Source organism: Hyperolius riggenbachi, chromosome 2 (assembly GCF_040937935.1).
Source record: "Hyperolius riggenbachi isolate aHypRig1 chromosome 2, aHypRig1.pri, whole genome shotgun sequence".
Classification (NCBI taxonomy): domain Eukaryota; kingdom Metazoa; phylum Chordata; class Amphibia; order Anura; family Hyperoliidae; genus Hyperolius; species Hyperolius riggenbachi.
The window spans coordinates 236,849,538-236,921,626 of NC_090647.1; positions in this window are offsets into that span (position 1 = coordinate 236,849,538).

Genomic DNA, 72,089 nt, shown 5'->3' on the forward strand with positions numbered 1-72,089 from the left:
CACAATACAATACCTACCATAGTCATATGTCTATATCGTGTAGTGTATGTATCGTAGGGCCAATTGAGGGGGAAGCAAATTAACTTACCTGCAAATTACTTACCTGAGAATAAACAGTAGTGCCAGAGGAAGGGGAGAACATACAAACTTTGTGCAAATAGTGCCCTGCCTGAGATTAGAACTGGGGACCCAGTGCTGCAAGGCAGGAGTGCCAACCACTATGCCACCATGCTGCCTGGTGGCATAGTGGTTAGCACCATACTTTACTTGCTTCACACTTTGAATATGATCTTTACTGTTTGCTGATGTAAAGGTTCAAAGAAACTTTATAAGAACACTTGGTATGTGTTTATAAATAAGAGTTGGGACATTGGTTTCATTAAATCTTTTCTGTATATTCCTGGTGTTGGCAGCATTTTAAGTTAAGTCTAAAGATCATCTTCATAGCAAACCTAAAACAGGAGATCTCACACCTAAACTTAAAGTGGATCCGAGATTAACTTTTATTCATTGCATAATTGTGTTCCTTACATATAGTTTATAGGGCATTCCTCAAGCCAAATACTTTTTTTTGTTTTAATACTCTACTTCCCTATAGACTAAACAAGCCTCGCCCACAGCTTCTCCAAAACGCCAAGGCACTCATTCCCATGTAGCAAGGGCTTATGGGAGCTCAGTCTGGGCAGGAGGAGGAGGAGGTTACTAGCCAGAGATTTCAGAGGCAGAAGGGAGGGGGGAGTGAATTGTTCACAGACTGAGGGGTGGAGATGCGGTTGCAGATTACCTGTGTAATGATGACAAACAGAACATGGCCGCTCTCATATCACAGGAATAAATAATCATAAACTGTTGAAGCTGTATGCAGACAGATTTGCTGTGTAAACTTTAGATAAGATATATAGACAAGTTATTTGTTATAGTTAGTTTTTCATCTCGGATCCGCTTTAAGTGCCAGTTGTACTATAGTAAATAACTATATAACAACCCACAAAAAATGTGGTTCCAAATACCAGCACTGCATCAGCTTATCAAAAAGTGAGAATTTTAAAACAATAAAAAAAGCACTCCCCAGTACATATTTCAAGACCAACAAAGTAATTGCATGAAAAATGCACAGTTGGCTCTTGGTGAACCTCATAGATGAAGAATCTCAAGTTTCAAAGCGCCATGTTTGCAAAATAATGGTAATAAAATAATAATGGTAATAATCAACCGTGGTATTGGAGAAAAACAAATTATTTTTTTCTTTAAAAGTATGATTTTATAACCTAGTACAGGGCTTCGACCAGGAAGGGATGAGCAAAGAGGAACCCTGAAATGCATCTTCTATGGAGCCAAAAATACTTTTATGGATTCTGCTCTGTACTGGAATGAGATTAATTAAAATGGAAATGTATTGGAGAGAGTATAAACAATTCACCAATTAGTTTAATATTAGTTTATGAATATATTTCTACGAATGTGAATTTCTGTGTATGTGAATTCATGAATATATTTTGTATGAATAGATTTTTTGAATATATATATTTTTCTGCTCTCATTAATTTCAGTCATGGTATAGCTGATGTAAACATAAAATAATGCTGCTTCAACAGGATAATTTTAAGGGTATAGACGTTTCATCACTCTTACAAAGACTTTTTTAGTTCTAATGAGGTGAAGTAGATACTTGGATGCTTATAAGCAGAGATATAGCACTTACTCCAGCCACCAGTCTAGCTAATAGACACTGATTATGCATATGTAAATGTGCCGGACTGAAAGTATGACTGTAAGAGACTATTTATATCAAACCAATTAACCATCCCTCAGTAGGATGAGCCTTCAACGATTATTATCATCATTATAATATGCTGTTTTCTTGTCCTTTCCTGGATGTAGTAACGATAGATACACCTTCATCCATGCACTTTAAGGGATACTTAAGTGAAAAATAAAAAATGATTTTTACTCACCTGGGGCATCCCTCAGCCCCCTGAAGCTGTATTGTGCCCTCGCAGCCTCGTTCTGATCCTCCTGTCCCCGCCAGCGGCTACTTCCGGGTTCGGAAGTAGCATATATGTTATACACTATAGCAGCATAGAGGGTGATATAGCAGCTGGGAACGCGGGAAATCACTTGCGTTCCCAGCCTGTCGGTGGCTGTCGTCGAACCCGGAAGTAGCCACCGGCGGGGACAGGAGGATCGGAGCCAGGCTGCGAGGGAACCATACAGCTTCAGGGGGCTGAGGGATGCCCCGGTGAGTAAAAATCATTTTTTATTTTTTACTTAAGTAACCCTTTAAACAATGAACATCTGCACAAAGGGTGTCTATTAGCTACATTTCTGTCTGTAGTGAGTGGAGTACAACTGTACTTATAAGCAGTAGAGTACAACTGTACTTATAAGCATCATGGTATCTTATTGATCTCATTAGAACTGAAGACATTGCTCTGTATAGGTTATAAAATGTCTTCTGGAACATAAAGTGTGTCAGTCTGAAGCAACCTTATTTGTTTCCTTTCCCAAACCTGTCTTTATGTCCCCCCAGCAATGTATATTTTGCAGATGGGCTCACTCATTCAAAGGTAGGCAAATTAAATATTCAAAAACATGGATGAATGCACTCCTGAACTGAGAAGGATACGGAGGCTGACATCTTTACTTCCTTTTAAACAATGCAGATTGCTTGGCTGCCCTGCTTAGCCAAAGTCTGTAATATCCTTAGCCATAGACCCTGAACAAGTTTGCAGATCAGGTGCTCTGATTGAAGTCTTACTGGATAAGCCATATGCTTATTTCAGGTGTGTGATTCAGATAATACTGCAGCAAAAGAGATCAGTAGAGTTGCCAGGCAACTGGTTTTGTTTAAAAACAAATAAATATAGCAGCCTCTATATCCCTCTCAGTTTAGGTATACTTTAACTACATGTGAGCAGATATGCTCGCTAGTTATACTAAAGACAGGTAACTACATTATTCCATGAAGACATGGATTCTCAAATGTAGTTCGGTGTTTTTGTTTATGCTTGGGCAATTACCATTAAAGAGATTGCAGACAGCATTTCAGGCTACAGCATTTATTGTACAGTTGTTTTGTATGCTTTTTTTTCCTGTTTATAAGCAAGCATACATGCATGCAGCAGCACCCACACAAAACACTTTCATCTCAATCTGCAAAACCCGTAAGGTGGAAAAGTTGTATTGTGCAGCCAAGCATTGTATATGAGATTTCTCCTTTCCCGGCATTTGTCTGTGGTGTAGCTGTGTCTGCTCCTAGCTGATTGGTAATTTGTTGCACCAACACATTGGCTCAGACATTTAATCAAGTCTATTTCTGATGCTGCTCACAATATTTCTCCAGCTATCCATTCACAGAACATTACAGAAAAGACGATACTGTTTATAGGGGAAAAAATAAGCAGAGCCTCTGGGGTTTTTTCTTTTGCTGAATGCCACTCTGAATTAGTTTGATCTATATATGTGAATACTCAGGCATCACGCAATGACAACGATAACTGGTAAAAGAAGAATGGAAAACAAGAAAGACGAAACCGAGAGGCCCCAATAGTGTATTATTGATGATGGTGGATAAATTGTAGCAGCAAATTGAACCCCCTTATAAATTGGACCCTTATCTTCGCTACTCCATTCCAAAGAAACCAGTAATGACTTATAGGAGAGCATCTAACTTGCAGAATTTATTGGCCCCAAGCAAGCTGAAAGCTATTGACAGGACCCCACACGAGCCTGCGGGATCAACTGCATGACACAAAAAAAGGTGTTTAGCATGCAATTTCATCATAAACACAGACCAATTTACAGCCTACAGCAATAATGTAAGCTACCCCATTAATAGACACATTGATTGTGATACCAGATTTGTGATCTATGTAGCCAGTTGTCCGTGTAATTTACAATATGTAGGACGTACAACCCAACAATTACGTGAAAGAATAGGACAACACAAAAGAAACATCACAAAAGTACTCCCCACACACAGTCTTTCATTTTAACATCCACCACCGCAATCCGGAATTGGTATCATTCACAGTCATAGAGGCCATCAACCCCATGGGTACAAACACCTTTCAAACAATAAAAAATCGTGAGATTTTTTGGATCCAAACATTGCAAACATTAGTTCCCTTGGGCCTTAACGAACAACTGGAGAAAACATACTTAAGTATTATGTATGCATGTGCTGCATATACGGGTATGCGCATGTGTGTATGTATGTGTGTACAATTTTGCATACGTACATATATCCGAGGTTGTGAGGACCTCTGGGTGAGGCTTATGCCTGCACTAAGAGTGTGGGGATATGCATGGATGGGAACCTTTTGCATGGCTGTGTATCTATGCACCTGGGGATTTTTGATCCTAGGCATACAGGTAGGATCACATAACATGAATATAAACCACAATACTAGTCCGGCTTACAATTTAAGCCCCACAGCTCATAAGGTATATACCTATAACAAGTTGCTCATTTAATCATTAAGATTGACAGGGATAGCAGCACAGTATTTATACCCACAATGGCCACTCTCTTTTAATTGATTAACCTATCATGTTGATATGAATTAACATTGTACTATTACGATTATTAACACAGTTTTGCTTTTTGTTTTTTGGGGGTTTTTTATGATTTTTTTTTTTGTACTAAGTCCACCAGGAGAGGGAGACTCTCCCACATAAACAAATGAATAGCTATAATGGAGTTAAATGACCCGAATACAGACGGGTCCACTATGCAAATAATAAAAAGAAGAGCTCTTTAGGATCCCCAGCTCCCCTCTGCCCTCCTGCTTCTTCCTCCTTCATGATATTTTTAACTTTAGCAATCTTATCTAGCTACTAACTATTGCTGCTAGTTTTTCCCCCAAGCAAGATGGCGGCACGCAGGCTTTTTCCCATAGATGACCACTTCTGCCCTAGTTCAGTGCTATGACAGCTTCCTCCCTGACCACACCCTCCTGTCTCCACTCATCGTTTGCCAGTATCTGCAGACTATATCTGACTGCGCACAGCACGTGGCCGATACAAAGGCGCTGTGCTTTATACACACACACTTCTAAGTTAAGCCTTTTTGACATTTATATCCATAATTTAACAGCACAGGTCGCTGCTGTATGAATCAATTTGATTACCATCGTGGAGATAGGGTCAGTACCCTGAATAGAGTAGGTCCCAATTGCATTGGATTATCATTCTATGCATTTACTATTTGTTGTCTGTGGCATACTTCCTACCAGTGGTGCTCAGCAGAGCTCGAATATTCGAGTAGCTCGAATATTCGAGTAGCTCGAATATTCGAGCTCTTTTTCAGCTATTAGAGCTCGGTATTCGAGCTCCGAATAGCTGCGGCTATTCGAATGGGCTATTCGAGTAAACGCGAATAGCCCATTCACTATTCGAGCTATTCGAGCAAACGGCGCTATTCGAGCTCGAATACCGAGCTCGAATAGCGTCATAGCCCAGATTGATGTCCTTAGAGCCAATCAGAGGGCTCCCAGGCCCTCTGACGGCAGCCAATCACAGAGGGGGACCCTGGCCAGCCCCTACCCTATAAATAGCGGCCGCCATGTTCCGTTTCTCCGTCCTTGCCTGAGACTTGCATAGAGAGAGAGTTGCTCCTTTGTGCTTTGGCTTAGCAAAAGCTTTATTGTGGTCATTTACCTAGCGTTTTTGCTCACATACACCTCCTATACACACCTATATTGTTGTTAGTTAGATAGACATTGTATTTTAGTTAGTAGCTTTTGTGTTACATAGAGACAGGCCAGCTGCTGCAGGCTTACAGCTTTAGGCCTCAGGGCCTGCCTGTGTGGGCAGCTGTCCTCCTGTCCTCTGTTAGTTTATTTCTCATTAGTATTAGACAGTATTAGACAGTATTAGTATTAGATAGTATTAGACAGTATTTCTGCTGTCCCTTTACTACTTAGTGATTGTTATATACTACTGTAACTGTACTAGGACACTCACTGTCACTGTTCATACTAGGCTACTAGCTCGGACTCCTGCGTGTGTGTGTGTGCACTCACTGTCTGTGTACTGTACACACACTCTATTTCCTTCTGATTACTGATTGATTATTGTAAATTCTACTTCCTGACAGTTACTACTTACTTACTGTAGTAGGGACACTCACTCAGTCACTGTTCATAGGCCAGCTCCTGCGCGTGTTTGCGCGTGCGTGCACTCACTGTCTGTAGTGTACACACACTCTATTTCCTTGTGATTACTACTGATAGTGATTATTGTAACTGCTGCTAGTTGTACTTCCTGACTGTTACTACTTACTTACTGTACTAGGGACACTCACTCACTCTCTGTTCATAGGCCAGCTCCTGCGCGTGTTTGCGCGTGCGTGCACTCACTGTCTGTAGTGTACACACACTCTATTTCCTTGTGATTACTACTGATAGTGATTATTGTAACTGCTGCTAGTTGTACTTCCTGACTGTTACTACTTACTTACTGTACTAGGGACACTCACTCACTCTCTGTTCATAGGCCAGCTCCTGCGCGTGTTTGCGCGTGCGTGCACTCACTGTCTGTAGTGTACACACACTCTATTTCCTTGTGATTACTACTGATTATTGTAACTGCTGCTAGTTGTACTTCCTGACTGTCACTACTTACTTACTGTACTAGCGAGTCGGGACACTCACTCAGTCACCTCACCCACCAACCCACTTCATTAAAGTACCCCACTTTTCTCCCGCCCTTTTCAAAAACTTTTGTCTTTACGCCCAAAACATCGAAGATGTCTGGAAGTGGCAGCCAGCGCGGTTTGGGCAAGGGGAAGGGCAGCAAGAGAATCAGGAGGAGAGGGAGCAGCATTGTGGCAGGCCGCGGCCGCGCCACCATGCACAGTTCCGCAGTAGCAGCAGCAGCGTCAGTGGCTAACATTCCTCCCATAGCCACTGGCCGTGGACACCTTGGGCGCCGCCCAGCAGGAGCATCTGCAACTCACGCTGCAGAGACACAGCAGCAGCAGTGTGTAGCACCTGCTCCTATTTTCCTCCAGCCGGGTCGGAAACGTCCCATTGAGGAAAAGGAAGCATCCACTGTGGTGCAACTGATGACGGAGGATGAGCAGCCCGCCATCAGCTCTGCATCCGAGGCCTCCACCCTCACCACCACCACCACCCCTGTTCGCAGCAGCCGCCCAGCAGGGTCTGGGGAGGAGGCCAGTTCACCGTCACAAGTTGGCGACCTGTCACTCAGCAGTATTTTTACCCCAGGCACCATCAGGGTATTGTCTGCTGTTGTTGGCGATTTGGAGGAAGAGATGCTGATGGGCACTTTGGGGGATGAGGGATTGGACAGCAAGACTGTGGCGACAGTCAAGCAGCCCATCCATGCATCAGGAGAGGAGTTTGGGGGGTCATCATCCCAGCAGGACATGTTTCAGGAGGGGGAGGATGATGATGACCCGGTGACAGACAGAGACTGGGTGCCACCACCTCCAGGGGATGTCGTCCTCAGCAGCTCTGAGGAGGAGGAGGAGGATGCGCTTGTGGGCCTTGCAAGGAGGCGCATCATTGCAAGCATTGGCAGCAGTAGGCAGGTCCCACAGCCTGCTGGTGTCTCAGGCTCAGCAGCAGCAGCAGCAGCATCTGCCAGTACCACCACCAGCCGCACCCAAGCCCCCCCCCCCCCCCCCCAACCACCACAGGGAGACAGGCAGCAGCGCTTCCATGCCGTAGGGGGATGTTTCTGTCACCAATCTGGCGATATTTCACCATGCCCACTGTGTACAGCAAGTACGCCACTTGCAACCACTGTCAGCGGAAGTTGAGCAGAGGTGCAGACCCCTTAAAGTTCAGCACCAGCTCGCTCATCAACCACCTTGCTGCGAAACATTTCCACCAGCATGAGGAGTTCCAGAGGCTGAAGGCATCTGGTGCTGGCAGTGGCACCACACCCATCACTGCACAGCCTTCAGCAGCAGCAGCAACAGCAGCCACCCGCCCTCCTGCTCCTCCTGCAGCACCAGCAGGAGTGCGGAAACGCACTGCTCCTCCCCCCTCTGCAACTCCTGCCGCCGACACTGAGGCCTGTTCTGGCAGCCAGTCCTCAGTGGCCTCCTCCGCTGTGTCTGCTGATTCCCGTGCCAGCAAAAGGCCACGCCAGAGCCTTTTGAGCGAGTCCTTCCAGGGGGTGGTTAGGGCTCTGCCTCCCAGCAGCCGTCGCGTGCGGCAGCTGAACGGCTTGCTGGCACGGGCCATGTGCTCCCAACTCCTGCCGTACACGCTCGTGCAGGAGGGGAGCGACATTCGTGCGCTGCTTGCTTGCGCAGCCCCAGACTGGCAGCTCCCCAGCAGACACTTCTTTGCCCGCAAGGCCATTCCTGCACTGCACCGCTTTGTGATGGCCAATGTGGAGCGAGGGCTGGAGCACGCGGTTGGTGAAAGGGTCCACGTCACCATGGACTCCTGGAGCATCCGCTTCGGGACAGGCCGCTACCTGTCCTTCACTGTCCACTGGGTCAGCTTGGTGGAAGGGGGTGAGGATGGGAGAGCAGCAGCGGGCACAGCAGCAGCAGCAACACAGTGGGTGGTGCCACCCCGCAGGGTCAGGGGAACTGCAGCAGGTTCCTCCGATCCTCTGCCATCCTCCGGCACACCTGGCCAAACCCCCCGCCTCAGCAGCAGCGTGAAGGCCCGCCACTGCCAAGCGCTGCTGCACTTGGTCAGCCTTGGGAAGACCAAGCTGACGGCAACCCATGTGTTGGCCAAACTCCAGGAGCAGGAGAGGATTTGGCTGACCCCCAGAGGCCTCAGAGTCGGAGAGGTGGTGGCCGACAATGGGGCCAATCTGGTTGCCGCAATAGACAGAGAAAACCTGACCCACATCCCCTGTCTTGCCCACGTGCTGAACCTGGTGGTGCAGAAGTTCTTGCGCACCTACCAGGGGATGGGCGAACTGCTGGAAACGGCAAGGAACGTTGTGCGTCACTTCCGGCGCTCGGCTGCAGCCTGTGCGAGCCTGGAAGACGTGCAAAAGGAGCTGGATCTGCCACGCCATCGGCTGATCCTTGACGTTCCGACTCGCTGGAACTCCACCCTGGCGATGTTGGAGCGTCTGGTTGAACAGAAGCGCGCTGTCAAACAGTACCTTGCCCTGGCCACTGTTTCCGCCGCTCAGAGAAGGGACAAGACCAGCAACATCCCGTCCATCGTCCCCGATGATGACTGGAGGCACATGCAGCAGGTGTGCTTAGTGCTGGCTCCCTTTCTGCAGGCCACTAACATGGTGAGCAGGGACCATGCTATGGTCTGCGAGTGGGTGCCCCTGGTTTGTCTGCTGAACAGGGCCCTCGATGCTTTGCTAGAACAGGGAGCGGCAGCCTTGGACCAGCAGGAGCGGCAAGCAGCTGCACAGTCCACCTCTGAGGGGGAGGAGGAGGAGGACTTGGTGGAGGTCCCTGACCTTGCTGCTGATGAGGGGGAGCAGCACAGTGCAGCTGAGTTGGTGTGGGGGTGGAGAGAGGATGAGGCTGACGAGGCAGAGGAGGAGGATGAGGACAGCAGCACTGCCGTCGATGTGCCAGCAGACGTGGCCCGCCTCTTCCCAATGGCAGCGCACATGCTGACGTGCCTGCGCAGGGACCCCAGGGTGATCCAGATGAAGCAGAGGGAGGACATCTGGATCAGCATGATGTTGGACCCACGCCTCAAGGGGAAGTTGAGCCAGTTCCTGCCGCCTGCAGGAGGAGACCCAGCGCAACAAATAAGGAGCTTGCAGCAGGCCCTTGTTGAGCGCTTGGAGGAAGCCTTCCCCCAGCCTTCCACCCCCACTGTCCAGCAGCCAGCACAGAGGCAGCAGCAGGTGCCTGCATCCAGCAGCAAGCGCCCCACAGACCTGCTGTCTCTCAGCCATGAGCTCTACAGGACTGTAGAGGCTCCGGCAGCAGTGACTAGAGAGGAGGTGCATGCAGCAGCATCCTCCACCGGTCACAGCCAGCGCCTGACCCGCATGGTGGCTGACTACATGGGGTCCTACAGCGGGCTTGACAGCGATGCCCCTGTTGATCCCATGGAGTATTGGGTCAAGCGCCTGGAGATCTGGAGCGAGCTGGCGCAGTACGCCCTGGAAGTGCTGTCCTGCCCCCCTTCCAGCGTGCTGTCCGAGCGCTGCTTCAGTGCAGCTGGTGGTGTGGTCACCGAGAAACGCTCACGTCTGTCTCACAAGTCTGTGGACAGACTGACGTTTCTCAAGATGAACCAGGCGTGGGTGGAAGGCGAGTTCCTGGCCCCTGTTGTCGGCGAGAGGGGGACATGAACTGGCTAAGAACCATCGTTAATGTGCCTTACCACCCTTTACCACCTCCTGGGTCCTGCTCACTAAGCCATCCTGCGTTCACTTTGACTATTACGTCGCCTGCAGCCACACATTTTACACCTACAGTGGGCTGCTGTGTACTGCCTTTCTGCTGTCTGTCTGTGTTTCCCACTGCCAGGGTACACAGATTTACCTTCTGCTGCCACTCTGCCACCAGCTATTACGTCAAACAATAGCTATATATCTGTGTAATTTGTTTTACAAACAAAACCAAAAAACCATTAAAAAAAAAAAAAGGTTTAATTTTTCTGAGGTGCCCGGGTTGAAAACTGTGTTGTCCCAGTTGTGTATTGGACACGATGTGGGCTGCACGACCGCTGTCTGGGACCTCCTGTTGTGTTCATTTACGGCCTGGTATCACCGCTAGGTACCAGGGCTATTATGTCACGCTGCCTGCCTGCTGCCACACTCACACTACTCCTCCATTCCTCCTGCTGCTGCTGTCTGTCTGTGTTTCCCACTGCCAGGGTACACAGAATTACCTTCTGCTGCCAGTCTGCCACCAGCTATTACGTCAAACAATAGCTGCACACATAATTACTCCTCCATTTCTCCTGCTGCTGCTGCTGTCTGTCTGTGTTTCCCAACGCCAGGGTACACAGATTTACCTTCTGCTGCCACTCTGCCACCAGCTATTACGTCAAAAAATAGCTATATCTGTGTAATTGGTTGTAAAACCAAAACTACAAAACCATTACAAAAAAAAAGGTTTAATTTTTCTGAGGTGCCCGGGTTGAAAACTGTGTTGTCCCAGTTGTGTATTGGACACGATGTGGGCTGCACGACCGCTGTCTGGGACCTCCTGTTGTGTTTATTTACGGCCTGGTATCACCGCTAGGTACCAGGGCTATTATGTCACGCTGCCTACCTGCTGCCACACTCACACTACTCCTCCATTCCTCCTGCTGATGGTGCTGTCTGTCTGTGTTTCCCACTGCCAGGGTACACAGAATTAGCTTCTGCTGCCACTCTGCCACCAGCTATTACGTCAAACAATAGCTGCTCACATAATTACTCCTCCATTCCTCCTGCTGCTGCTGCTGTCTGTCTGTGTTTCCCACTGCCAGGGTACACAGATTTACCTTCTTCTGCCACTCTGCCACCAGCTATTACGTCAAAAAATAGCTATATCTGTGTAATTTGTTGTAAAAACAAAACAAAAAAAACCAAAAAAAAAAAAAAGGCTTAATTTTTCTGAGGTGCCCGGGTTGAAAACTGTGTTGTCCCAGTTGTGTATTGGACACAATGTGGGCTGCACGACCGCTGTCTGGGACCTCCTGTTGTGTTTATTTACGGCCTGGTATCACCGCTAGGTACCAGGGCTATTATGTCACGCTGCCTACCTGCTGCCACACTCACACTACTCCTCCATTCCTCCTGCTGATGCTGCTGTCTGTCTGTGTTTCCCACTGCCAGGGTACACAGAATTACCTTCTGCTGCCAGTCTGCCACCAGCTATTACGTCAAACAATAGCTGCACACATAATTACTCCTCCATTCCTCCTGCTGCTGCTGCTGTCTGTCTGTGTTTCCCACTGCCAGGGTACACAGATTTACCTTCTGCTGCCACTCTGCCACCAGCTATTACGTCAAAAAATAGCTATATCTGTGTAATTTGTTGTAAAAACAAAACAAAAAAAAACAAAACAAAAAAAAGGTTTAATTTTTCTGAGGTGCCCGGGTTGAAAACTGTGTTGTCCCAGTTGTGTATTGGACACAATGTGGGCTGCACGACCGCTGTCTGGGACCTCCTGCCTGCTGTGTTTATTTACAGCCCTGCTATCACCGCTAGGTACCAGGGCTATTATGTCACGCTGCCTGCCTCATTGACTGCCTGCTGCCACACACTTATCCTCCTCCTCCTGCTGCTGAATTTACCTCCTGCTGTCTGTGTGTTTCCACTGCCAGGGAGCACATACAATGGCGCTTCCAACATGCGTGCGCCACCAGCTATTTGTTACGCTCAAAAATAGCTGCATTTCTTTAAAAAAAAAAAATTGAAAAGAGAAATAAGTGAAGAAGAAGACGATATAGAAGAAGATGAAGAAGATGAAGAAGAAGAAGAAGAAGAAGAAGGAGAAGAAGATGAAGATGAAGAAGAAGAAGATGAAGAAGATGAAGAAGATGAAGAAGATGAAGAAGAAGATGAAGAAGATGAAGATGAAGAAGATGAAGATGAAGAAGATGAAGATGAAGAAGATGAAGATGAAGAAGATGAAGAAGATGAAGAAGAAGAAGATGAAGAAGAAGAAGATGAAGATGAAGAAGATGAAGATGAAGAAGAAGAAGATGAAGAAGATGAAGAAGATGAAGAAGAAGATGAAGAAGATGAAGAAGATGAAGAAGAAGAAGATGAAGAAGAAGATGAAGAAGATGAAGAAGATGAAGAAGATGAAGAAGAAGATGAAGAAGATGAAGAAGATGAAGATGAAGATGAAGAAGATGAAGAAGATGAAGAAGAAGAAGATGAAGAAGATGAAGAAGATGAAGAAGATGAAGAAGAAGATGAAGAAGATGAAGAAAAAGAAGATGAAGAAGAAGAAGATGATGATGAAGAAGATGAAGAAGAAGACAATATAAAAGAAGAAGAAGATATAGAAGAAGAAGATATAGAAGAAGAAGATATAGAAGAAGAAGAAGAAGATATAGAAGATAAAGAAGAAGAAGAAGAAGTATATACAGTACTGAACAAAATTCTGGACACAACTTCTCTTTTCACCTTTTTTTTTTAAAGGAACATCCCCACATAATCACTTGCTGTTGTTACTTGGAAAAAAAGAGGTTTCTTGCATCATTCACCCTCAAAACAAGTGTTGGAAGCTATTTAAGGCCATTTCGAATAGTCAGCTCGAATAATGAGCTCGAATACCGACTCGAATAGTGAGCTCGAATTCCGAGGTCGAATCGAATAGTAAAAATTATTCGACTCGAATATTCGACTGACCTCGAATAATTTACTATTCGAATTCGACCAAACTCGAATTTTAAAAAGGGGTATTTGAGCACCACTACTTCCTACTACTACTAGAGTGGAGTTTGATTGAATGAGGTCCACAGCATTATGATTACAGGGATTGCTATTATTGTTATTATCATTCAGCATTGTGATAGTCGATGTGTATTTATATGTATGTGTCTGCAACCGAGTTTTTTTTTCTTTTCTTCTTGTTAAATGTACCAGAATTACAATGGTAATGTTTTTAAGGACAGAAGCAGAACGTGAATAATATTTTTTTATGCCTAGGAGAGTTTAAATGCAGTTTATATACAACTGGCCCTGGTGGCCGTAGCATGTTTAACCACTTGCCGACCGCACGCTTATACCGTGCGTCGGCAAAGTGGCAGCCGCAGGACCAGCGACGCAGTATTGCGTCGCCAGCTGCAGGCTGATTAATCAGGAAGCAGCCGCTCGCGCGAGCGGCTGCTTCCTGTCAAATCACGGCGGGGGGCTCCGTGAATAGCCTGCGGGCCGCCGATGGCGGCTCGCAGGCTAAATGTAAACACAAGCGGAAATAATCCGCTTTGTTTACATTGTACGGCGCTGCTGCACAGCAGCGCCGCAAGGCAGATCGGCGATCCCCGGCCAATCAGCGGCCGGGGATCGCCGCCATGTGACAGGGGACGTCCTGTCACAGGCTGCACAGGACGGATAGCGTCCTGTGCAGCCCCGATCACCGGGGGGACAGGTAGGAGACGGAGGGGGGTGAATGTCGCCGCGGAGGGGGGCTTTGAGGTGCCCCCCCCGCCAGCCACACGCAGGCAGGAGAGATCGGACCCCCTCAGCACATCATCCCCCTAGTGGGGAAAAAAGGGGGGTGATCTGATCTCTCTGCCTGCACCCTGATCTGTGCTGGGGGCTGTAGAGCCCACCCAGCACAGATCACATATTTCAATGCTGGTCCTTAAGGGGGGGTAAAGGGTGGGTCCTCAAGTGGTTAAGCTTTGTTTTGGATGAATTGTTAAAAGGCAGTTACAGCTATACAATCATGACAGCTTTTAATGAGATTGTACTATTGCATATTTTTGTTTGCACATATTTTTGCATGTTTTTGCATATTTTTGCATTTTATTGCATATTTTTGTTTGTTTTTATTACAGTTACTCCTGTTGTATTTTTGCCTGAGGAAGCAGGCTTGAGACCCATGAAATGCGTTGCATATTTTTGGAGTAGGGATTAAAACTTTTGATCATATAGAATCATTGTGTTTGTCCTGGGGAGGTAAGTCAACCCTTACCCCATCTTATTTTGTTTTAAATTTATGATATTTTATCCTGTTGGCGCCTCTGTTATTTCTGTATGGTAAAAGAATAAATCTGTAAAAAGAACACAATCAACTGTAACAATGTTAAATTAAAGTATTCACTATTTTTATCTGTCTTTTCAGGATCCTAAAATGTTTATATATGATAATATGTTTATGAGAGCATGTTACCATGATGATTAAGAAAATGTTGCTTTTCATGTAAACAAGGTTATGATGACTAGGTGATGAGGAATATGAGGGTAGTTTATGGTTTTGTCTATTTTTGTCCACTGTAAAACAATGATCATTTCATTTTGCACAGTATGACATATATACAACATATCATCTTTGCAAGGGTGAAGGCTCTAACTTGGTGCTTTCATAAATAATGAGATTCTCAGATCTGGGCCTGTCTGAATCTTTAGAGCACAGATCTATCCGAAAGTTGTTTGAGTTATAGACAAAGTCGGCTGAGTTAAATCTCGTGCAAAGTGTTTTTGTACTTGCAAGATCTCTAAGGTGTAGTTTCTGGCTTTGTTTCTATGCTGTTTGAAATGTTGTCCCTCTTTCTGTGGCATGTTTCATAAGGTAAAATGAACAAAAAATCCACCGGGGATGTAAAATGAACAAAAAATCCTCCGGGGATAATGGGGCTTGTTATAATGACCTAAACTAGAATTCAAACACAGAGATCTTTTCAATAAAGGCACTGATAGACTTGAGAAACCCTTAGGTGGTTCAACGTCTTCAGTTTAATGTCAAGTTTGACAGTTTTGATTGATTTTGAAACAGTTTTATTTTTTCCAGACGTTTTCCAGTTACAGTGAGGAAAGTAATATGTTACCCCATGATTCAAACATGGTATAAAACTGACTAGCTGTAGTTGTGGACAAACTGCAGTGTGGAGGAATGCAGAAAATAGAAAGCTGGGGTTGGACAAGAGCGACAATGCAATAATTGCTGTAGGTAATTGGGTCATAGGGCAAGAAAGTTACAGAAGGGGATTCAATCGCTAAAATGATTTTTTTTTTCTTTTTGCTATGTCTACCTTTACTTCAAATAACCAGTAAGATCATTCAGGGTGATTTAAAACAATATCAGTCAACAGGAGCATTATATAACAAAATTAAATAAAATAAACACCCAAAAGCAAACTAAACTATTTTCTTCATTTTAACCAAGGTTAGGTTAAAACTAGAATACAATTAAATGGTTATTCTATTTTAATACAAAATCTTTACAACATATACCACCTCTACACAAAACGATTTATAACTATCAATATTATCTTCTATGGTTTACTATTATCTTTCATCTTATGTCTCCCCCTGCTGTAACTTTTCAAACCAAAATTGTCTAAAACCCCAGCCACAGTGTATGGCTTGGTGTAAAAGATACCTAGAATTCTACTTTTTCTGTTTGTTTCCTTAATTTATAAATATATACATTTATAATTCATGTATAAATTGTTATAAATCTGCACAAAGCAGAACGTAAAACCTAATGCATCTTCATTTGTTGGCTTTGATTATTTATTGCAAAGTCCCACTGATTCCACAGGCTGGAGGGATCGTACACATTCATGGCGATGCTGGCTCTGTGTTCATGATGTCTGGAGTAATCACTTCCATCTCTTTAGTAGCTCATGAACAAAGCAAGGGATCTTTCACACTGAAACAAGCAGTGCTACTGATCAGTGACCTGAAAAAAACACGTCATTACAGGAGTTCCTGCATACTATGGTGAGTTAAAAAACTTTATCTATTATTTTTGGGGGGTGGGAAGACATGGTTTTAATATTTTTTTTTTATTGGTTTTAAAACAAATGGAAAATACAAACAATCAGGGAAGTGTTTAGACAGTCATGCTCCCTGTAACATAGTTACATACAAACATAAGAATATGATCTTCCAGTAGGGTGCAAACACAATTGTACACCGCAGCCAATAGGACAAACAACCATATATATGTGTGTTCAATAGGCAAAGACAGGGCATTAAATAACAGCAGATTGATAGTACAATACGGAGATTATCACTGCCTTGACCACCATAAGGAAGTGAGTGTCAGGATAACAAGCAGTTTAGGGTTTTAATATTTACTGTAAGCTACCATTTTCTGTCATAAATGTAAATGTAACAACCTTTGACAAAACTGCAGGATTACTATTACAAGATCTCATAATGCATATAATTTTTTGAGGTATATTTCACAGAGCCAGAATGTTTGGTTGTTGGATAAAAGGTTTTTTTTTTTGGTTTGTTTTGTTTTTGTTTTGGGTCATGTCTGTGACTTTTTTAATAGAATGTAAAATGACTGAATTAATGATCCAGAGGTAGTGATTCTATATTTTTGTCAGGGATGGTAAAATAGTGGAACAATTGTACTATAATGTTACTGTCCCTTTTGTTAAAGATGAACTCCATAATGTACACACAATACAAGGACCAGCCAAGCTAATGTACAGGGAACTTGCTACACAAGCAGAATGGACATACCGTCCAATGCCTCTCTTATCTCTTATGAGTCTGTCATTTATTGCACTTACAGTGGGATGCAAAAGTTTGGGCAACCTTGTTAATTGTCATGATTTTCCTGTATAAATCGTTGGTTGCTACGATAAAAAATGTCAATTAAATATATCATATAGGAGACACACACAGTGATATTTGAGAAGTGAAATGAAGTTTATTGGATTTACAGAAAGTGTTCAATAATTGTTTAAACAAAATTAGGCAGGTGCATAAATTTGGGCACCACAAAAAAAATGAAATCAACATTAGTAGATCCTCCTTTTGCAGAAATTACAGCCTCTAAATGCTTCCTGTAGGTTCCAATGAGAGTCTGGATTCTGGTTAAAGGTATTTTGAACCATTCCTCTCATTCAGGTTTGATGGCTTCTGAGCATGGACAGGTCTCTTTAACTCACACGACAGAGTTTCAAGGGCTGGGGACTGAGATTGCCATTCCAGAACGTTGTACTTTTTCCTCTGCATGAATGCCTTATTGGATTTTGAGCAGTGTTTAGGGTCATTGTCTTGTTGAAAGATTCAGTCCTGGCGCAGCTTCAGTTTGTCACCGATTCCTGGACATCGGTCTCCAAAATATGCTGATACTGAGTGGAATCCAAGTGCCCCTCAAACTTGACAAGATTCACAGTCACTGCACTGACCACACAGCCCCACAGCATGATGGAACCACCACCATATTTTACTGTAGGTAGCAGGTGTTTTTCTTGGAGTGCTGTGTTCTTTTTCCCCATGCATAACGTCCCTTGTTCTGCCCAAATAACTCAATTTTAGTTTCATCAGTCCACAGCACCTTATTCCAAAATGAAGCTGGCTTGTCCAAATGTGCTTTAGCATACCTCAAGTGGTTCTGTTTGTGCTGTGTGCAGCAAAAAGGCTTCCTCTGCATCACTCTTGCATACAGCATTACCTTGAGTAAAGTGCGCTGAATGGTTGAACGATGCACAGTGACTCCATCTGCAGCAAGATGATGTTGTAGGTTTTTGGTGCTGGTCTGTGGGTTGACTCTTACTGTTCCCACCATTCGTCGTTTCTGTTTATCTAAGATTTTTCTTGGTCTGCCACTTCAAGTCTTAACTTGAACTGAGCCTGTGGCCTTCCATTTCCTCAATATGTTCCTAACTGTGGAAATAAACAGCTGAAATCTCTGAGATAGCTTTCTGTATCCTTCTCCTAAACCATGATGGGGAACAATCTTTGTCTTCAGGTCATTTGAGAGTTATTTTGAAACCCCCCTGTTGCTACTCTTCAGAGAGGAGGGAAACTTACAATTGACCCTCTTAAATACTCTTTCTCATAATTGGATTTACCTGTGGATGTAGGTCACAGGTCACTGAGCTTACCAAGCCAATTTGAGTTCCAATAATTCCTTCTAAAGGTTTTGGAATCAATAAAATTACAACAGTGCCCAAATTTGTGCACCTGCCTAATTTTGTTTAAACCATTATTGTGCACTTTCTGTAAATCCAATAAACTTCATTTCACTTCTTAAATATCACTGTGTGTGTCTCCTAAATGATATATTTAACTGACATTTTTTTATCGTAACAACCAACGATTTATACAGGAAAAGCATGACGATTAACAAGATTGCCCAAATTTTTGCATCCCACTGTAATATTCTTAATAAAACATTATTGCTCTCAATTTCTTGGAGGGGGAGAGCAGCTCCATAAGTTACTCCTGCACTATGGATGCACCAGGTTTAACATAATTTATTTTTCCCTGTTTTTTTGTCCTCTAAACGTAGGTGTGTCTTACGATCCGGAGCATCTCATAGTCTGAAAAATATGGTCCAAGGATCAATAATTTAATACATGTGTATTACTGATTTTAAAATGCTGGTAACATGCTATTATGTGCCGCTCACGATTTACACACACACAGAAAAAATTTTCATGGCAGTTCCATACGCCACACTAAGCATGAGCTAAAGAACTGGTGTCATTAGCAGATTGTGGAGGAAGGAGAGAGGTGAACTGCACCAGGTGACATCATTAGATTTATTGGCACCAAGAGATGAATCTACAACAGGTGTGCAGAGCAGCACAGAGAAGCATGGTAGTACAGCGTTTTATAGTTATGTGTCGCAGCGTAGGCTACACGATCTCTCCTCCCATCTGCTTCTCTCTACCAGCATCTCCCCTCACATCTGTATCTATCTCCCATTGGCAATTATTTATGTCACACAGGTGCTTATGGTGGTAGATTGCAGATGTGAGGGGAGCCAGTCAGAAAACAAAAACTGTAGAGTAAAAGAAATGCAGCCCACATCCTTATATATAAAATATCTTAACATGATTGCCTAAGCCATTCAGCATGGAAGGGAGCTGTAGAGGGGGGAAATTAGATTAGAGAAGAACGCCACCAAAACCCCCAAAAAAGCTCAACAAAGGCTGTTCTTGCGGCAAATGAAAAAATGGCATGTTGCAGGACGTCCTGACCAGCTTCTTCTCTGCTACCATCGAGTCAATACTATGCTCCTCCATCAGGTCATGTATGCCTGCTTGCCATTAGTAATATTTGCATATCTGCTAGTTAAGTTGACTACATATCACTGGACAGTACAGGTAGAACAGAGGTGCCAAAAGGATAAAAACAATGTTTAAAATGTTTAAAAGTAGTTGGGGAGGCAGTGGTGGATCCGCCTCCTTCAAGCAGACACAGAAAACTGTGCGATATAATCAGAATAAATTTATTAGTACACTCCAAGAAATATACAACGCGTTTCGCGGGTATGAGCCCGCTTCTTCAGGCAGTAAAAGTAGGAGTACACAGCAATCTGTCAGTAATATACCTGGCGCCAAGGCGCCAGGTATATTACTGCATTAAAAGTTGGTTTGTGCTGCTCACCCCTTGATGATTGATTATAATTTTCCCCTGTGAGCCTGCATAACCACGCCCACCTCTAGCACAGTTAAACATATAAATGAGTGCATTGCACATGTCCAGAGAGTTCGTTTGGTAGCTAGTGAAAGGTGAGGTGTTTTTAATTTCCTTTTTTTCCCATTTAGTTGACTCTTGGGTTTTTGGATTAGTTCCCAGTAGACTGCTGATAAAAACTAGCATTGTATGGTTAGAGTAGGACTCACCAGATTGGGGACACTTTGGCGCAGTTGGTGAGCTTAAACGCGTTAAAGCGTAACCAAGAGCCCCTGTCACTGTTTTCCTGTTGTGTGCTGCAGCCCCTCTGTATGTTATATATTTCTTGTGGGGATTGGGGTCTCCACTGCTGCGTGCATACTTTGCAAAAAAAATTGCATTAAAAGTTGGTTTGTGCTGCTCACCCCTTGATGATTTTATATATATATATATATATATATATATATATATATATATATATATATATATATTTATATATATATATATATATATATATATATATATATATATATATATATATATATATATATATACACCCCTCTTTGTCAGAATGTACACGTCTGTTTATTGATATTGTACCTCCTATTTATTATTATTGATATAAATGCATTTCATTTCTTGTATTTGCCTACTAGCTACATACACATGCTGCATGACACACTGCCAGGGAGGGTGTACAGGTGTTCAGCGCAGCAGATCTTTAGCAATAGAGGTGCTGGAAAAAAGCCTGATTCCATTGTTCCTCTCCTCACCTTGCGTGCTAAAAGGTGATTGAATGTCCACTGCACCATTGTCCCTCCTCTCTTCTCCATAGAATCAGAGGCATTCCTTGGCTGTAGCCATGGAATGTGTCCATCCAACACTTGTTCAGATTGGCAGAATCAATCTGTTTTCCAGATCTATTCCATTAATCTGATCAAATTTCATAGCAGCTTTCCTTTATTAGCGCATCTGAACAATTGTTCAATCATCCACAGGATTGCACTGTTAATGGCCAACTTAAGACAGACCTTGAGGATACATGACTAAGCAAAGTCACCTGGAAACATTGAAAATGTTACTCTGTTTTCAGTATATTTCAAATAACTGATCATAGTACTGAAAATGTGTCCTTACTAAATTGTAATGAACACCTAATTGCATATTTGACATGGAAACAACGTGCTATCTTAATAATAATACAAAAAGGTATTGCTAATATTTACTGTAATATCAGACACTTGGGAGGCTGAGGCATGCATTGGGCAGGATAATGAACCGTAATTAAAAATAAACAATATTGCCCTCTAACATCAAACCTACTAAATATACCGAAATATGGTAGTAGGGGGGAAAAAATACATCAAGACATTGTAAAGTGAGAAGTTAGAAAATACAAAATATATCAAAAAATGATTGATACTTGCCGTGTAATTTGTACATATTATTTGATCCTCAATGAGCCTGTGGATCAGCATCTTTACTGCTGGCACATATAAAAAAACAGACACCACTAACTGTGCTTATTTATAAATATTAGATATGGCCCAAACTGTTCACTGATGGACAGTTTCCGGTGCATATTGGCTGTTTGCGTTCACGAACATATGCCGTGTTTGACCCGCCCCCTATAAATTATAATGGAGCCAAAAATTTACTTCTCACCCCAGAGTTAGCAGACACATGACAGACAATCAGCTATCCCTCCCACCTGGATACCCTCCCCCTCCCCCACGCACACACCACCACCACCATCTATCAGAAAGTCAGCACAGTAGCCATTTTGCAGTCTGTGTTTGGCTTCTGTGCTAGGCAGATCAGGGTGAGTGTGGATAGTGTTAGTTAGGCCTGTGTTCTGTGTCCTCAGTGCTGATTCTTGTTGCTACCACAGTGTCCTGAACAGCTAATAGCCCTTCTAAGGGCTGATACATTGTTTTTCTTGCTATCGTTTTGCTGCTCTGTGTGTCCAGTGCACAAGTATGCTGTTGAAGACAGGTCTGCTGGTCATAGTAGTGCACTGGCTAGATAACCCAATAATCCTTCACCACACCTACTGGCACCAAATATCCACTTCTGCCCTGCATAAGGCTTTACTAGCAGGGCCTATATTTTGAGGTGATTGTTGCACATAGCATAAAACTGTCATCTGACCTGACAATCAATTTCTCCCTGGCAGAGTTTTTCTTTTTTTTCTATATTGTAATATTGTGAAAAAAATGACAGGTGGGGCAGGTCACACTGCAAGGGTCATGCTGCTGTGATTTCCTGTGGCCCTAGCGTATTGCCCAGTGTTCAGAGGCCACATACCTTGAACTTACAAAATGCCACAGAAGTAATTGACTGGCCTACACAGCAGCACAACCCACCTTCTACTGCTTCTGCTAGGAACTTTGCTGCAACATCCTCTTCCTCCTCTGATATGGGCACACCACAACGTCATTGAACTACCTCAACCTGATCATAGGGGCTGTAAAACCATGATCACCTGCACTCCCAGGTGTCAGGAACTGGCCCGCGGAACGCCTGCGTATACGGTTCCTGACTGCAGGTTTGACCAGATCGAGAGGGGAAGCAGCCTTAGTCAAGCTAAAACAAGGCTGTGATCCCTCAGAACACTTCTCACTGCCACCACTAGCTGTTGCTAGACACTTCCACTCTGCTGTCAAGTTACTCGCACTGGCGTTTTCGTACATTGGGTCAGCTGCGGGCTTTAGGCCAACGTATGACAAATGCCCCACACACACGTACAATTGCAATCTTACACAGTAGTGAAGCAAAACCACTAACAGTCGTTCCGAACGATACTGTTAGCCACTCCGGGACTTCCCACTCTGCTGTCGAGCGCAGAAGTGCCCCATACACACAATGCAATTACAATCTTATACGGTAGGGTCAATCATACAATCAGGCATGGACTTATACACAATTACACTTCAGTCTCTTCTAGGCTATGAGTGTTAGCTTAGTACAGCAGAAGTCAAACTTATTAAATAACGATTTAATATTCCGGGAAAAAAGTGGAACAATGCAGAAAATAATAAATACAAAAGATTTACAAAAAACAGTAAAAGTTACAAAAAAAAGTTACAAGGATAAAAGTTACAAAGATACACACAAGACAAGTTGCAAAAATAAAGGGAAAAAACATTACCAGCATATCGATCTGAGCGTTGTTTGCGGGAGGACACAACTTCTGGTTAGGAACCAGGTTAGTCCTAGCAAAGACTTCGAGTTGTGACTACCCTAGCTGCTGTTTTATAGCCCAATTTGGGCCCTCGGGCAATGGATGTTCCGTCCCACAATCTAATGCAATTTCTCCAAAGTGTGACATCACCGTCTGCCGAGCCACTTGTCACACCTGGGCTAACTGTGACATGCAAGTGTCAGAGCTTTCAACATTCCATACCTCGAATTCCCACAGACAAAAATTGTATTTTGAGAACAACAAGTATCCTGTTTACACGTACAGATTTCAAAGCAATTCCACTTCCAGCCCACTATTCAGACTAAGAGGTAGCCGACTACCTGTGTAGGCTTCAACCTGGTTGGGTAATTGTCTAAGTAAGTGTTTCCTTGCTAGTGGCTAGGTAGACAGTTCCTAATTACAGTCCTGGTTCCTTTGCCTATTTGAATGTGACTGGTCTATTCAATGAAGACAATGGCAGTTCCCTTGCTCTGCCTGAATGCAAATTTAGCCTACATCTACATACAGACTCACAGTAGCCGTTTCCTGGAGCCAGGTGACACCTTCCAAAAGCCAGACTAGCTTTTAGCAGACATACATATCTGAGGTAGTACCCAGTAGACAGAAAAATGAAAGAAATATGTTCCAGTATTATCCTTAACATTATCAGCATCATACTAGCTGCTATATTCCTGACACTGGGAATGTGCGCACAAGCACAGCGACCATCACCACTATACAAATATTGCCACCGAGAGGACTAACATTTACGTTCTGGAGGTGTCAACTAGTAAAAACAATCATTCACTCACCTGATGTCATCACTAAAGCTCTTTGCATTTTTTTGTGGTGTGGTAGATGTGTCTTTGTGAACCTGGCCTAACCCTTACACTACCTGATTGATGAGTACACCAGCCGGACATTTTAAAGCACTTTATTCCACAAATTTAGGAATGTAATGTGATTTTTGCCCTTCAGATATTAAAACACGACTCTGAGCCAACTACATAATTTTTCGTGGGACTTTTGCATGGATCCCCTTCCGGCATGTCACTATCCAGGTGTTAGGCCCCTTTAACCACTTTGTCCTCCTTGAAGTATAAAACGTCAAGGAGGACAGGCACGCTCCCGCGGCCGATCGCGCGCGTGCACGCGCACTCCCGGCCGTGGATTCGGTAGCCCAGGAATCAATGTATCGGGCTATGGTGCCCGATCACTAATTCCTCTCCCCCGCTGAAAAAGTGACAGCTTCTCTTGGATGCTACGCTTTTTTTGATTGTACACTTAGAGTGACGTCATGTAAACAAAATCAAGATTGCCATCTTGTGGCCAAAAAGTAAAACTACAAGTAAAAGTAAAAAAACATTACAATACACAAATATTTCCCCAAATAAAACACTATTTATATCCCACCCTCCCAAAAATGGCCACATAAAATGTTTAGCAAAAAAAAAAAAAAGACATTACTATAAAAAAAAAACACAAATATTTACCTAAGGGTCTAAACTTTTTAAATATCTATGTAAAGATGAAATATTTCTCTCTATTTTTTTTATAAGCTTGTAAATAGTGATGGATGCAAAATGGAAAAAATGCTCTTTTATTTCCAAATAAAATATTGTCGCGATACATTGTGATAGGGACATAATTTAAACGGTGAAATAACCGTGACAAATGGGCAAATACAATGCGTGGGTTTTAATTATGGAGGCATGTATTATTTTAAAACTATAATGGCCGAAAACTGACAAATAATGCATTTTTTCATTTTTTTTCTTATTCTTACTGTTAAAATGCATTTACAGTAAGGTAGCTCTTAGCAAAATGTACCCCTCAAAGAAAGCCTAATTGGTGGTGGAAAAAACAAGATATAGATCAGTTCATTGTGATAAGCAGTGATAAAGTTTTAGGCTAATGAATGGGAGGTGAACATTGCTCGGATGCATAAAGTAAAAACGACTGAGAGCTTAAGTGGTTAAACAACTTCTCCATCACTTTTGTGGCCAGAAACAATCTCTCCAGAATTCACTCTTGGAATTCACCTGTCAATTTAGGTTTATGGCAGTTCACCTATTCGCGAATGTTGGCGTTCGCGAACAGAAAATGTCAAGTTTGCGACATCACTGATAAACATGCCCACTAACAATGCAATAGGCTAAATGGCACGACATTATGCTGTGGGTTTCACCTCAGCCACACAGATGTAACCCATGATCTATTTGAGAAAAGGTGAAGATTTCTCACAGGAAAGGGGTATTTGGCTACTGATTGGAATTAATTTCAGTTTTCATTAAAGTGCTGCTATAAAGCAGCAGGGTCAGCCATACTATACCAGGAAAAAAAAATCCTTATGTCATTTACTCCCTTACTTTTTTTTTCTCCTAGAATCTGAACTGCCATAGCTAGGTTCCTTTGTAAACAAGTGAGCTCAGCAAGATCCGGTTTCAGCAGCTTCACATTGAACTGTCCTCAGCTAATCAGTGAGGAGCAGGAATGTGGGAGCTTCCTTCTCATTGGCAATAGCAAAAATAGAGCCAGGTTGACTTAGATAAGATTTATTACAGCAGAAACATTTCTGATTAGATTGGAGTGCTTGCAATGCAGAGTGAGGTTCCAGGCTGCATAATGAACACAGTGCAATGGGTAAATGGAATTTGATTTACATATGCGTACACATTTAAGTAACATCCCCTAAGGCTGCTTTCACAGTTAGACGTTACAGGTGCACGTTAGTGCAGCCTGTAACGCAGCCCACCGCACAGTAATGAAAAATCAATGGGCTGTTCACAGTGCCCACGTTGCGTTACATTGTAACGCAGCACGTCAATTTAAAGTGATGTGCCGTGTTAGACTGTTTGCACATGCTCAGTAGTGTTGGAGGAGGAGGTCTCTCCTCCTCCTCGGCCAGCCACATGGCTAATTAATATTCACTGCACAGTGTGATGTGCAGTGTTTACTTCCTGGAGAGGCCGCTTTGTGCGCGATTGGCTGGCAGGACCCCGTGATGCCGCATGCGTCCAAGAGTACGCATCATGGCATCACGGACGCCAGAGTGAGCTGCACAATGCGGCTCAGTCTGATGTCCACATCCAACACCACCAGGCGTTGCGTTAGGGGCATGGTGTGCGACCATAACGTTCCCTAAAACGCAACGTCCTGGTGGGAAAGTAGCCTTAATCTTGTTTTATTCTTGTCTTCTGCATATTTGTCCTGTTCCTCCAGGTATCACTCTACACATTTTAACCTACACAGTATCTGCAGAAGAATGCACAATATGGTACTCTACAGTTTTAGAACTAGGAATTTCCATGCTGAGAACATTAAAATGACGGCAATAAGTAATTAGCTATAATAATTTGCATTTCCTATGACTAAGCCGATCTAAATGAGTTTAGTCCTAAATTCACTCATGTGCAAAACCTTAGAATAAATATTTGTTTTATTACAGTTTACAAGCGATACAAATTACACATGACTTCATGGCCTGCCCTTGCAGATTAGCACTTGTGAAGTAATTAAAGTGTATTATTTTATTCAGTGGGAGTCTTGTGGTAAGGTTCTGAATAAACTGACACATCACATAAAAACGGATAACTAAGCCACATGCCACAAGCAAACTGTCTAATCTGATGAGAGCTTAGAGGGAGAAGCAATGCCTAGTATGAGGAATTCACATGGATAACATCAAAACCACATTGTCTGCCCCACAAAGAATCTGAAATATGCTTTGAAAAAAAAAAAAGAACATTTAAAATAACTTCTTTGTAAAAAAAAAAAAAAAAAAATATTCCCAAGTGACCTTCTATTAACATACTCACTTCAAGCCTGCATGAGGTACAGTGAAAGGATATTATTTCCTTTATGTGCAGAAATGTATTCTTATTTGATCTAATCAACACTCCATTACACTAAAATCCAGTCCTAGGACTATGGAAATCTTTGTTCAGTCTAAACAAGCTAGTGGTTTACAATTTAATGCAGGTGGGTGATAAGGCTGGATAAATAATTTGCCATTCTAAAGTCATTATTTCCAGTAATGGATTAATAAGTAAGCAAACCACAACCCCCCGGTGGAAATGTTGATAAACTGGGTTTTATATTGGCAGAAAAACGTACATAAATTTAGCAAAAAATAGAAAGTAAAAGTCGTCTGGCACTTATTTGAGTATAAATTATATTCACCTTGTCTTTTAAATGTACTTCTAATGGGCAAGAACTCTGGACAGGTTTTAATCTTACATCCAAGTCCCACCTCATCCCTCATGCCACATTAAGGGCTTCTTCTCATCAATACGGATAGTACTCTTGCAGGCACAAATCTTCATTCTAGTCTTTGTGCTACATTATATATGTCTACCTACTCAACAGGAGCAGAACTACAAACCATGCCCCCTTTGATGGACCCTCCCCCAAGGTTCATTATCTTTTCCAATCCCACCTTGGGGCCCATCTTTCTGGAGTACAACAAATGTGGCCAACATAATTTTCCACCCATAAGAAGTATGGCCCAAACAACAATTGCTCTGGAAAATGGGTTCTTGTATTGGAGGGAGGGTACAAAGGTGCCCACTGCACACAAACCAGGCAGATGCCTAGGCTGAAACCTGCAGGAGAGGCACCACAGAGCTAATGTTAGCACACTGTGCTTTCTGAAAATTCCTTACACCACTACTAGTTTCATTAAGAAAGGAATGGATGAGAGCTTTAACATGAAAATAGGCACTTCAGGTTATCATGAGAAAGAATGCCTGTGTTGCATAACAAATTATTAACTCCATCAGATTCGCACCATCTAAAACAGATTTTTATTAAGTGATCTTTAGATAAAATACATCAGTTTAAAATCCACATGTGGGTATGCCTTGGATGACGCACTGGCGTTTCGGGCCGCTCTCAGTCCTTTCTCAAATCATGGCAGGCCCACAATGATCACAAACCGCTCATCACCAGCTTATAAGGTCCACAGGAGGACCACACAGAAGACTAGTAATTAGCATATATGCATATTAATAAGAAACAAGAAACACCAATCACATTACATGTTACATAGAGGTCGTTGAAATAAACCTACCAGTAAAGTCAAACTCTCACAGAATAGTATAAATTGCGTATAAATTACAGAAAACACTTACCCTAATCACCCTTATGTACATACTAGAGAGGAAGTCCAGAGTGACGAAACGCGTCACGTGCTGTGTGACGCCGATTCAGGAAGCTACCTTTGCAGCGTCCCCCGTGCCTCTGCATCCTTCCTCTCCTCCTAGCCGGCAATATATGATCAATGACAGCTATGAAAGATCACTCCTACAGCCGATAAGCAAAGGGGACCGAGCGGACATCACACAATTGCCATCGGTGGTCGAGCAACCTAACTAAGGGTATCCCACCATGATGTATCCCAGCAGAAGGTTCGCCTGAGGTTACGTGAGTGCATACAAAACAAGATTAACAATAGGATTGAGGTTTGACCCAATTGGGTCTGTAATGGATGTGTATATGCGTAGGGCATAGAGGCTTGCTATATCAGGCAAACGGGGTGACAGAGGTGATTATTGCTTACTGGATTCCTGGCTGTTGCAACCGAAGCTTACCTTATCTATGGGCCTGAAGATCAATGTATACACAAATTGGTTCTTATAAATAGGAGCGCACTCCAATTAGGACTAATATGGCCATATTAATAGGTGCTTCTGTTATGTTTTAATGGGGGGTTTTATATGGTTTGTATGCTTGACCTTTTACTACTGAATCTTTAATAAAGCCATTTGAATTATATCTCGCTCTAGTGCTCCCCAAATCCATTTTTTTGTTCCTAGATATATTTATGGGTGAGACGAGCATCTAATTTATGGTTACAGATATCCCGTTATTTCCTTTTTATACTTGTGACAAATGTCCACCTTTTTTGGCAGCAAAATATTTAATTCAAATATTCCATTATGGGCCTGAACCTGTGGAATAATCCAGATTTGTGAGAAATGAAGACACTGAGGTTTATCTGTTGTATTGAACACAACACCAGATCTATATCAGCCTTTAATTCTGAAGATAAAAGACAACACTTGAAAGTTTAGCGACCTTACGGAGAGATTTTATTTGGCTCAGAAGCTCTGCACCTCATAGAACGTCTACTTTGTGCTGTCTTGATAACTGTGGTCGCTCCCAGTAGGTGATATTAAATCTGTAGATGTAAAATCAATGCAAGCAGCCTCTAAAGGAAAACAGCATACAACAATACATCTCTGTTGCCAGCAATGCACGCTGTGGATTTTCAGAGTGCATAAACAATTCAGTTCAGATGGAGCTGTCATACTCTTTTCTAATGTAATCTTTATTTACAGGACCTTTCCAACATAATCTGGCATTCACTTGAAATGTATGCAAAGTGCTCGGCAATTTTATTTATCAAAGGTTACAGCATAAATATCGGTAATTGAGTTAAATGCAGCAGCTCTGTTTTCTGCAATGCCAGGTATACTATTTATTGCTCAGCTGCATCAGCTAAAATAAACAACTGAAAATGTGCGTAATCCCTAACTGCATTTCCATCATTCTCTCTAAACAACTTGTTTAAACACACAGCAATTCCATCTCACCTAAATGTTGATTTAACAATACAGATACAGGTAAAAAACAGCACATGGGCTGCATAATAAAAATCTGTGGGATAAACCAGGTAGTCATATATAAGTCTCTTTAGCAGAAAGGAGTAATACAAATCCTTTTTCCTGTATGCCATTTTTCGCTGAAAAAGCGACTCTATTTTTAATTTACTAAACCAATTTGGAAATACTGTATGATAACACAAATTATAGGAGCAATTTTCAGCTTTCTAAAAAAAATTATGAATTGCCTAAACACAAAAATACTCCTCCCTTTTCATCCTGAAATGGGATATTAAAGTACCCCTGTCAGTTCTGTTTTAACAGTTTATCCTACTTAAACTAGTGACAGTGCTCCACAAAGTACATTTTTCTTCCACTGCCCCCTCTCCGTAACCTTAAACAGCATACCTTAAACATCATAAACAACTGCTTTAGGATGCATTGTAAGTATCCTGTCAGCAACTGTGTGCTTTGTACATACAAACCGCACTACTGAAATCACCAGTATAATTTTCACCTTGTACATACCGTGTTTCCCCGAAAATAAGACACTGTCTTATATTAATTTTTCCTTAAAAATATGTGCTAGGGCTTATTTTCGGGGAGGTCTTATATTTTGTGGTGCTAGCCAGATCCCCCTTCAGTATTTAGCTAGATCTCCCCTATTATATAGCCAGAAACCCATAGTGTATACCCACACACCCTCCTACCCCCCAGTATATAGTCAAAATCCCCATATTATGTAGCCAGCGTATATAGGCATATTCCCCCCTCTACCTGCCACAGACACTAACACCTCTAAGACATCCAGTCTTAGACATCCAGTACAATCTGGAAGTTTACGCTGCTGCTGCTGTCAATTTACCTCCTTTGTTGCTGACCCCCTCCTCCATAAAGTCGGACCCCCCTCCGTTTTCGCTGTGCATAATTCATCAGATCAGCGGGTAAAGGCAGACAAACTTGTACAGTATCATCGCCGCCGTATACAGGAAGTGATCTCTGTTTACTTCCTGTATACGTAGCGCTGTTACTATACAACTTTAGATGCCTTTCCCCGCTGATCTGAAATCGGCATTATGCACAGCGCACGCCGGAGGGAGATCCGATTTGCTGGAGGAGGGAGGTCAGCAGCTGGGAGGTAAATCGGCAGCACAGCGGCGGTGCGGGCAGGGGGGGAAGTTGGCTCGGCGGCATGGAGGGTCGCGGGGGGGGTGTCTTATTTTCGGGGAATGTCTTATATTTCAAGCATGCTTGAAATATAAGGGATGTCTTATTTTCGGGGGATGTCTTAATTTAGGGGAAAGACGGTAGTAATCACTGTCAACTGAATGCTCCTTTTACTGGGTACCTTTTAGGGTGTTTGTGTGGTGCTTACTAAGTGGGGAAACTATACAGAAATTGCATTTATGAATAAACATAGATTATTTGCCTTCCTGGTAACACTTATCCCCAATTTTGCTGATTGTGACCAGGGGAAAAAAATCTTCATGAACATCCATTTATATAAGGTAGTGATTACAATAACTGAGTGATTAAATTAGAATCTTCAAAGATCTTTAAGTTGGAAGCCTTATCCCCTACTAGACTCAACAAAATACATGGAAGGGATACAGGAAACTGATATTTGCATGTAACTGCAAGCTGGAATTTACCAGAGAACTCTATAACTGTTGTTATAGAATAGTAGGAAATTAGATTATTTTTGGATGAGGCGGTAGCCCACACTGCATATTTTGCCCTATAAGAATCCGCATCCAATATACAGAAATTGTAGTCCCCCCAGGGGGTAGAGAGAGACATCAAATTTTGGGTTCACGAGCGGCGAATGCGAACTACCGCAAATATTTGCAAACAGGCGAATCTGGTGAACCGCCATAGACTTCAATGGGCAGGCAAATTTTAAAACCTACAAAGTTTCTGGCCACAAAAGTGATGGAAAAGTTGTTTCAAGGGGTCTAACACCTGGATTATGGCCTGCCAGAGGGGGATCCATGTCAAAAGTCCCACCAAAAACTACGGAGTTGACGCAAAGTCGGGTTTTAATCCCAAAAGGGCATAAGTCACATTATGTACAGCTCTGGGTGTCGGTTGACTGTGGAGTGACACACAAAGAGTAAGGCAATAGTACTCTCAGAATACAGTGAAATAATTATACACAGGAGTGGTACTGTACTGTACGTGCACACAGCTCTGGGTGTCAGTGGGCTGTGGAGTGTCACACACAAAAAAACCCACAAGAGACTGATGTGCAAGCCCTCAAAGGGCTGTTTGGAGCACTGTCACAGCAAGTGAGGAACAAAAACACCGGCCCAGTTAATGCTTTCCCTACCTATCTGCAGCAAGTCTGACCCTGATCTCACTAACAGTCAGCAGCCAACAGGGAATGAATCCAATATGGCAACCACAACTGCTTTTTGATAGGGAGGGAGGGGGGTGGGGGGGTCTAGGAGGGTGTGCTAGCTGATTGGCTGCCATGTGTCTGCTAACTGTGAGGTAAGGGGTCAAAGTTTAGCTCAATGATGAGTAATGGGGGGCGGGTCGAACACGCCAAATGTTTGCTGTTCACCGTGAATGCGAATAGCGGAAGTTCGCATAATACTGTCTGCCGGCGAACAGTTCGGGCCATCTCTAGAGAGAGATAGCTCTACCCTGATTTCTGATCAGCTGTGTACTCTTGCAAAACCAAGTTTGGATCTTTACGCTGGTAAAGTTCAATTTTCTGCTTTATTCCCTTTTTTATTTTGATAAGCAAATTGCCTTGTTGTGTACCTTTGTACTTTTCACTATGATTTTTGTATATATCTCTGTATTTATTTATTTCTGCACTGTTCCACTTTTTTGCAATATTAAATCCTTATTTAATAAGCTGGTCTTCTGAGTACTAAGCAGAGCTTTACATCTCCTTGAGAGAGACTGCAGTGTAAGTGTATTACTAGTTCAGTGCCTGATTGTATGCTCGAATTATTTATTGCTACCGTGTGAGATTGCATTGTGTGTGTGGCATTCCCAGACTTTGTCCTAAAGCCCGTGGCTGATCCAAAATACATAGCGCCAGCCTGAATGTGAGTAGCTCAACAGCAGTGTATGAAATACTTGCAGAACCTAGCAGTATCATCACAGACGACTGCTAGTGTTGGCTGAGTCATGCAGAGTGTGGTGGAGGGTGACAGCCTTGTGATAGCTTGAATGAGGTTGCTCCCCCTTTTGATCCGGTCGAAACCCGCATCAGGAACTGCCTCTGCAGGCTTGTTGTGGGGCCGGTTCCTGAAACACCATCTCCCCTGGATCTGCATATTGCTATTTTAGTTTTTGGTTGATAATAACTCCAGGTTGCACTGCCCAATATATTTACAGCAACTTTTTGTATGATGTTAATTTTTACTATGCGCATTCAGATTTTGCAGTAATCGGCTTTTAGTTCAAAAGTCAGAAATCAGAAAACAGAACTTGGAAATCGGATTTCTGCAGAAATATCGCATTACTACAACTTGGTGATTTTAGCCCAATCACAGAACTCGGAAGCATTGTACCAATCAGAGGATGCAGAGTCAACTCAGAAGTATGTGGACAATCTGCACTGCAAAAAAATGACAAAAAAAAGTACTCGGAAATTGGAAATCTGCAGAATCGGTATTGGCGGTAATCGGAATTCATATGAAATCGGCTTTCCGACCATCCCTAATGTCTGTGCTTAGTGTTCTTCATCAAAAAAAGAGAAAGCTGGTCTGGCACTGTAGCTTTAATGAATATCAGCAGGTGTACAATTGCAAAATCGATGGTGTAACATGAAGTGGTACACATGTATAAACAGGTACTTATCGTGCTGCTGCTGGGGTGAGGGAGACGTCTGTGGGCGCCAGTGGGTGCACGGCCTTACGACCGTTTCGCAGTGGGGTGAACCTTGCTTCTTCGGAGGCTTGTGTGTTCTTCATTGCTTTATTTTTTGACATGCAGAATAAATAAATAAATAAATGCATGTAGATGGATGATGATGTTTCCTGGTTGCTTTTAAATGATCTTTTATTTTTCTCAGCTTCAGTAGTCACATAAATGAGCTTGCAGTTAAAGAAATACCAACATATTTCCCATTTTGTACTTGGTAGCAGCCATTGATATTTTAGTCTTCAAATGTAATAAAAATACTTTTTCAGAAACACGCCACAAAACAGCATGATATAAAGTGCTGTAACTGCTAATAGAAGACTCAGTAGTATCTATGGCAACTGTCTTCTGTGAAACCTATCTGTTACAGATAAATAGTTGGGGAAAAACAATTACGCTGAATCTTCAGGGACACTATACATACAAAACATTGTTAACAACAATTTCATCACTTTTAAAATACCATCACAATGTATTACTAAATCAGCCCTCTATAGAAGGCAGAATGGATTGCTTTTCACAAAATCCTGATTTGCAACAGATTGGATCGATCTGCAGTGGTGCATATTCATGGATTACCCTTTACAATACTTGATGAATCTGCTTTATGTAAAGTATACATGACAAGAGATTTATGGGGGCATATGATCAGGATTTGCATCTGAAATACTTGTTTTCTGACAGTCATGCTCATCCTCTAGATATAATGCTTTACAAGTAAGAAATCAGACAAAAGGTCCGGTTCAGTTGCAGGCATTGCAAGTGTTCAGAAGATATGTACAGGACCTGCATACATAAAAATGCCAGATACAATTATAAGCATATAGCACATACAAATGTATATGTCTCTATCTGTCTCACAGAATCAGGGCTGGGCTTCCTCAGGCAGCAATGGGCCCTGGGATGACATCCTGACCACCCCCCCCCCCCTTCCTCTCCGTGGCATCCTGCCCCGTCCTCCTCCACTCTGTTACCTTCTGAGCTGGCGGTGTGAGCCACTTCCTCTATGTTCCTCCCCAGCCCATCACCACCGTCATGGAAGACTTACGATGTTCAGATCAGACTGTCACAGCAGCGCAACCTAGCTGCTGTGCAGAGGAAACGAAGCGGGCAGACACTCGGGGCAGCTATACCAGCTATACTGGGGACAACTATACTAGAGACCTATACTGGGGGGGGGGGGGGAGCATCCTCACAAGTTTGCCTCAGGTGGCAATAAATCTAGAACTGGCCCTGCACAGAATGGATATGTTTTACACGTAAAGTGGTTTTGCTTTTGCATGGTGATCACCTGTCAGTCGCCGCCTGCCTTGCATCTAATTTAATGTGGTGTAACCCATCTACCTAGAATCAAGTACAGAGTGTGCCAGTCGGTATCAGCTGAAAATGGTGCAAGAGCTGTCTGTGTCAAATTGTGGTCATGTCTAGGAGAACTCATGGAAAAGCATGGGAGCAGTTTGGTCATATGATAGATATGCAAGTCTCTGATTTGCTAGTCATGATCATGTGCTAAAAAAGGATGGAATTACAGAAAATGTAGAGCTTTTGAAATCGATTAAATCTATCATCTGATCATACAAATTGCATGCTTCTCCATGAGTCATCCTAGACATGACCATCACAACTGCACATGAGTTAGGTCTTTGCCTGTGCAGACCATACTTGTGCATGCACTTCTTTATTTTTTAATTCTAACCCATGTTCCTTTCAGTGCCACTCATGTGCTAGTGGCTGATCCTGGAGTGTCACTTGGCACCACCCAATGGCCCCTGTGATTATATTGCAGGACTGCCACTCTGCTACAAGTGACCACATGCCTGTCCTCTTCCTGACCACCTAGACAGTGTTCCTATGTTTTAAATACAGACGGTAAGGAAATGTAGCTTGATGTATAGCATTGTGAGGTTATTAATCTGTGTAGCTGGAAACAATTACAAAGTATTTTTAGTCACCTACAATAAACTTTGTCCTCCCTGCACATGTACACATGTCTGTTTTTTGAAAAATAAAAATAAAGGTGACATATGGGTTATGGCCTACATTGACAAGGTGTATGGCAAAGCACAGTAATGCTGTGTATATTAAGACATGAGAGAACAGAATCAGTCACCTAGATTTATAAACATAACATTTTTTGTACTATATAAAGTAATTTACATTTATATCTAGTATCTCAACAGTCAGGCTTGCACATATTTCTTCCTTTGGTGATATATGCTTGGTAAAAGAAGGAATACTGTCAGGGCCAAGCTATACATATAGTGACACTGTAATACGAATTATGAATCTACAAAAGATTTATGATTGCACAGCACAGCCCAGCACTGCAGTCCTGGGAGACTTTATGAACTGCTCTCACTGTATTATGTCATTGCAACAAAAGGGGACTAACAAGAATTTGCTTTAACTTGCTGCAATAAAATCCTTGCAAACAAAGTCTATTTCAAATAAACAAGGCTGCATGAATGATGTAAGTAAGCTAGGTCAAGAACTAAAGTACAACATTTCAAACTTTTCTAAAATAATATTTTTAAAACTGTAAATCAGTCTAGCAGCTATCCTGTTCTGAAATTGATTTTCATTGCTGAATACATAAACAAGGTGAAGACTAGTGACAAGGCCCTGTTTGTATGGATGTTACAGACATGTTAGGTATATATTGGACCGCTTAATACTGTATTTTTGTGCTAGTTACAAAACAGGAAACTAACGTTAAGATTTTGGCTACTTAAAAGTATGTGAATAGCTTCCAAAACTATCTGCACATTTAGTCTACTGTCCCTGGTCATGGTAAATATTAATCATAATAATGCACTAGTGGTAATAATGGCAACTTTAATAAAGTCAGAATAATGGTATTGTACCTGAAAATATAGAGAGGAGAAATTTGAGCACTGGAGGCACCATGAAGGTTTGGGCCAAACAGGAGCCCAAACAAATTGCAGCTCTAATGGGAAATCTGGGCACTGGGGATTAGAGCAGGATCATCCACCAGGCGGCCTAGGCAGCTGCCTGGTGTCTAGTGAGTGTTAAGGGGCCCACCAGCCATCTTCTCTGAACTCTCTTCACTTTAGCTTACCAAAAAGACCACAAGGGGGCCCCAAATCTACTACCTTGCTTATGGCCTTATCATATCTTAATCCATCTCTGCTGGGGATGCCCACAAGGGAAACTCCATTGCAAACAGCACGCACAAGTGGCACCCAATATTTTTCATTTTTTTGTGGTGAAGGCGGTGCATGTGTTGGCGGGAAGGGGGGACAGTTAAGGTTAGGTATCGGCAGTGGGGGTCCATTAGGGCTAGGTGTCGGTAGTGTGAGAATAGGGTTAGGTTTAACTACAGTAAAATATTGGAAATAGTAAGAAAATAGTGGTAAAACAATTGTAGAATGTGGTAATTTCACCAATATCCTACTAGCAGTTATCTCTGGTGCTCAACTTTCCCCAACACCCAATATGTACCCCAAAATACTGGTCATGTGACCTGTGATTAGCTTTTGTAATCCACTGTACACAAGTGCTATAGGAGCGCACAGCAGAAAGATCTTCTCTACTCTTTCAGACTTGTGATTTGTGATATTATTTCTCCCAGTAAACTACAATGTTAATCTACCTGTGTGGGTGTTGCTGGGTCAATAAGGGATGGAGAACACAAGCTTATCTCTCTTTACAAGGTGGTTGCATACACACAAGTATATTACTTAAAAACTATAATTCATTCTGCTGACCTGTTCTTTCGGAAGCCAATGAAGAAGTAGCTAAGGACAGAAAATAAGCAGACTATAAGGAAGGCAATTACATTTCAGAATAGGTTATTATTTTTAGCCTGTCTACACTAAAAGCTGTATGGGACCCTTGTACGACTTAAAGACTGCAGTGAAAATAACGTAATGAAAAAAGTGGTTTATTTTTACAATAACTATGTATAAATGATTTAGTCAGTGTTTGCCCATTGTAAAATATTTCCTCTCCCTGATTTACATTCTGACATTTATCACATGGTGACAATTTACTGCTGGCAGGTGATCTCAATGGAAAGAAATGATGCATTTTTGGCGGTTGGAAATAGAGGTTATTTCCCACAATGCAACAAGACTCACACAGCGTGATGTTAGCACCCTGGTGCTGACATCACACTGTGGGAGGGGTTTTACCACACTATCAGCCATACAGAGCCCCCTCATGATCTGTTTGAGAAAAGGAAAAGATTTCTCATGGGAAAGGGGGTATCGGCTACTGATTGGGTTGAATTTTAATCCTTTGTTACGGTTCCTCTTTAAGTTATGCCTTATGGTGAACCTCTTGAATTTTTTCTGTAGCACAACAAATAGTATAGTATTTTTCCAAGTATTAATAATAAAGAATGAGAGGGGCATGCGTGGCGCACAGCACTAGAGTAAAGGTGCTTGTCCAATAATATATAACGGAAAAAATGGCTGCTCTATTATTATGGAATCACAGATTGAGCAGTTTATTCTGACATTTGAAGACTTTATTGATTAATATTTTATATTTTATGTACAGTAGAGATTCATTTTTTTTTTTAAATAAGTATGACTTGATAGGGATACAGTTTTTAGGGATACAATATAGGTCAGTTTTAACCCATCTCTGCATTATTATAACTTGCATGCATTTTTAATGAAATTGTATGAATCTTGTAACTTGGCCAACCTAGCACACTTCCTGCTGATTTGCAGTGACTCAGCTGCAAGCAGTGCATACTTTGCATTGAATTTGCATGTAAGCCAGAGACACTTAAAACAGGGGTGGAGGCGCCAAATGCATAAAAGATAGGCTAATAAGCTATTAGACTTATAAACAGAGAGGGAATCTTACCTCACTTGAAGAATTTGGACCAGTTTATTGAAAAAAGGTCCCGCCTGCTCTTACGGTGGTTGCAAGGATTTGCAACCCGCCTTTGTGAGTATATACATCCTTAGCAATTTGCTTTCCTGAATCTAACACGATTCTGCATCATTGGGCTCCTGGTCTCCTTTAGTCTTTTAGATGAACCTGAGGTTGTTATAATCACAGGAACCATCGATATATAGGCTATGTAAGCCAGAGAAACTGGCACCTCAGTGATCATCTCTAATCACTGATCAAGGAAAATACACAGTCCGTGAAGTCACACATTACAAACTGCATGTTTGCTTAGAGTCAGCTGTACTTTTTCAATTCACCTTTTTTTGCCTGAGTTTTCTCCTTGGACATAATTTTTCATCTTCTCTTTAACCTCCCTGGCGTTCTATTAAAGATCGCCAGGGGGCAGCGCAGCGCTATTTTTTAATTTTTTTTTTCAATCATGTAGCTAGCCTAGCGCTAGCTACATGATGCCCCCCTCCCTTCCGCATCCCTCCCACCCCTCCGATCGCCGCCGGCGCTGTAAGCCATAAGGAAATCCCGTTCTGAAACGGGATTTCCTTTAGGACTTCCCCCGTCGCCATGGCGACGCACGTCGTGACGTCGGCGACGTCGTGACGTCACAGGGAGACCCGATCCACCCCTCAGCGCTGCCTGGCACTGATTGACCAGGCAGCACATGGGGTCTTGCCTGGGGGGGCCCTGCATCACGGCGGGCGGCGGCGGATCGGCGGCGGGCGGCGGCGATCAGGTGAGACACGCAGCAAGCAAAGTGCTTGCTGCGTGTTTAAAAAAAAATATTCTAATCGGTCCAGCGGGGCCTGAGCGGTGACCTCCGGCGGTAATGGACGTATTAAGTCGTCCATACCGCTAAGGAGGTTAAAAAGAGTCTGAAGTGTATTTAAATAAAACAGGCATTCACCTTAGGAGAGGGAAGGCTCAGGGTCCTATAGAGCCTTCCCATTCCTCCTACGGTCCTCGCGCTCCACTGCTGGATCCCCCATTAGCAGCCTCTGACCCATGGTTTGGAGACTGCTCACTTCTGCCGCTGCTGCTAGAGGCTTCGGCAAACTTCGGGGGCCCGAGTGCTCCGGAAAACGGGCCACTCTGTATTGCACATGCACGAGTGCACTGTCTTGTGTGCTCACACATGCACAGTGCAGTGCCGCCCATCTTCGGGAGCACTCGGCTCCTGAAGACTTTTGAAACCCTGAAAAAGGAGTAGTGCGCAGAATCTAATTTTTAACCCAGAGTGAGGCTTGGATTAATTATGGTAGTATTTTAAATAGAAGAGGGAATTCCACCCCTACCCAGCCGCAGCGTCATCACACTGACGAAGCTCACGTGGGTGGGAGTAACGCGTATGTGGGCGTGGCTACATGCGCTGGACATGAGGAGCGAGTGGGCATCCATACCGAAGGACACACTTCACAACAGTAATCAGGAGGTCGAACGACTGACACAGGTACATGTGCACTGCGGGACGCCGCAGCACGGAAGCTGGAGCCCAATCCTTTCATCAGAGAGAAGGTAAAGCCGTGCTGCTTGATGGGGGCTGATGGAAATCCATTAATGCTGTGGAGAATCAGCTACTGTCATCTTGTTGTGATATGTTGATTGGGCTTGATGCCAAGTAAGAGCAGTGCTCAATATCACATGCAGAGGTTATGAACTATGATCAGTACAGCTCTGGTTATTGGAGCCTTGAACTGTGCTTAAGCTGGAAACCGGTGAAACATCTAAGGTGAATCCTCTGTGAAGTGATGCAATAGAGACTATCCCAAGGAATTATAGTGAAGTGCATGAGCCGCATTTGTCCCAATTAGAGAGGATTGGCCACTCCATAGAAGATACATGTGGTGTGATTGTGTACGGATTGATCTGGGAGCGCTCCTGTGTGTGTCCAGGGTGGGTTTGGGGGTTTTTAATGAGTGGGGGAGTAGGGGAGAAATGGCTGTTTTACCAATTTTGATACAATAAATTAATTTATAGCATTTGAGTGGCGGTCCTTGGGTTTTGTTTGATTGCATTGTATGTTGGGCCAGCCTTCCCTCACAACGGTGGGGTTTGCTAATATGCTAGATAATGATCTGTGCACCGGAGAACTAATTATTGTAAGACTTCTGAAGCCTCCCGGGGCAGTAGATATGAATGGGAGATCCAGCACTGGAACGTGGGGACTGAAGAACAGGAAGTCTCATTAGGACCCAGCCTTCCCTGTTTTCTTTTTTAAATTAGCTTCAGATTCAATTTAAAATAACTTCTTAGCATTTGGCAATTGAAAAAGTACCAAAAGTTGGTGGAAAAAGTACTGTCAACCTTATACTAAGTATTTTCTTGCTTGCTGGTGGCTTACAAAGCACTTTATTAATAGGGTGTGAATAAACAAGCTAGAAAAGAACTTTGGAAAAATTTTTAATTGAATAGGGGTCAATGACTCCGTAAACAGTGAAGAAATAGGATGATTACAGTATTTACTTTAAATTAAACTGAAATAGCCCGTATTACACATAACTGCTACTAAATAAAACTCTAAGAGACCGTTTCCACTTGTGCTGCACGCATCAACGAGACACGCAGCGGCACTTCCTGGTCTGCGGGTACACAGATGACTCCCATCAGCCGTGCCATGCACGGCTATGGGATTCGCAGCCTCCTACACAACTTTGGATGGAAAAGCCGGCCGAATTGATAGTGCAAGCGATTTGGCCGGCGGCGCTATTCATCCCTATGGCAGAGTTTCCCCACATGATTTGCCTGCGGAAAAACTCCACGAATTCGGCGCGGTTTCCGCGCCAGTGGAAACGAGCCCTCATTCATGTCTGTGTGGGTTTCCATCAGACACTCTGGTTTCCTCCCACATCCCAAAACATGCAGATAAGTTAATTTGCTTCCCCCTAAATTGTCCCTACACTACAATGGACATATAACTATGGTAGAGATTAGATTGTGAGCCCCTCTAAGGGACAGCTAGGGAAAAGTTGATATACTCTGTAAAAGTGCAGTGGAAGATGGCAGCGATACGTAAATGCTAAATAATGATAATAACCTTATAAAAACCTTTACTATATTCTGATATTACACAGTTGAAGGCTATAAACTTTAGATTGCTCATAACAGAGGTTTAAAAACAAAACAAAACAGTGTTTTTCCGTGTGGCTGAGAGAGAGAGAGAAAGAGAGAGAGTGTGAGTGTGAGTGTGTGTGTGTTTGTGTGCGTCTGTGCCTGTGTTTGCCTGCACAAAACTTGTGACATGCTTGTTAAAGGGGACATGTATAAAACATCCCTTCAAGAAAAATCTATATACAAGTAATGTCAATCACCTGCTCACTGACCTGCCTCCTCATCATAACCTCTAGCTTTCCTTGAAAGATATGCCAGGAAATACCATTGGTGAGAAAGTATGCAAAATATGCAGTAGCCTTATTAGTGTTTCCTGTTACTATTTTTACTTCACAAAGTTACATGCACAGCAGCTGCATTACAGTTATACACGGCATTTTGATATAATTGTATTACTTATAATAAAATCAGTTTCATAAATAGTAGACGTAAAAATAACCATCTGGACTTTAAGCTACACATCAGGAAAAACTATTATTTTAGTTATAGGCTGAGTCCACACTAGTTGCATTGCATAATACACGCATTATAATCTGAGTATACTACAATGGACACAGCAGCACGCATTATAACACACACACGTTATTTCACAGCCTGGTCAGTGTCTACAGAATGTACACATATTTGTGCTTGGAATCTAGAAACTTACTGCACTGCATACAGCGAGTTAGAATACAGAAATGTATTACAACCCAGAGATGTGATGGTGTCCATTGAATTGTATGAACAGTGAGATCACTTGCAGAATTATTCCAAAATGCAACATATATAATGTAAATGCACCCTCAGAGTGGAAATGTGTTATATAATCCTTTTTCTATTGCAGTTTTTACAATTGTTGCTTAAATTTTATGATATGTATTTTAATTGAAGAGATGATTTTACACTATTGGAGCCTGTTTCAGTTTGTTAGGGCTTCCAGAAAGAGAGATGTGTGTTTTTGAACAGATGGATGGAGAGGAGAAATGTGTCTGTAACTACAATGGCCAGTATTTAAATTACATGATTTGGTGCTGCCAGAGTCAGATTAAGGCTGAATGGGGCCCTAAGCAAAGTAGCAGATTTGGGGCCCCTCTGAATAATATATATATATATATATATATATATATATATATATATATATATATATATATATATACACACACAGTCATTTTAGATAGATAGATAGATAGATAGATATAGATATATATAGGTTGGGGTGGAAAGAAAATATGGAGGAGGGTAGGCAGAATCAGTGTTGTGCACTACAAGTAGCTAAAAGTAGGTAGCTACTTGTAATGGAATTTAAATTAACGTACCCATGCCTTAGCCAATGCGCTCCTTGTCGCTCCCATGCTTTCTTTTTCCAGATTGAAGAAAGAAGCAAAGGAGTGATTTGGACCACGACGTGGAATGCATCAGCTATCGCGGTGGCATGGGCAAGTTAAACCTCTACCGCGGGCAGCGCTAATTTAAATTTTGATTACGAGTAGCCACCCACTTGTAGCTACTCGTAGTGCACAACACTAGTCAAATGTGAGGTTGTGATTAGGATGAAGAGGTAAATCAGGATATAAGGCAAAAATTGAGGTGCTAGCCATAGGGGCAGGGGGTCAACAAGGTAGGGGGTTGAGAAATCAGGATGGGGTGAAACAAATCAAATTGAAAAGGCAGCTGCAGACAGTGGGGAAATAAAAGCACAACTTCCAGCTCAGAAGAAAGTACTCACAAATATGCACTGTGACAACACACTGCAGGCATAATATAATTCTACAGCTGCCTGTAGTGTGGAGCCTCTCTACTCCTCATCCCCACACAGACGTTAGGAGCAGGGGGAGGGGCAGGAACTGCACTGTGAGCCCTCTGTCTGGCCATTGATTGGAGCATTTGTGTCTCTCCCTCCCTTGTTTTTCAGTGGGAAGGGAGAGACATTTGAAATAAGCTGCTGCCCTTCTCCGCCCAGTACATTTTGCACGGAGGTCTTGCCCTGCTCTCATGCAGCCTGGGGATTCTGACATGCTGTCCTTCAGCCCGGCGAGACCTCCGTGCATCTGTTGTCTGCAGCTAAACAGCTGATCTGATAATCAACTGATCACACTACCTGGCTCCCTCCGGCTTCCTTTCAGCCGCCTGCCCTCCACTTTGCATAGCAAAGCGTGTGGCTGCTGAGTGTGAGGAACAGTCTAGGGCCGGATTAGGTGCGGATGGGGCCCCAATCAGCTGCTTGAGGTGCTTAGTGGGCTAATCCGGCCCTGGGTGCTGCCCTGTAAATTAGACAGCTATGACATTGTGGTTTGGCTGCATGTGCCAGAAAGTGTCCATTACTGCCCGTTTATTGTGCTTGGTGGTATTTTTTTTTTTTTTATTTGGGAGAAATTTGAGGACGAAGCCAGATACTACTGGCTTACAAGACACATGAACTGAGAGGGATATGGAGGCTGCCATATTTATTTCCTTTTAAATGATATCAATTGCTTGGCATCCTGTTGATCTCTTTGGCTGCAGTAGTATCTTGTTCACACACCTGAAAAAAGCATGCAGCTTATCCAGTCAGACTTCAGTCAGAAACACCTGATCTGCATGCTTGGTCAGGGTCAGAAGCAAAGTATCAGCAGGACTGCCAGTTTAAAAGGCAATAAATATGACAGCCTCCATATTCCACTCACTTCACGTGTGCTTTAATACAGTGTATATATAAACTAAGAGGATCTGTCAGAGACAGACAGACCCTGAGCCTGTACCGCCTGAGCACCCACAGCATGGAGGTAGAGACAGGGCGGCACAGACAGACGTGGAAGCCCTGAGAGGAGAGACTGTGCAGGCAGTTTGACCAAGTGGCCCTGGAGGATGAGCCCCACTTCCTGCTACACTGCAGTAAATACACAACTGTGAGGACTGCCCACTTCCAGAGACTCTCTGTCCACATCCACGATTTCACCTCCACAGCTGAGGTGAGGAAACTCTACATCCTACTGGGGGAAGAAGAATCAACAATGCAAATAGTGGCATTGGTCTGCCGTCAACTGAGAGGAACATGAAACCCCATAGACTGTATACAGGGCCGGTTTTTTTTAGGAAGCAAGGGGAAACATTGGCATAAGGCGCAGAGATTTTAGGGGCAGCATTTTTTATTGTGTGTACGTTCCTGAGGAGGAATGGAGTGGTTGAGGGTGAGCAGTTTGTTTGTCACAGACTCACAGCCAGCCAATGTGTTATTGTGTTGAGCTGCAGCATGTCAAGTGAGAACATTAAATAAAGCAGAGTACATTGTTGGGTGCTGCGCGATCATTCCAAATCGGGGGGGGGGGGGGGGGGCAGGGAGCGTATCTTCACAAGTTTGCCTCAGACAGCAAAAAGTTAGAACCAGCCCTGACTGTATACCCCTTATACAATCCCCCCCCCCCCCATGAACTATATACCCCTTATACTGTCACCTATACCCTCCCAATGCCTATAATTCCACAACCACCCCCTCTTGTGCTGTTTTGCTTGGGAAATGCTAAATGTTTTTGGGATTTGGTCCAGTTTATTGGTGATTGGACATGGTGATAAAAGGTGTCCAGCTTTATACAGTGAAACACTGAGGATTCATGCCAGTGGTGGAGTTTAAAGTGGGATGACATTTAAAGTCATATTTACACTTCACTAAAGCTAATTGATAACATTTCAGGACAAATGGCCAGACTGAGGGCTGGTTCAGACGGACGTCTGCGTAGCGTCGCGTCTGGGGGCGTTGCGGCGGCTGAGCGGTCAGGCTTTCAGTAGCCTTCGGTCGCGTCGTGATGCTGTTGCGGTTTTTTTTTCCCGTAGGGGAACATTAGCCGTCGCGGTTGGCCGCTCCCTGGAAGCTACATGTTGCTTCCAGGGGCAGCCCGAACGCTCGCGAAAATCGGGACCCGAACGCCGCGTTCGGGTAAAAGCGCGCAAAAGCTTGGTGTAAACGCTCTCATTCACTTGAATGGGAGCGTTTACCGCGACGGTCCGAACGCTTGCGGTAAACGCTCCGCAAGCGTCCGTCTGAACCAGCCCTGACTTGTAATTACTGAATAAATAAAGGAGAGAAAGTTCTCCACTGCGCCTCTGTATACAGCAAAATCTTTTCTGACTTGTTTACACAACTCAGTACACTTCGATCAATCTGATAATTCTTGGAACGCAATTGCAATCTTATCAATTAGCAGCTAAGTGAAACGTTTGTGTATTAATCTTTCCAGTACTTAGAAACCAGTCATAAATTTTAGCTATTGGATTTAGATTTAGATGTGTTTAAAGGGAACCAGAGAGGAACCTTAATTAAAAAATAGAACAAGATTTTACACATACTTGGGGCTTCTTCCAGCCCCATAAGACTGGATCGCTCCCACGCCGCCATCCTCCGCTTCCTGGATCGGCGGTACCGGGTCCCGTCACTTCCGGCGGACGCAGCCAATTGTCCGCATCACAGGGGCTCCCTCCATACCCGTACGCATGAGGCTGCGCAGTAGGCAGCATCATGCGTACGTATATGGAGGGAGCCCCATGTGATGCGGACAATTGGCCGCGTCTGCCGGCCGACTGGCCGACTCGCGGCAATGACGGGACCCGGTACCGGCGGATCCAGGCAGCAGAGGACAGCGGCGTGGGAGCGGTACGTGCGTATGGGGCTGGAGGAAGCCCCAGGTATGTATAAAAGCTTCCCCCCAACATCTCTGGTTCCCTTTAATGCTTTAGACCATAGATACAATTTAAGTTGCATTCCACTTTAATGTAACGTGAGAACAGTGTTGCACTATGAATTTCCTTTTTGGTCTCTCTGAGGGTATACAAGCTTGAAAGAGAATTGCGGTGGATAATTGTGCAATAAGTGATTTTAAGTACCAATACAGTGGCGAGACAGGTTTATTTTCATTGGAAGCACTTGAGGGAAGCACATCTACTTGATTATATAATCTGTGCAGGCATGCCCTATCCTCTACAGCTCATTCAAATAATTTAAACAGCAATAAAGTAAGTGGATTTTTTTTACTTTTGCAGAAGGGGGGGGGGGGGGGGCTTTTGTATTCTTTCCCTTTCCCACTTACTCCTATATAAAAAGATCCCTGGGCATAAAGAGCTCCTTTATGAAAACCAGTGCAAAAAAAATGAAGTCAAAATCAATCGTACAATTCCCTAGAGCAGTCAATCAGCGTCACAATTTTTGCTCCAATTTATTTGCACCTGTTTTGAGACCTATGCTCTGCTGTCATTTGTAACCAATCTGATCCAATGTTCGCCTTAGTCTGTAGGCCGGGAAGCTTGTATCAGATGATAATGAAAAAAACATAACTTTCAGTGTTTTTGTGATGCAGACTTTTCTAAACTCTCAGCGATGCTAGCAGCATTTCCTAATTGTTTTGTGAATATTTCACTATAACTCACCCTGCAGATGTAGTAGATCCTATTCAGTTGATTTGTAAGAGGGATAATAGCTATCGTTTTTAAAATGGATCTGGGCTACAATGGACCATCTGAAGCCCATACTGCCTAGCGTTCTCCATAGCTTATTGATCTAATTTAGAGTGCAATTTTTCCTGCAACTATGAGACTTCAATCATTCTGAAGTGCATTTCAGCAAAGCTCTGAAAGCAATTGTACAAAATTAAAGACTCTCAGAATGACTGTGATCTGTGACAAAGTCATAAAAAGTAATCAATCGTAAGTTGGTTAGATGAGCCTTGCAACCATGTATACCCACAACTGTGAATTTATAACAAGACTTAACTACTATACTGGAACATTATCGTTTGATCCAGAGGATCAGAAGTGAGTTATGAGTGTCTAAGGACAGATGCTTCTGTTTTGTCTTTTCTAGCAGAAATGACATTATCATTATTTTATTTCTTCATAGCACAGATGGTGCTTTCTTTCCTCTATGGGATACAGCATTCCATTACATAAACGTGGTTACAGCAGAAGACTTGTAACCGCACCAGCAGGGACTCTTCACACATTTTTAACCTTCTACACGCATAGATTAGGAAGGCTTGTGTGCAAATATGAGTGAAACTAAATAATGAATATTTTGAATTACAATGAATTATGACATATGTTTGGCACAATCTTTGTAAACAATGTAATTTATAATTTGTTTATCTTACACTGTTGGATTTAGTTTATATTCCCTGGTAGCCCAGAAACCTTGTTACTGCCAGTGCAGTAATACACTGTGTTCAAGCTTGCCAAATGTTACATTGACATATTGTATTTAATTCTATTGTGAGTCAAAGAAAGTTTTGCATGAAAGAAAAAGTACAAACAAACTGCAAACATTAATAAGAAATAGGTTAAATGGCTAGCTTTACTTTGTTCTGCCAAAAATGTCTGCTTTAGCAACTTTTACTGGTGATCAGGTAAAACATCTGATTGCACATTAACAAAACTCAAAGGCCTATGAGTATGCATGTATGTGGATGCAGGCATGACTGGCAATGACATTTAAGGGATTTACTAAGGCCACATTTACTGTGGTATGTTGCAGTGTAACAGACGCTTTGTAACGTGGCTTACAGCACTGTAATTCACCACCTATGCCAAGTTCACAGTGCGGCGAGTGAGTTGAGGTATAATAGGTTGTGACATCCTAGTACACTGCAAGCAGTGCATTACCACTAAACACGTGCGTTACAGTAAAAGTGAGGCAAACTTTTCATTGACTGTTTGCTTCCCTGTACCTAACACAACACGAGCTAAATGTGCAAAGCCGCTGTCCCAATCAGCAGGAATGCAATTGGCCACTGTGTGAATGTAGCCTTAATGTTTCCCAGCCATCACTACAGAATATGTTATCCTTAAAGTGATGGCTCCAGATATCACTTGCAAATGCTGGTGATGCTACTCTTTAGACATGGGTTTCATCTGAGAAAACTGATCATGAAACATCACTAAGACCTCAAATAAATATTATATTAATATTTAAAATATATATTTTTTAAATAAAAAAAATCATAGCATCTTACCTAAGTCATTCATCCTTTATCCTACTGTGCAGACTGGGTGGTTTGGAGGGAGACACAAGCAAGTGTGTGGCTACTCCTCATACAGACATTGGGGGAAGTCCTCTGAGAGGAATAACACCTCCTACCCTGAGCAGACTTGTCCCAGTTCTGAGGAATAAGTGGCTCTTCCTTATGCCCATGTCCCCTAGAAGGAAGTGGAGGTAAAAGAATAGAGGGCTTATGGAGATATTGGGCTCGATTCACAAAGCGGTGCTAACCCAGTTAGAGACTTAAGGCGTGATAACCATTGCACCACGCTGGTGAAAAGCCAGTTTAGGCGTGATAAGTTTAGGGGTGATAAGTTTAGGCATGATAAGTTTAGATAAGTTTAGATTGCGCGCAAAGTCCCGCACTCTATGCGAAGTGCACCAGACTTTGCTAGCGCAAAACTTTTGATCAGTTGTGCACTGCGGTGCTAACCGAGTTGGTGCTTAAACTTATCACGCCTAAACTTATCACACCTAAACTTATAATGCCTAAACTTATCACACCTAAACCTATCACACCTAAACTTATCATACCTAAACTGAGTTTAGGCGTGATAAAGGGTTTTCACCAGCATGCTAACTGTTAGCACCGCTTTGTGAATCAGGCCCATAGGGTCAACCCCAATCTTAAAGGACCACTATTGCGGAAAAAGTAGGCAGTTAAAACCTGACAGAACCGACAGGTTTTGGGCCAGTCCATCTCCTCATGGGGGATTCTCAGAGTTTTCTTTGTTTTCAACAGCATTTCATGAACAGCAATTTAATTGCCAAAATGGTAAGATACCAGCCAGCCTCGCTACTTACTTGCACACTATTTTGTCAGTTAGACTTTGCAACTGCTTTTCAGGAAATGCTGTTGAAAACAAAGAAAACCCTAAGAATCCCCCATGAAGAGATGTACTGGTCCAAAACCTGCCGGTTCTGGGGTCACTTGTTGTTAATATACTGTTTTATGTTTTACACTTGTTTTTTAACATGCTAATGAAGGCACAAAGTTGCATATTTTGATTATACATAGAATACAAACAATACCAAGCAATGCTTGCTTAGTAAGTTTCATTTTCAGGAAATTCAGGACTGAATTTTGACAAGCTGTTGATAAACTTAGATAACGACTCTAGTTTTTTTAACGCTTGCTGTACTCTCATTATGGTACATGTCACTTTGGGTACATTTTAAACTTCTGAAGTAAAATGATCTGTAACTGGCATTTTTATCAAAATAAAGATGAAAGCTCCATATTACCAAATTAAGCAAGTGATTAGATGTGACAGTTGCCACACAATACTAAAAAAAATCAATTTTGGGTGGAGTTGGCAGTTAATTATATTAATTACACATATAACTTATCAGGTTAGGAGTAATAATTAACTCCAAGCCATAAAATTGGCCTTTCAGTGTGCTGCTGGAGAAATGTTATGGGCTAATTAAAGCTGCAAATTAAGGAATGCTCCTTCCTACAGCTCTGTGTATAATGTTTTCTCGTTAACAATCTTGGTCCCGATACCTTATATTAAGTATTAGTAGACCAGTCTTTGTATGCTTCATTCTTATGAAGGCAGCACATGCTTGAGATGAATGGAACTCATTTTACATGGATTTTATGGATCAATACATTTATTTCAAGTTATTTATAAAGCAATTAACATTCCATTAACACTAAACAGTGATGTGTGTAAGCAATAAGATACTACTTGGTCATTTATTTTGAAATTCAAAGTCAAGGCAGAGAAAAAATATCATAATTATTTAGTCATGGTTAGATTAATATCAGGACAATGCTCAAAGGCAAGATCATTTTTATTACAGTCCTACTTATTTCTAATCCCCGATGCCAGAAGGTTAAATAGAGGTGTACTGCTTTGCATAATATTCCATACTGTGTTGATGATAACAGGAAAAAAAGAATTAAAATATGATTTGACCATTTCAATTGGAAGAGAGATAATTCAGATCAAAGCTATAATTTAAATGTATGAAATGAACCGTAGAGACAGTTTTGTTTAAGCTAGCTGGAATATTATTAATTTAGGAAAATAAGCAAAAATATCACAAATGAATCTATACTACTAGAGACACAACCAACAAATAAAATGAGTTTATATTAGTTACAAGTGTTTGTTTTAAAGTGGCAAATTACAATGCCCTAGAAAATAAATTCTCAATGTTCATCAAGATTATTGCTTTATTAAGGTTATATTTGATACAATTTCACCGTGATGGGAAGCAGGAAATTTGGGCCAATGAGGCAAGTGGATAAAAAGAGCAGCGCCATTGACTCATGTTAAATATCGTTTGGCGGGCACCCAACAGGAAATTTGTGCGCCCAGTGAATAATAACATTTATAATGGGCGCCCAGTGAATTATAACATTTACAAACATACTTACCATAGCATACCATACCATAGTTATCGTTTCTATCTACATAAAGTTTCATAATTAAAACAATATTCTCTGGAAAATACAAATACTACTCAAATAACTAAATATACTGTATATACTCACAAGCAAGCCGAATTTTTGACCCCCAAAAAGGGGGTCAAAAGTTGGGGGTCGGCTTGCTTGCGAGTCACCTGTGGTCCGCGCCCCCCCCCCCCTCTGCTCCCCCCCTACGGCCGCCTCTCTGCTCGTAAAGTAATTCACAGCAGCGCGCCCCACGGCGGCTGCTGTGATGATGTAGCAGGAAGCCGTAGAGAGAGAGCGGCTTCCTGTAGCTATGGGAACCGCTCTCTCTCTACGGCTCCTGCCTCATCTTCACAGCAGCCGCCGTGGGGCACACTGCTGTTAATTACTTTACAAGCGGAGAGGGGAATAATAGAACATGCCGCGCTGGCTCAGGTGATAGCGGCGGCCGCGCGGGAGGGGGGGGTGGTTAGGTGGGGGCACTGTACTAGCTATACTGGGCACTATATGGGCACTATACTAGCTATACTGGGCACTATATGGGCACTATACTAGCTATACTGGGACACTACCTACCCATACTGGGCACTATACTAGCTATACTGTGCACTGCCTACCTATACTGGGCACTATACTAGCTATACTGGGCACTATATGGGCACTATACTAGCTATACTGGGGCACTACCTACCCATACTGGGCACTATACTAGCTATACTTGGCACTACCTACCTATACTGGGCACTATACTAGCTATACTGTGCACTGCCTACCTATACTGGGCACTATACTAGCTATACTGGGGCACTACCTACCCATACTGGGCACTATACTAGCTATGCTGAGCACTATACTAGCTATGCTGAGCACTATACTAGCTATACTGGGCACTATACTAGCTATGCTGAGCACTATACTAGCTATACTGGGGCACTATACTAGTTATACTGGGCACTATACTAGCTATACTGGGAACTATACTAGCTATACTGGGCACTATACTAGCTATAGTGGGACACACTGGGGGGATCACGCGGCCAGCATTTCCTACCCCCGGCTTATATGAGGGCCAATCATTTTTTCCTGTTTTTTCAGGTAATAGTTGGGGGGTCGGCTTATATGCAGGTCGGCTTGCTTGCGAGTATATACGGTATATAAATAATTTGAAAAATGATATGCGATTTTTAGGGTTAGGCACCACCAAGGGGGGTCTTAGGGTTAGGCACCACCAGGGGGGTCTTAGGGTTAGGCACCACCAGGGGGGTCTAAGGGTTAGGGATAGGTATAGGGAGGGTTCAGTGTGAGAGTAGGGTTGGGTTAAGTTGTAGTAAAATGTTGGTAATATTTACTAATGTTTTACTACATTTATTACTAATGTACTTATATTTTCTTTTTCATGGTTATAAACAATGTTTTCAGATTGTATTACATGAAGAAACGATAAAAGAAGGTTATACACAATATTATACAATTATAACAATTATATATATATATTATTGTTTTCAGTGGTATAAACAATATTTTTTTTACAAGAAGAAATCATAACATATGGTTAATGACAATATCATTAAATTTCAGCTACACCACATGCCCTCTTTTCCAGGCGCCCTTTTTTGATGTACGCATCTTGATGTGTTGATGCTCACCATATTTCTTTAGTAGATTTTTGGTGCAGCATGTATGTTAATTTTACATTCTTTAAGTCAACCTAAACTTTGTTTACAAATTGTTATATGATACAATGACGCTTATAAGTTTACATACCCTGGCAGAATTTGTGAATTATTGACCCTGTTTATTAGAAAATATGATTGACCATGTAAATTATTATGAATTCTGTAGCACAAGATTTCCACTACGTATCAACTGAGCTCACAAAGATTCTGTCTGGAAGAGTCTCGATTCATTCCCCAATGCTCCACTTTTTCAAACTAGTTGGACAATGAACACTTGAAAAATTGCAGTCTCTTATGAATCTAGTGAACAGATAAAGGTGGAAAATGTTCCCTTTAGTTCATGGTGAACCACTAGAATTTTGTGTAGGAATGAGCCTAAAAGCCCTTAAATAAAAGAGAAAAGGATTATAGTACATGGCCCACAGTTGAAGTGATATATTAGTGTTATGTTTTTGGAACTTGCTCTGGAAAGACTAAGCTACAATTTACTTCTCTTTAAAGAAGGTAATACTGAACTTAAGCTATAACATTTTACTTTTAAACACTATCTATCATATCCCAGTCCAACACACCTGGAAGCATTTGTGCAAACTAGGTTAAAGAAAAGCTAAGATGTTATTGTGATATTCCTATAACATATATCATTTCCATACATCGACATAATACAGTGTAAATGTAAATAACATTACCTTTCTGTCTGCAGCCAGCTATGCCTTTCCAGACATGGCTGATTAGTCAAAATATTATGACTTGTAACCAGCTTATACTGTACATACAAGGGGGAGACAGTGTACTGCTATTAATGCACCCCTGAACCAGGTTGTAGATAATATACTTTTTATAGTGTTTCATGTCTGGTGCTATGACATACGTGACAGCATCTTCCCCCCCTCCAGTGCCCCCTGTGTCCCCCCGTTATGGTCAGTCGAAATATTTGACTTGGGCAGAATGTTGATAAAGGGCAGGGAGGAAGTGGCAGTTCTTCCTTTCCTCCTCTTTGCCCGTCCTTAGCTCTGCCCCTTTACTCGCCGCTTAAAGTTCCTGGTCGGAGAATGCACACAGCGCGCAGGGAAACTGCACTTGCTTGTAATAACGGAGGTCAGACCGATGATGTATATTAGTACACTATCACTCTCATCTCAATTATCACAACTCAGCACACAGCGTAGTCCCCCCACGTACTGTGTGCAGTCTCAGATCGGGAACTATAAGCGGGGAGTAAAGGGGGTGGAGCTAAGGACGGGCAAAGAGGAGGAAGAACTGACTCTTCCTCCATGCCCATAATCAAAAGCTTAGTAGAGCAGGGGACACGGGTTTCTGGAGTGGAAAGAGGATGGTGCTGTGATACACATCACAGCACCAGAAATCAAATGTTGTAAACAGTATATTGTTCAAAAAGCCATTCAGGGGTACTTTAACCGCTAAACAACCGCGTCATGCCGATGGGCGTGATCGCAGCAGCAGCCCCAGGACTGCCTAATACTATTTGGCAACAAGTCCTGGGGCGGGGTTTTGCAGGAGATCGTGCGCGTCGATGCGAGCGCATCTCCGCTTGAATGACGGAGCTTGCTAGGACACTGTAAGATGGCAAAAACGTTGTCTATTGACACAGTGCAGCACTGCGGGAGACAGGAACGATCCACAGTCATAGGCTGATGTCTATGACAGCCGATCGCTGTCATAGGCTGGCAGGGGGAGGGAGGGGGAGATAAAAAAATATTAATAAAATAGGAATATTTATTTAAAAAATAATCAAAAAAATGTGCAAATAAACAACCATCGGGGAGCATTCAGAGCCCAACAGAAAGCTCTGTTGGTAGGCAGAAAAAGTGTGTGTGTGTGTGTGTGGGGGGGGGGTTGGGGGGGAAATCACTTGTGTGCTGAGTTGTAGGGCCCTGCAGCGAGGCCTTAAAGCTGCAGTGGCCTAAATTGGAAAAAATAGCCTGGTCACTAGGGGGGGGGGGGGGGGGGGGTGTAAGCCTATGGTCCTGAAGAGGTTAAAGTCCAAACCTAAACATATTAAATGAGACTGATTACCAGGTATAAGGATTACAAATCTTTATTACAATCAATATATAGATAGTATATAGGTGCCAGACCTTTGCTATGAAATGCACATACAGAAACGGATATATTAACCACTTGACCAGAGCAATTTTCACCAGTCAGCGCTCCTCCCATTCTCTCTCTAATAACGTAATCACAACAAAATGATCTATATCTTTTTTTTTCACAATTAGGCTTTCTTTGGAAGGTACATTATGCTAAGAATTATTTTATTCTAAATGGATTTTAATTGGATTAATAAGAAAAAAATGAAAAAATCATTATTTCTCAGTTTTTGGCCATTATAGTGTTTAAATAAAACATTCTTCTGTGGATAAAAGCCACACATTTTATTTGCCCATTTGTCCTAGTTATTGCAACATTTAAAAAATGTCCCTAGTACAATGTATGGCATCAATATTTTATTTGGAAATAAAGGTACTTTTTTTTCAGTTTTGCGTCCATCACTAATTACAAGCCAGTAAATCAAAAATTAACAGTAATATAACCTCTTGACACAAATATTAAAAAAGTTCAATCCCTAAAATAACTACTTATTTTATTTTATGTAATTTGTTTTTCCTATCCCCCAAACAAGTTTAGGTTCTATGGGAGGGTGAGGGAGGGAAATATTTAATTATAAAAGTCAGTGTTGGGATTTTTAAAAAAGAAAAGTGAATTTTGGTGTAATTTACTATTTGGCCACAAGATGTCCTCAGTCATTATTTCCGATTTACGTACGTAAGTACGTGAATCGGAAGTAATGTATGGCACTGTAACAACAGGAAGATACAATGAATGCGGGTATCTCATAGATTCCGGCGTTCATTGAATCTGGAACTTAGATTAACCCCCTTGCCATTCCAATTATGTCGGCAAGGGGGCGGCACAGCCCTTTTTTTTATCTTTATTTTTTTTAAAATCATGTAGCTAGCCTAGCGCTAGCTACATGATAGCCACTGAGCAGCGGCATCCCCCCACCCACTCCGATCGCCTCCGGCGATCTACGCAAGCAGGAAATCCCGTTCAGAACGGGATTTCCTGCTTGGCTTCCCCCATCGCCATGGCGATGATCGCGATAACATCACCGACGTCGGGACGTCAGAGGTAGTCCCGATCCACTCCTCAGTGCTGCCTGGCACTGATTGGCCAGGCTGCACAAGGGGTCTGAGGGGGGGCGGGTAGCGGCGAATCGGCGGGTAGCAACTGCAATCGCGTACTACACGCAGCTAGCAAAGAAGAAAAGAAAAATTGCGAAAATCGGCCCAGCAGGGCCAGAGCAATCCTCCTGCGCAGCTAGCAAAGAAGAAAAGAAAAATTGCGAAAATCGGCCCAGCAGGGCCAGAGCAATCCTCCTGCGCAGGTTACCCCGAGCTCAGCTCGGGATAACGGCAAGGAGGTTATTGAATGAATGGGAACTGCATTCACATTCATTCATCTCTCCGCTAACAGTGGTTGCCCACCAGTGAAGACTTATTTTCACGGGCCTGGTACCTCAATTCAAATTTTGCCGGGCCGTGAATATACTGCACAAGATGCAGTAAGTAGTTAAAAGTTATCCTTAAAAAACACACACATATGCATGCAATAAAACATGAGATATTTCTCCTAACTAGCTGGCAGGGATGGATGGAACCAGAGGCGGGACAAGGTCCTTCAGCACCCAAGGCTGAGACAGCAAAGTGCGCCCCTCCATCCCTCCCACCCCAGCCGTCACACACTGATTGCTATTAGACTAATAGGTGTCACAGGGCCCCCAACCTCCCCAACACCTTAATCTCTAGTTATCTGGCTTGCAGTCACTGCCATGTATCCCCTTTTCTTATTTCTTTCTGCTTCAAACACAATTGGGAATGACAGCTCAATGAATTGTGCGCCCCCTCCTACACTGCGCCCTGAGGCTGGAGCCTCTCCAGCCTCTGCCTCGGCCCGGCCCTGGATGGAACAGATCAAATTGATCACAAAGCTCCATCTCAACTCACAGCAGCTATTATATTAAATTCTATTTGGATATGTTCCATACAGGTATGTAATCTAATAAATGTCACAGATACAAACATGAGAGTCTGGATATTTCAAACAACGCAACCAATGAAAGGCTTATCAGTTGTATCAAGTTAGATTATATGCTGTTGATGGATTGATTGTTTTAAGAATAGAAAATACATGTGCTCTTCTACACACAAAGTAGGATGGCAACAGCCAGCTGCCAGAGTATTCAAACTCCACAAATGGTAGAAACAGCAATATCCAGCAATTCCACAACCATTTGCACAATCTTTAGTCACCTGAACTCACCTTTCACATAATGGACTCACAGGCAGTCTGCCACCACACAGGCAATGAAATGGCATCAGGAATTGTGTATAGTTTTTCAAACATTTATTTACCCCAATAAAAAGTTCCAGTAAAATAACGGACATAAGTCCCGGCAAACAGGACCCATATGTATAAGACCGCATTCAATGAAAAATGCTCTTCCAAAGTGCACACCGCAAGATAATGTAGACTTTTCTGTTCTTCAACCGATCCTAGTTTTCACCATTACGTCATTGTCAGGGGTGATAGATTGATTATACTTACAAGTTTTTGCACACAGATGTCACAATCTTCAATACATTTTAGATTGTCGCAGTATGGACTCTTAAACTCAGTCCTCAGGTGAACAAGAATCATGCCAGACACAAAGAAAAAGACTGGCCCAGACTTCGTGTATATTGCAAATGGTACACTTAAAGAGACACTGAAGCGAAAAAAAAAAATTATGATATTATGATTTGTATGTGTAGTACAGCTAAGAAATAAAACATTAAGATCAGATACATCAGTCTAATTGTTTCCAGTACAGGAAGAGTTGAGAAACTCCAGTTGTTATCTCTATGCAAAAAAGCTATTAAGCTCTCCGACTAAGTTAGTCGTGGAGAGGGCTGTTATCTGACTTTTATTATCTCAACTGTAATTGAACTGTTTACTTTTCCTCTGCCAGAGGAGAGTTCATTACTCACAGACTGCTCTGAAAGACTCATTTTGAATGCTGAGTGTTGTGTAATCTGCACATATTATAGAATGATGCAATGTTAGAAAAAACACTATATACCTGAAAGTAAAAGTATGAGAATATTTTCTTTGCTGCTAATCTTCTAGTAATTATTCATAGTACACAACCAATTAATTATATCATGTTTTTTTTCGCTTCAGTGTCTCTTTAAGTTCCAGGATATTACTGAAAGCACAAGTGTACCAAATGTTGCAGATCAAAGTGATTATTCATTAAAGTCTTGCAACCAGGCAGGACAGCCGTCACAGCACACACAGTTAAGTGAACACTGGGTGTGGAACCAGTTTGCACTTTCTGCTCAGGTGCTCAGTCAGCTTGTCTGCCAGGGGAGATTTTATTTTCCTAAAAGTTTAGATTTCCTTTGAGGGATGATTTCTAAAACACAGTGAAGGACAGTTTGAAAATAAAAAGAATTGCTTTAGATTTGCAATGTGTTTTTGAAATAAGTACTGTAATACATTTACAATATCTGAAGTTTATTTTCAGTATAGATTGAAGATAGATTTTGTTCTGTTTATTGTACACTGTATTTTATATAAAGCGGTTTTGTTAGTACTTGGCGCGTTGTTTCTGGTATCACAGATAGATCCTTGCTTATTGGCCTAAATGCTCTCCCATTGCTTTCTCTGGACACAAATATGTTCTCACAGTATGTGTCCCTGTGTTTTCATATGCATTTCCTAAGCTCGGGAAATGAAAATAATTCTTAAAAAACAAAATTAGTTCACAGGAAGGTCATTTTATCTGAAATTGGCAACTATCAGCAATGTGGACATTAATCTGAGACTAGAGAAATGTCATAGTATGGACCAGCAGAATATGAAAGAGTATATACAGACATACATACATACATACATGCAGTATTAATATTCAGATTGAATTTTTTTTTTCATTTTAGCAATTTAAAGAAAACATTGAAAGGGGTGCTAATATAATGTTATTGCATTTTCCATTTGATGTATGTTAGAAGCTGTTCCAAGAACACCATGAATACATTTTACCCATATGTCATTTAAAACAGCTATAACTATAAGGGCTGTTGAAGTAGATTATATCCTCTCCATTGGCCTGAATGATTCAGAAGAAAATAACCAATGCACTGTTAAATTACAATGGCTGTCCATGATCATGCTTTGATTGACATGCAAGATTACAGATGGGTCTGAATTTTCTGTATGTAAAGAGGTCAGTGTCCAAACCTTTGGATATCATATTGGCTATGTATTTTTCATAACTTTCCTAAGGCTTATTACAGTATCCCCATTTATTTTATGTGGACTGTACATGTATACAAATAAGCCAGTGTTATTTTTTTCTTCCCTATTAAATTGTCTTTAATTCTGCACTATGGGAATGAGGTTGACAATGCACTTAGTTGATTAAAACTTGACAATAGTATATAAAAATTGATATGTACCCATATGTTTCGTAATATAACATGCTCCTGACCATAAGACACACCTAGGTTTAGAGGAAAAAAACCACGGGAAAAAATATATATCCTAAACCTGGTGCTTCCATGGTGAAGGGGCATCTTGTGGACTTTGCCCCCTTTGTACCTCATGCTCCCTTGTACCTCTTGTGTCCTCCTTGTGTCATCCTCTGTCCCATGTGTCCGCCTCTTTCCTCCTTGTGTCCTCCTCTATGCCCCTTTATGTCTCTCTTGTGTCCTCCTCTATGCCCCTTTGTGTCCCCATGTGTCCTTTTGTTGCTCTGTGTCCAGCTCTGCATGGGCACAGTACAGGGAGTCCCAGACATTGGGGCAGGTTGAAGGCTTGTATTGGCAGGCGTTCACAAGTCAGGAACTCCCTACATTTGAACTATAAGACTCAGTGACTTTTCCCCCCACTTTTGGAGTAGAAAAGGTGAGTCTTATAGTCCAAAAATACAATATGCATATCTGGGATCACTAGGACATTTTGCTGAATTGTATCCTTTCCCTTGGAGGACACAAATGTTCTCTACTTTAAACAAGACCATCCACTCTTTTTAGCATAACTTATGGACTCCACCTGGATGGTGGTAATAACTTGTAAGAAATCATCTGCTGAAGACCCGACATTTGGTGCAGACTAATTTTGTTACTTTATGGTTATCTTCCCTAAATTACTTTTCAAAAAGCAATACAGATCCCAGTGTAACTTTTTATCCTGGAACAATGTGACAAGCAATATATTGTTCTAATCACAATATTTAAGTATGGTGACAGATTAACAAACAAGCATCAAGCATGGTATCATAACTGAAGCCCTAGAGGCCAGTGCCACCTATCTAGGGCTTGCTTCAAATCAAGAAAGGTCAGGCCTAGTCAGGCGGAATCCAGTAAAGGCGGTCAGGGAGGGTCCTAGCGAAAAACAAGGGGAGGAAGAGGTGGAGAGGGTAGTGATAGTAATAAGAAAACATCAACAGAAGTAAATGAGAGAAAAGGAAGGAAGAGAAGGGGGATTTCAGTCCTACAGCCAATAACTATTCCTCCATAAAAAGGTTGATCCAGGGGTCCCATATCCTAAAAAAATGTCATGATGCTGGTTAACTTTTCATTGCTCATAAAGAAATCAATTTGTGTCTTAATCTTTCTGATTGTTTCTAGTTATTGGATAAGGTCATAATCAATAGTGATGAGTGCCAGATCAGCAAAACTCTGGTACTGGTTACCCTGGAAGCTAAGGGGTTCCTTCTCACATGCAACCTGTAAGACGGGTTCCATTTAATCGGAAGTAGGTACATTTAATTATAATATTTTGTAGGGGACTGTCAGTTTTTCTAGAACCAATGTACTGTATATGGTCAAATTTCAAGTGCTCAATTGGTCAATGCAGGGACTAGATCCTGGAACATTGCAGTAGCCATGGACATGAGATCCAAAATGGAGTGGTAACCTCCCCAATCCAAAGGTTACTGTGGCAAGAGCAGAGTCCTCCAAGTGAAGTTTGATGTCTGCCAACTCCACTTTCACCTATTCAGTCATTCTTGTGAGCCTCAATGACTGTGGTGCCATGAGCTGCCCTGTTGTGCAGCTCTACGGTTTGAGCTGAAGTGTGTAGGATTTAATTTTTAATCTGTGTTGCCAGTTTGCTTGCCACAACGTCTAATTCCTTTTGCAGAAGTACCTTAAACTTTTCAAGCATGAGGGTATCACGCTCATCATCAGCTTGAGCAGGCTCGTGCGTTTAAGTCTTAGAGCCTCTGGCATGGGATCATAGCTGGGATGCTTTTTGTAGCCTCAGAGCATGAAGAGGCTGAAGACGGCATTGTCTGGAGGGCCTCACCAATGATGGCTCACTGGGGACAAGGTAAAGGAAGACCTCTATTTTGTGCCCTTTAAATTGTGGCACATGAGGATGACCATACAGGGATCAAGCCTTCAGTGGACAAATAAGGCAGGAAAAGTTAGCTTAAGTATTATCCTGGTTTCAGCATCAAAAACACTTCCTATATGTATGTATTGCTGTATATTGGTATGGAACCCTGATCTCCCAGTTATGTTTAGCCTAGGCCAGGGGTGCCCACACTTTTTCGGCTCGCGAGCTACTTTAAAATTTGCCGAGGCCAGGAGATCTACCAACGTCCCAAATGCTAAGCACGCGTCCCCCCCCCACCCGCGTTAGCCAGGTATATGTGCCTGCAGCATAGGTTACGTGCCCTCAGTATAGGTTAGCCTGGTATTTGGGCCCTCAGTGTAGGTTAGCCAGGTATATGGGCCCTCAGTGTAGGTCAGCCAGGTATATGGGCCCTCAGTGTAGGTCAGCCAGGTATATGGGCCCTCAATGTAGGTCAGCCAGGTATATGGGCCCTCAGTGTAGGTTAGCCAGGTATATGGGCCCTCAGTGTAGGTTAGCCTGGTATATGGGCCCCCAGTGTAGGTTAGCCTGGTATATGGGCCCCCAGTGTAGGTTAGCCTGGTATATGGGCCCCCAGTGTAGGTTAGCCTGGTATATGGGCCCCCAGTGTAGGTCAGCCTGGTAAATGGGCCCCCAGTGTAGGTTAGCAAGGTATATGGGCCATCAGTGTAGGTTAGACTGGTATATGGGCCCTCAGTGTAGGTTAGCCTGGTATATGGGCCCCCAGTGTAGGTTAGCCTGGTATATGGGCCCCCAGTGTAGGTTAGCCTGGTATATGGACCCCCAGTGTAGGTTAGCCAGGTATATGGGCCCCCAGTGTAGGTTAGCCAGGTATATGGGCCTCCAGTGTAGGTTTGCCAGGTATATGGGCCCCCAGTGTAGGTTTGCTAGGTATATGGGCCCCCAGTGTAGGTTAGACAGGTATATGGGCCCCCAGTGTAGCTTAGCCAGGTATTGGTGCCCTCAGTGTAGCTTAGCCAGGTATAGGTACCTGCAGCGTAGGTTAGCCAGGGTCCTCTGGACTCCTGGAACCTCCGGCAGGCAGGCCGCTGGCCAATATGAATGTCGGGGAGAAGACGGCAAGAAGCGGCGAGGAGAGAGGCGGCGCGGCCGCTACGTCATGGCTGGGGGCGGCGCCGGGCATGTTACCAGCACGCACGTTGCAGGCTGCCCGGCGCCGCCCCCAGCCATGACGTAGCGGCCGCGCCGCCTCTCTCCTCCCTCTCTGCTCGCCGCGTCTTCTCTCCCCGTCTCCCGTGCATTCTTATTGGCCAGCAGCTAAACATGATGAGCTGCTGGCCGCAAAATTTAATGAGACGCGGCCAAGAGGCCGCGATCTACCGAGTAGGCGGTCGCAATCTACCAGTAGATCGCGATCGACCTATTGGGCAGCCCTGGCCTAGGCTATTTAGTTATGCAGCCTCCTACCCCAGAGAATTCTGGAAGGCCAACTGTTTCTGCTCACTTTGGAACACACAACAAACAAAGATTCCACATTGATGGATCCTGCCAGCAGCAAAGATGTCCCCTTCTGTGACAAATTTAAGAATGTAAAGAGAAAACAATGTCAGGGAGAACAATGGGCAAACAGTGACTAAATTATTTACAAATTATCCACTTAAGGACCACAGGCTTACACCCCCCTAATGACCAGGCTTTTTTTTTACAAATATGTGCTCTGCAGCTTTAATGGCTTGCTTCAGAACCCCACAACCGAGCACACAAATGAATCCCCCCCCTTGTTTGCCCACCAACAGAGCTTTCTGTTGGTGGGCTCTGATGGCTGGTGCAGGGTTTTTTTTCTCTATTAATGTATTTCTTTAATTTTTTTTTTATTTTTTTATAAAAATGGTAATTTTATTTATTTCACCCTCCCTCGTCCTGACAGCCAATCATCTGGATCGTCTCTTATAGGCACCAGCCTATGAGAGCGATCCTTTGTGTTGATCCACCAGGGAACAGCAGAGTGTCATGGCTGTCCCCAGTACATCGCTGCAGTAGATCGCAGCACTGTACAATGTAAACAGACGGCGGTTTTGCCGTCTAACAGTCTAATAGCGGAGGTTCGTCATCCAAGCGCGCGATCCCCTGCAAAACCCTCGTTCAAGGACTTGACGCCTTTCGGCATTAGACAGTCCTGGGGCTGTCACCTTCCCGACGTTAGGCAGTCAGGAAAGAGTTAATTTTAAGTAATTGTAATAATTTAGTTACATTCAGTGAAGTTCCTCTTTATTTAATACCTGGGGCTTTATTCACAAAGCCGTGATAACCCATGGTCGCGCTAGCGTTTTAGCGCGCGTAACGTTTTTGTGAAACAAGCACCTTTAGTCTACTAAAGTTTTAAGGATTTACAACAAAAATATTTTTTTTTACAGACCACCATGTAGGCAATAAATGTTCACAGGTTCTGCAGAAATGATTTATTAACTATGATATACTGACTTTGGCACAGATGACTTGGTGATGAATACTTTTCATACTTATGGGAAAAAATCCCTAGTGACCATGCTCAAGCAGTAAGCTTTGAGAAAAATCTATCTAGATGAAGACATATCATGCAGTGTGACTTTATTTCTGAAGCATCCCAGCAACACCCTGAAAGAGCTTGCAGTGTTAACCCTGCAAACAAACAGCAAAAGGGTATTTTAATCGTCTCCTGGTTTGTTAAATGTATGTTTTTCTTAGATCTCCTTCAAGGTCTGTTTTTGTACAGCAACAAACTGGGGATTTGTAGAGGACACAGAACAGCAAATTGCAATGTGTACAGAGAGTTACATAAGGAGAACATTGCCCTGCGTAACCTCAAATTATTATTTCTGAACAGAAACATAGAGAGCTTCAACAAAATGAAGTTTCCCACTGTAACAAACAAGGCATACCATGTAATAAAGGAACTGTAAAGCAAGTGTCTTGGAAGGATACCTGGGACAAACTAGAATTCTGCAGAATTAATTATTTTAAAGTTTGTTTTTTTACATTACATACTGACCAGATTTCAGGATGTAAAACTTACAATATATTTGGTCAGTAAATGTACTGATCACTATGTTTATAGCTTTAACCGCTTCACAACTGAGGGGTTTTACCCCTTCAGCATCCAAGCAATTTTCACCTTTTAGCGCTCCTTACATTCATTCGCCTATAACTTTATCATTACTTATTGCAATGAAATTAACTATATCTTGTTTTTTTCGCCACCAATTAGGCTTTCTTTAGGTGGGACGTTATGCCAAGAATTATTTTATTCTAAACGTGTTTTAATGGGAAAATAGGAAAACATTTGGAAAAAAAAATCATTATTTTTCAGTTTTCGGCCATAAGTTTTTAAATAATGCATGCTACTGTAATTAAAATCCATGTAACTTATTTGCCCATTTGTCCCGGTTATTACACCATTTAAATTATGTCCCTATCACAATGTTTGGCGCCAATATTTTATTTGCAAATAAAGGTGCATTTTGCTTTAGTTTTGCGTCCATCCCTAATTACAAGCCCATAATTTATAAAAAAAAACAACAGTGTTATACCCTCTTGATATAAATATTTAAAGATTTCAGTCCCTAAGGTAACGATTTATGTTTTTTTATTGTAATTTTTTATTATTTATTTTTTAGTACAAAAAATAAAATGGTAACAATTGGGGAGTGTGGGAGTTTTATATTGTAATATAATGTATTTGTATGTGAAAAATGTTTTTGGGTGTAGTTTTACTTTTTGGCCACAAGATGGCCACAGTATTTTTTTGTAAATGCGTCCTGCAAGCATAGGAAGTACGCTTGCAGGAAGTTCAGGGAGGCTGGGAAACTGTTTTTTTCTTTCACAATGATCGCGCTGCTTCTCATAGAAGCAGCCAATCATTGCCTGGGGGGCAGAGATCAATGAACGGGAATGGATTTTCCCATTCATTGATCTCTAAACGAGCAGGCGGCGGCGTGCACGATCGCGCACACGTGCGATCGGAAGCGCAAAGCGGCGGCAGCGGCGGGGGGTGCATATATCTACGCTCCGGGTGGGGAACTGAAGTCCAAAGGAGCGTAGATATACTGTACCCGGGCGGCGAAGTGGTTAAATGGCAGCAGACAACATTCAGCTGCAATATAGATTTATGATATAGAGGCCTGCAATATTTGTCAATTACCTGCCTAAAACCATTTTTTGGCAGCCACACTGGGGGCCTGAAAATGTTGTCAATTACCTGCCAAATAAATCTTTTAACTTCAGCGTTTGTATTAGACTGAGGCCTAAAAATGTGTAAATTACCTGCTGAAAAAATATCTTGATTTAAGCTTCTGTATGAGACAAAGGCCTGAAAAAAATTGTCAATTACCTGCCTAAAACATTTTATTTAGCTGGCTCGACCAAGGCCTGAAAAATGTGTCAATTACCTCCCCAAAACCTTTTTGGGCAGCCACGCTGGAGGCATGAACAATTTGTCCATTACCTGCCTAAAGCATTTTGGAAGCCACACCGGAGGCCCGAAAAAGTTGTCAATTACCTACCTAAAACTTTTTTTGGCAGCCACACTGGAGGCCTGAAAAATTGGGCAATTACCTGCTGAATATTTTTTTTTCAGCCTCTGTATGAGACAGAGGCCTGAAGTAACTGGCATATGCCAGAGTAGGAAATATTATTATTAATGGGGGGGTTGGGGCTTAGAGTGAAGTAGGACCCCATGATATCCTGGGACCACAGTGGACATGAGCCCACAAGTAAGGGGCATGTGCCAGGGTAATAATATTAATTTTTTATGGAAAAACAATCAAAGTAGGAACAAATGACATACTGGGTGCCATGCTGGTGGTGGTGCAGGATAGTTGTGCCTGTGGCCAGGGCAGACATAAGTTCTAGAGTAACTGGCATGCACCAGGTAATGGGCACTTGACTATACGGTCAACTATGACAGGTGTAGCGGAAATGAGTGCTTGTCTATACCATAGCCGAGCACGAAGAGGTTAACTTAGGCACCCAGAATACAGATGGGTGCTCAGCTATAGAATCAGAATCTTTTATTTCGCATAGCATGACTGGGTCATGCCCGGAATTGAGCTTGGCATGTACAGGGATAATTATAGGGCAGGACACACATCACAAATACAGCAATTCTAACATAATTAAACAGTTTGCACACAGTTCGAAAATCACTATATTGTGCAAAGTCCATTGTGTAATCATGTTCATCAAAATCAGCTTGTAAGGGAAGAATGATCAATGGTGGGTGGGTGAAGAGAGTTTTGAGAGTTCACAGCTGAGGGGTAGAAGCTGTTCCTGTGCCTGCCCTTGAGGTCCTGGTGGCTATGGACCGAAATCTCTGGCCTGAAGGGAGCCAACTGAAGAAGTGGGAGCCTAGGTGTGAGGGATCGTTGTCAATCCTCAATGCTCTGGAGTGCAGTCTTGGGTTATGGAGGAGGTCCAGAGGGGTAAGTGGTTTCCTGATGATCCTCTCCACTGATCTGATGGCCCTCTGTAGTTTGTGTCTGTCGCTAGAAGAGGAGCCATTATCCCAGACCAGGATGGAGGAGCAGAGGACAGATTCAATTGTGGCAGAGTAGAAGCTCGTCTGAAGTTTCTAGGTCATAGCAACTTCTTCAGTTGGCAGAGGAAGAATAGCCTCTGCTGGGCTTTTCTCTGAGTGGAGGTGGTGTTGGTTTTCCAAGTCAGGTCAAGTATAGTATAGCCAAGCACCAGAAGTATCACATAAGAGAAGAGGATGGCAAGGGCGCCACTTCAGGAATAGTGGGAGTGAGGGAAATATTAGGATTAGGGAGTTGAGGGTAGTGCTAGGTGTAGATAGTGGAGGATTAGTGTAAAATAAGGTTATAGACAAGACACAGACCCTTTTCTCCTGGCTAACTCAAAGCACCAGAGCACTTAACACGCGCTCCATAGGCCAACATAATAATTAGGGAGCCTTGCCCAAATTCTTCTTACTGTTTTACACACATTCTTGAGGTGGGACTCAGACCCTGGTTAATGACTCTAATCCCTTACCAGTACACTATCCAGCTGCCCCCTGTACAGTGGGGGATAGTACTGATATATAAGGATACTGATTGTAACGATCGGTGTCAGCACACAGAGAGAATCTGATTATTGGTGATCTGCAGTATCACCAAGAATACAGATATATACCTGAGTATTGATGATCTGCAGAATCACCAATAATACAAGTATAACTAACCTCTGGACACCTGATGAAATGTAAGTGTTTGGTGCAACAGTATATGAGCCTGGATCACCTGAGGAGCAGGTGACCCTAGACCGTATAACGAGTATCTCCTAGTTAGGGTTGGAGATAACCAGAGAGTCGGTGATTCCCTGAACTGCTGGGAATCAGACTCTACTGCAGTCAAAGGACTCCTATGGAATAGAGTCCATAACTGGATTGCAGATTTCCCTACAACATGCAACCAGATTGTCGGCAGATTTCCCTACAACATGCAACCAGATTGTCGGCATATTTCCCTACAACATGCAACCAGATTGTCGGCAGATTTCCACACAATATGCAACCAGATTGTCGGCAGATTTCCACACAATATGCAACTAAATTGTTGGCAGATTTTCCCACAAAATGCAACCAGATTGTCGGCAGATTTCCCCACAAAATGCAACCAGATTTTTGTCAGATTTCCCCACAAAATGCAACCAGATTGTCGGCAAATTTCTCTACAATATGCAACCAGATTGTCGGCAGATTTCCCCACAAAATGCAACCAGATTTTTGGCAGATTTCCCCACAAAATACAACCAGATTGTCGGCAAATTTCCCCACAATATGCAACCAGATTGTCGGCAGATTTCCCAACAAAATGCAACCAGATTGGCGGCAGATTTCCCAACAAAATGCAACCAGATTGTCGGCAGATTTCCTCACAACATGCAACCAGATTGTCGGCAGATTTCCCTACAATATGCAACCAGATTGTCGGCAGATTTCCCCACAAAATGCAACCAGATTGTCGGCATGATTTCCCTACAATATGCAACCAGATTGTCGGCAGATTTCCCCACAAAATGTAACCAGATTTTTGGCAGATTTCCCCACAAAATACAACCAGATTGTCGGCAGATTTCCCTACAATATGCAACCAGATTGTCGGCAGATTTCCCAACAAAATGCAACCAGATTGGCGGCAGATTTCCCAACAAAATGCAACCAGATTGGCATCAGATTTCCCCACAAATTGCAACCAGATTGGAGGCAGATTTCCCCACAAATTGCAACCAGATTGGAGGCAGATTTCCCAAAAAATGCAACCAGATTGGCGGCAGATTTCCCACGAAAAATGCAACCAGATTGTCGGCAGATTTCCACACAAAATGCAACCAGATTGTCGGCAGATTCCCCTACAATATGCAACCAGATTGTCGTCAGATTTCCCCACAAAATGCAACCAGATTTTCGGCAGATTTTGCCACAAAATGCAACCAGATTGTCGCCAGGTTTCCTCACAAAATGCAGTATATGTAGTTAGGTCTATAGTGGGCTAACATTAATTACCTGGAGGGAGGGTGGTTGGGCAGACTGGCATACTATTTGCGGTGCAGGCACTGCACTGGGTAGGCAGTTAGGTAGCTGGATGGGAGGGTAGGCAGATAGGTAGACGGGTGGGAGGGTAGGCAGATAGGTAGACGGGTGGGCAGTTAGGTAGCCGGGTGGGAAGTTAGGTAGAAGGGTGGCAGGGTGGGAAGTTAGGTAGCCGGGTGGGCAGTTAGGTAGCCGGGTGGGCAGTTAGGTAGCTGGGTGGCAGGGTAGGCAGATAGGTAGCCAGGTGGGCAGCTAGGTAGCTGGGTAGCAGGGTAGGCAGTTAGGTAGCTGGGTGGCAGGGTGGGCAGTTAGGTAGCCTGGTGGGCAGTTAGGTAGCTGGGTGGGCAGTTAGGTAGCTGGGTGGAAGGGTAGGCAGATAGGTAGCCAGGTGGGCAGCTAGGTGGCAGGGTAGACAGTTAGGTAGCTGGGTGGGCAGTTAGGTAGCCAGGTGGGAGAATGAGCAGTTAGGTAGCCAGGTGGGAAGGTGGGCAGTTAGGTAGCCGGGTAGGCAGTTAGGTAGCCAGGTGGGAGGGTGGGAAGTTAGGTAGCCAGGTGGGCAGCTAGGTAGCTGGGTGGCAGGGTAGGCAGTTAGGTAGCTGAGTGGGCAGTTAGGTAGCCGGGTGGGAGGGTGGCCAGTTAGGTAGCCGGGTGGGAGGGTGGCCAGTTAGGTAGCTGGGTGGGAGGGCCTATCTCCCCTGCCTCACCTGGGGTCCCTCCTCCTTCCATCAACGGCGAGAGAGCGGCATATACAGGAAGCTCCGGCGGAGTAATCAGCTGCTAGAGGTTCAGCTGCCTTCCGGGCTACGCTGTCTCCTCTGTATTGCTGCTCGCAATAAACCAGGAAGTAGTGCGAGCAGCAATACAGAGGAGACAGCGTAGCCCGGAGGCAGCTGAACCTCTAGCGGCTGTTTACCCCTCCCGGAGCTTCCTGTATATGCCGCTTTCTCGACGCTGATAAAAGGAGGGGGGAAATAAACAAAAAAAAGTCCTCTCAGCTGCGGGCCCCCTGTGACGTAGGGCTGCCGCGGGGCCCCATGGCTGCTATCCCCATTGCTACGCCCCTGCCTCTATGCCATATCCTTTCCAGTGGACCAGATACTGCACGGAATTCTGCACTAATCCAGGATCTTTTCAATTTCATACTCTGGTTGGTCATCTACCAACACAGGGGGGAAGGGGGGGGAGAGGAATCCACGTGTACTGCTGGCATCAAAAGGGACACATGGAATGATCTCACACCTCTCATACTGGCTGGGAGATCAATCGCGTAAGTGACTTTATTGATTTTCTTGGACACTGGAAATGGTCCTATAAATCTAGGGCCCAGTTTGGTGGACAGCTGCTTCAAAGCCAAATGTCGAGTGGAAACCCACCCCAAATCTCCTGGAGAGAACTTCCACTCCACAGACCTTCTTTTATCTGTCTGTCTTTTCTGGGTTTGGTAAGCTTTCCCCAGGTTCCTCTTAACCATTGCCCAAATCTCCTTTAGAGCCCTCTGCCAATCCTCCAGAGCTGGGAACGGTGTAGAAGCAACCGGCAGAGGAGCAAACTTAGGTGATCTTCCTGACACTACCTGGAATGAGGAAAACCCAGAAGAGGAGCTTTTCAGGTTGTTGTGGGCAAATTCCGCAAACGGCAAAAATTTTACCCAATCTGATTGTGCGTCTGCAACATAACACCTGAGGAACTGTTCCAGGGATTGGTTAACTCTCTCGGTCTGGGCGTTGGTCTGTGGGTGGTAGCCTGATGAAAATGTAAGATCCATGTCTAACTGATGGCAGAAGGCTTTCCAAAACTTTGAAACAAATTGGACTCCCCGATCTGACACTACATTCTCTGGAATGCCATGCAGCCGTAAAATGTGCTGGATGAAGAGATCCGCCAATTCCTGGGCCGAGGGGAGTCCTTTCAAAGGGACAAAATGAGCCATCTTACTGAATCTGTCCACTACCACCCAAATGACCGTCTTGCCCTCAGACCGAGGGAGCTCACCCACAAAATCCATGGAGACATGGGTCCATGGTTCACTTGGAACTGGCAAGGGCTGTAACGTGCCAACAGGGGCCTGACAAGAGGGTTTACTCCTTGCACACACTGCACACTCTCTTACAAACTCCTTACAATCTGTTGCCAATGTAGGCCACCACGCACATCTAGCCAGTAAATCCTGAGTTATGGTGGCCCCGGGACGACCAGCATTCGTGTGGGAATGAAACAGTTGCAAAAGTTGTAAACGGAAAGGTAGTGGTACAAACATGACCCCATCAGGCTTCCCCTCTGGAACATCCTGTTGGTAAGGACTCAGAGTGATTGTCCAATCCCTCCAGGTCTCAGTGGCTGCCAGAACTACCTTCTGAGGTAGAATGGTCTCAGGGGCTGAGGGCTGTACTGTCTCAGGTTCAAAACACCTGGATAAGGTATCGGCTTTGATGTTTTTACTACCAGGGGTATACGTAATTACAAATCTGAATCTTGCAAAGAACAGGGACCACCGGGCCTGGCGGGGGCTAAGTCTCTTAGCACCCTCTATCTACTCCAGATTCTTATGATCTGTATAAACTGTGATAGTGTGTTCTGCACCTTCTAGCCAGTGTCGCCATTCCTCAAAAGCTAACTTGATGGCCAAAAGTTCCCGGTTGCCTACGTCGTAGTTTTTCTCTGCGGGTGAAAATCTACGAGAGAAGTAGGCACATGGGTGGAGTTTGCCCTGCAAGCCTGACCTCTGAGACAATACAGCTCCCACCCCCACCTCTGACGCATCAACCTCCACAATAAAGGGAAAGGTAACATCGACATGTCTTAATATAGGTGCGGAACAGAACAGTTTCTTTAGTGTGGAAAAAACCGCATGAGCCTCTGGTGACCAGTGATGAGTATCAGCCCCTTTTTTGGTGAGACTGGTGAGGGGTGAGATGATGGTAGAGTACCCCTTTATGAACCTTCTGTAGTAGTTGGCAAAGCCCAGAAATCTCTGGAGCGCCTTCAGTCCAACAGGCTGAGGCCACTCCAGGACAGCGGAAACCTTCCCTGGATCCATTGAAAGGCCAGAGGTGGAGATAATGTACCCCAAGAAGGCAACCGAGGTTACTTCGAAGAGGCATTTCTCCAGTTTAGCATAAAGCAGATTCTGTCTTAGCTTTTCCAGCACAAACTTAACATGCCTGCGGTGTTCAGAAAGATTGGACGAAAAGATCAGTATATCGTCCAGATAGATTAGGACGAACTTCCCCAACACCTCCCTGAATACCTCGTTAATTAACTCCTGGAAGACAGCCGGGGCGTTACACAACCCGAAGGGCATCACTAGGTACTCGTAATGCCCATCGGGCGTGTTAAAGGCTGTCTTCCATTCGTCACCATCTCTAACCAGATTGTATGCACCTCTCAGATCTAGCTTTGAGAAAATCTTGGCTTTGGTCACCTGAGTG